Source organism: Spermophilus citellus (assembly GCF_964194105.1).
Source record: "Spermophilus citellus genome assembly, chromosome: X".
Taxonomy (NCBI): Eukaryota; Metazoa; Chordata; class Mammalia; order Rodentia; family Sciuridae; genus Spermophilus; species Spermophilus citellus.
The window spans coordinates 111,792,582-111,864,670 of record NC_138190.1 but is presented as its reverse complement, the minus strand read 5'-3'; the positions used below and the strand labels follow the sequence as shown (position 1 = coordinate 111,864,670).

At 36.1% G+C, this 72,089-nt stretch overlaps 1 pseudogene across 1 annotated transcript; it reads right to left on the bottom strand.

Moving 5' to 3' along the window:
* Positions 1-41,517: 41,517 nt before the first annotated feature.
* LOC308639517 (uracil-DNA glycosylase-like) lies at positions 41,518-58,253 on the bottom strand (annotated as a pseudogene). Its single transcript has 3 exons — positions 58,240-58,253; positions 57,830-57,979; positions 41,518-42,209 (listed from the first exon to the last, which is right to left on the bottom strand). The product of its transcript is annotated as a uracil-DNA glycosylase-like (transcript).
* Positions 58,254-72,089: the final 13,836 nt, after the last annotated feature.

The following is a 72,089-nucleotide window of genomic DNA, read 5'->3' as shown; positions in this document are numbered from 1 at the left end:
AGTTTTCTTTGGCTCACAAATAGAGAAAGTCAGATTTTTTTTTCTTTTCTTTTTTTTTTTTGGGGGGGGGCAGGTACTGGGGATTAAACTCAGGGGCACTCGGCCACTGAGCCACATCCCCAGCTCTATTTTGTATTTTATTTAGAGACAGGGTCTCACTGAGTTGCTTACTGTCTTGTTATTGCTGAGGCTGGCTTTGAACTCAGATCCTCTGTTTCAGTTTCCTGAGCCACTGGGATTACAGGCGGGCCACCATGCATGGCAAATTTAACTATTTAAACCATGATTCAGTAATTGTAAGTAACATTTGATTATGAAGAAATAACTCTTACTCAAAGATTGAACAGTAATTGTTTTATTGTGAAAGATATTTTTATAGCATAGATACCTAGAAAGGATGTCTTCTAATATATATTATAAATTACAGAAGAAAATATCAATATGAACTGTATTAGTCAGTTTTGTTACTAAAACGAATACCTGAGATAATCAACTTATAAAGAGAAAAGGGTTTTTTTGGCTCACAATTTTGGAGGTTTCAGTCCATGATTGATTGGCTCCATTGTTGTGGGGCCTGTGGTCAGGCAGCACATCATGGTGGAAACATGGTAGTGTTAATCCACTCACCTTGTAGCCCAAAAATAGGAAAAAAAGAAAGAAAGGGAGAAGAACTCACTATTCCCTTTAAGGGCACGCCCCCAACGACCAGAAGAGCTCCCATCTGGCCCCACTTCTTAAAGTTTTCACTGCCTTGCCAGAGTACAGAGTAGGGGCTTAAGCCTCTAACACTTTGGCTGACACTTAAGATCCAAAGTATACCCAGCAACTTAGGAGGCTAAAGGTAGGAAGATTGCAAGTTCAAGGCCAACTTCAGCAACTAGTGAGACCCTGTCTCAAAATAAAAAATAAAAAGGGCTTCAGATGGAGTTCAGTTGTAGAGCTGCTCTGTGTTCAATCCTCAGCACCAAAAAAAAAAAAAAAAAAAAAAAAAAGAATGAAAAGATCCAAACTTTAACATGGATATTAATCCCACTAGCATCTATATTGCCAGTTCCACTCTTTTTTTAAAAATATTTTAGTTGTAGATGGACACAATATCTTTATTTTGTTTATTTAGTTTTTTTTTATGTGGTGTGGGGGATCAAACCCAGTGCTCCACACATGTTAGACGAGTGCTCTACCACTGAGCCACAACCCCAGCCCACCAGTTCTATTCTTTGCCTAATGCATAGATTTTCACTTTACTAGGGTTTCACTGTGTCCTTCCTTTTTTACCTGAGGGAAAAACACTAGTATTTCTTTAGCTGTCTGACCAACCTCTTTATTATCACTTATCTGTGATTTTACTGCACTACCATGTATATAATGAATAGTGACATGCAAAATGGCAGGCCTCATCTGGTATCAATCATCATGGTAACAAAACTACATTAAAACATTTTTCAGGGCTGAGGCTTGTAAGGGTCCGGCGAAACGTCGGAGAAGGAAAGACCACACGAGACTAGCTTCATGCAATTGCAAGGGGGATTTTTTATTAGGGATCCGTTCCAACGCGTTGGGACTCTGTGCTCACTCAAGAAGGGAGAGTAGCCCAGAGCCCAGAGCAGAGGTCAAGCAGAGCTTAAGTACACTTTTTGGAGAGGGTGGGGGGGCTTTGCATACATCAGAACAAATCATCATGAGGCGCGGGGAAATTGAACAACAATTCTGATACATGATTAGTCCATTCATTGGCGGGAACAGTTTGGGTAGGGGTGATTGGTCACTTCCAAGTGGGGCACACATTCAAACTGATTGGTTCTGGGGCCTGGATGCCTACGTGCCATGCTACCTGGAGCCCTTAGCTATTAAACAACCAGGGAATCAATGGAGATATTTACTGAGCAGCTCCCGCATTGTCCTAACAACTTTACAGACATTACAGGTTCCGGGGATAGCAGGGGGATTGTTTACTTTTTAGCCCAGGCCTTGCAATCTAGAAGCTTTACAATGCCCTAGTCTTTTACACTTTAACTCAGACTTTTGCAGCTTAGAATCAGCTTAGAAATTTTACCCTTACAGGCTGAAGCTCAGTGGAAAGCATTCGCCTCACATGTGTGAGGCACTGGGTTTGATCCTCAGCACCACATAAAAATAAATAGATACTGTGTGTTCATCTACAACTAAGTAAATATTAAAAAAAACATAAAAACCAAAAAAACATTTTGCTATTATTAATTTGAAAATCTGATTTCAAAAACCAAAAATTTAAATTATACCATTTTTCCTTCCCTGAAATTACTGTCATATGTAAGCAAATAAATACATATGAGGATGCTATTTCTGTATTTTCTTAATTCTAGATAAATATTAGAAAGAAATTAAATGGCAGTTAATAAAAGACTGGCTAAATGAATTATGGAACATCCATGAAATAGAGTTTTTTTTGCAGCAATTCAAGACAAGAAACCTGCTCTTTATATATGTTTAGGAAAGGGTCTTTGAAATACATATGTGAGGAAAAGAGAAGCAAGATATTATGTGTGATGACTCTTTATATAATAAATTTTACACTGATTTAGTCATAACATTTCAGAGTATTTACAAGAGACTATTAATAGTAATTATTTGGGGGCATTAGACAAAAAGGCAGGGGTTGGGGATATAGCTCAGTGGGAAAGAGCTGCCTCACATTTGAGGTCCCAGTTCAATCCCTAATATGGCAAAATATGGAGTGGCAGAAGAAGGGGAATGTGGGGGAGTAGGGAGGAAGAAATAAGTATAGTTTCTTCCCTGCACTGTGGTGCACATCTGTAATCCCAGCAGTATGGAGGCTGAGGCAGGAGGATCATACCAGCCTCAACAATTTAGGGAGGCCCTTAGCAATTTAGCAAGACACTGCTGTCCCCTCCCCCTCAAGAAAAAGGCTGGGGATGTGTTCAATCCCCCGTACCATAAAAATAACAACAAAAAATCCCTTATAGTTCTTAAATCCCTAGCAAGATTCTGGTTAGACAATTTGTCTAAATTTTTATAAAAACTAGGCACATGCATATGCCTATGTACATAGGTAACTGCCATCTACCTCTCTCCCTGACAGTCAACTGGTACATCAGGGGCAATAACTGTCAGAAATCATATTAGCTGAGCTGTAAAGGACCAGCAGTTTAGGTGAGTACTGGCTGAACGTCGCAGCACTGTTCTCAATTGATTTTCAATGTCAGTCAGATTGGTAGTAAATGCAATTTTCAGACCACACTCAAAAACAATTCCTTAAAAAAAAAGTAAAAACTAAGCACTTTTGCTAAGAAAATTCCTGAAATACTGAGCTGATTAACAAAAGACCTCTCTACTGGAAGGCTTTTAAAATTTATTCTTGAATCTTCCCAATACCCCACAGCTCCCACCATTTCTTAACAAATTATAAAGTATAATATTCACAGAGTTCAATAGAGGAGACATCTACTAAGGGATTTCCATCATATAAGAAATCATGTTTGCCTTCCTTGTTTTGACAGCAAAAGAGAGAGAATACAATTCTGGAAGACTAGCAATTTGTTTGAAAGTCAAAGTAAAAAATATATTGCTTTGGCCACTAGATGGCCCCCATATATATTTTTCTACTATTATAATGAGAACATGGAAGAAAGAGAACAAGTGAAAAAATATTTAATACTTAATAAAATAATGTATGACTAGCTTTTCATGAATAATCATATATAAAATTTATGAATCTTCATTTATCACTTATGTAGCATATGTTCATATTGTGGAACTAGTTAAAAAAAACTCCTACATTGTGTCAATAACATTTCCAATGGTACCTGTGAAGATTTTAAAAATTAAAGTTCTGATTTTTAATTTCTTCTGGGACACACTGAAATTCTTCATCTAATTTTGCTCCAGTAGCTAGTAAAAGCAATTGTTTTCTTTCTTACTTAGAGATCTGCTTAGCTTTCTCTCAATATATAAATTCATTATTTATATACTATGTTAAATATTATAGTAAGTATTAATATTATAGTAAATATATCAAATATTATGTTATATTAAAATCCAACACACTATTTTGTGTGGAAATGACAGTTAAAATGTTAGGTGATTTGTATTTGATTTAGCTCATAACCCATTTAACAACCAGCTGCTTCTAAAGAGGTAATTTATTGTGCATTTATAATGGAAATATCTGAGATTCCTAAAAATAGTAAAGAATAAGTGATTGCCTTAATGATTAATCACCTGTAGTTGGGCTGGTTACAGAATACCAATGTGTATCACATTTCACTAATGATCATTACCTTGATTTTCTCATTTTCTGCTTTCCATAAAGAAAGGACTAATCAGTTTTAGGTCCTGTGAAATTTTAAATGGAAATAAATTTAACTTCCCCTTACAAATTATATTTTCCCATATGCCATCCAATTCAGGGACCAAGTCTGGTTCTACATAGCCTAAAAACATGCCAGAAAAATCACCTGTTTAGAAAATCTGCAATTCTGACTTCATGTTTTAATTGGCGATTTCCTGTTAGATTCTGTTTCCTAAGGGCATTGGGCACTATTGAAAAGACCTGAAATGCTGCAGGCTGCTATTACCATCTCTTTCCCCCTGGGTGGGCAGGCTTGCTTACTTTGTTCTACTCATTTTTGTTTCTCAGTCCTTGAAATCTGCTTAATTCTGAGGTTTTAGAGTTTGAGAATTAAAAACTATTGTATAACATAAACACAACATAAACATAGGCAGCCTTCCTACTCTAACATTTGGTCTTTGGAAGAGGAGAGGCTGAAAAAGTGATCAAAGCAATTATTTGAATCTATGAAAGATTTTTATTTTCTCTCCTCTACTGCTAAATTGGTCATGACATTTGGAAACTGCATTGCAGGACTGGAGATGTGATTCGGTGGTGGACTACTTACCTAGAATGTGCAAGGACCTGGGTTTCATCCTCAGCATTGCAGAAAAACATACAAATGAAAAGACAACCACAAAAAAAAAATCTGTATTGAAACAGAAAACCATCAAGTTTTAGATGCACTTAGATCTTCTTCTTTCCACAGGAAAGAAATATTACATGAGGAATAAAATAACCCCAATTTTGTTTCCTTGTTTTACAGTTAAAAAGTCATTACATGCAATAAAATCTGACTATGAAAAAGAGTGTCTATATATAGATAAGTGTTGCACTTTGTCATGGTCTGTCTAGTTATAAAAAAAAAGAAAGCTCCTAGATTATGGTGGGACATTGGGACACTTCAATCTCCTATTCCCTCCTAGAGTGATTTCCAGGCCCTCAAAATGTAATAGTCTTCTTTCTGTTGTTGTTAATTTTATTGTTTTGTATTTTTTATTAGTCTTCATTCCTAAATCCTGAATTGAAGGGTTAAGAATAATATCTGCAAATAGGTGTTTCATCAGGGGAAAACTTTGTAGAGAGAGTCATTTGAAGGACTCTTTCTCTTTTCTTTGAATGGCTTATCAAAAACCCTTTGGAAAACACATTCCCTCAGGCAATTTCAATCTATTCAAATTCCCAGAGACCTTTAAAGGTGTTAGTTCCTAAACTGTTTTGCTGTACAAGTTTTCTCAGGTGGCCTTGGAGGAAAGGGATATTGTAGAGGAGAAAGGAGAAGAGTTTATGACCCTGTCCCACCCCTCAATTTACAAAGACACTCTGAGAAATGACCTTTCATCTGCATGGGCTGTTTACCTGTGAATTTGAATTATCGAAGCAGAAACTCACAGGCTAAGGAAGTATTGTAAAAATCATTTAGTGTTGATTCCTCTCTGTAACATCCTCTCTGTAACATTCTCTGGCCTCTCCACAACCATGTTCAATAATAGGGAATTAACTACTTTAGAGGCAGAGCTTTCAAAAATTATCAGAGTCTCAAAGATAAGATTAATACACCTTAATCTATGCCTCACCCTCTATTGCATCTCAGTTCCCTTAACAGAGGTAATCTCCATTTCAATTTTCTATTGCTGTTCTTGGTCTTTTTCTATGCTTCTCAACATCTATTAAGTAGTTATAAAACACACATGATATTACCTTTTTTTGCTATTTTTTATTGAATAATATGGCTTGGGAAACTTTCCGTGTCATACAGACTTGCTTCATTCTTTTTAAAGTCTACATACTAATCTATAGTATGGACCACAGTTTATTTAGATATTTTCCTTTTGGATTTTTCCTTTTATTTCTCATGATTACAGAGAGTGCTACAAATGCTTTTCCCCACATCTCCTTCTATTGCATATTCAAATGTTTCTCTGGGGTAGATAAAGAGATTAGATTTTGGTCAAGGAATTGGGAAAGTAACTAGCATTTCCTGAAGTTCATTCATTCAACAAATCCTTTCAAGAACTGTTTGGTGCCTACTCAGTTCCATACATGATTCTAAATACTAGATATATAGCAAGGAATAAAGCAATGATTCATATTCATATTCTCTCTCTCTCTCTCTCTCTCTCTCTCTCTCTCTCTCTCTCTCTCCCCTCCCCCTCCCCTCCCTGTTGAGATGCAATTATAATTCCTTATAGATTTCCATTACTTATATAGAATCCTTTTGGGGTGGGTCAAATCTAATCCCACTTTCACATTACAGTTCTTTTTTAAAAAAAAAAACATAACAGCTATCATTATGTAAGTACCTACTTAGCACCCATCAACCCCTATCCTAAATACCTTAAATAATTTCAGTCTTAAAGAGAGGTGAAGTAATTTGCTTGAGATCACTGTCAGTCCTCAAACACCATATTCTAATGTATGGCACCACAGCATGCTAAGTATTTTTAGTGAAGGAAATTGGGAAGGAGGTCTTTCTGATCTTCTCCCACCTCCCCCCCCCCTTTTTTCCCCATGAAATGGCTCATACAGGCCAGAATTTTTCCCTCCTGAAGTAAGCCATACAATTCAGGATGTTTACTCTCAGACTTTCAGAGAGTATAAGATAGAATTCAGACATGCTTGGTTTTGCCTGGCCAGACTAGGTGGTGAGCTGGCAAACTTTCTGCATTGTGAATTAGACTGCATAGACTTTACAATCTCTACAATAAATCCATTTTATTTCCTTTTCCAGCTTCTACAGTCCACCCACATGATTTGGCTCATGAATGCTTCCTACCTCTTCAATGTCAGTAACAATAGTTCAAGGTCCTTTCATATCACAGTACTCTGGTCACTTCCATATCCTCACTCTCCATTAAGGACACTTGTGATTATGTTGAACCCACTAGGATCATTTTCCCATTTCACAATTCTTAAATTTGTCAGTTCTGCAGTTGTCAACTAACATGTTCATGTAGTTTCCAGGGATAAGGACATTAGCATTTTGAGGGGTCATTATTCTGCCTATCTTACCCTCCTTCTAGTCTGAGTTGTATTCCCCCCTCTCTCTGAGTTATTTAACATCTAAATAACATTGCTATTTATGTGATGAAAATAGTTGTTTGCCCTTCTTTGCTATCATTCCTGCTGTGTTGTGGGCTCAGCACTATTCACTGATGTCAGATCAGCTTCCTTTCTACTCTCCCAATATTTACCTTTAGGGCCTGCTCCTCTGGAGCTTTCCACATTTTTTCTTGAGTCAGAGGAACTGTATCACTAGTAAACAGGTAACAAACACTATGAGCAGCCTTACTTCACCTCTCTGATATTTTTGTTTCTGAAATTACCTGTCCCCGCCATCATCACTGTTGCCCTGCTTGGCAAGTATGAACATGAGTCATATGAGAATGCAGGTCACAGGATATCTGAGGGCTTCACAAGTGTGACAAGATGACTTGTCAGTATCCACAGTCCTCAGAAGGTATTCAGGATATTTTCAAAGGTGATTATGGTGATGTTGATTGTGGTAATATATGTGTGTGTGTGTGTGTGTGTGTGTGTGTGTGTGTGCGTGACTGTGTGTGTGTGTGTGTGTGTGTGTGTGTGTGTGTGTGTGTGTTTGTATGTGGGAGGGTAACAGAGGGAGAAATCCAGACTTGGCAAATTTGCTTCCCACTTTATTACTGTGGTATATCCAGTGTTTAACTGTGGGAACATGTTACTGGGCCATGGTCTGGGCTGCTTGCCTCTTGAACTGTCAGTGTCCACATTGAAAGCCAATATTCAATATTCAGGAGACAAAACTTGTTAAGAAGGAGTCACATTTGTTTAAAATCTGGCAGTTTGGAAGATACAGAGAGTTATCACCCTCAAAGACCCATCTTGAGGGGAATCAGTGCTTTCACAGGAGGGAAAAGAAAAGCTGGGCAGGAAGGCTACATGCATAATCTAGGGCATGGGTCTCCTTTTTCTTCTACTGAACACTGGTGAGTCTTCTGTTTAGAATTTAGGGAGAAGATATAATCCTTGCAAAAAGATTAGGGAGGGGGATGGACTTTGTGGAAGGACAAAGGGAAAAAAACCAAAAGTAACTCTGCCAAGGATAACTCCCAAAGGAGTCACCTTTACAATCATCTGTTTTCTTCCCCTTTCTGCACATCTTTGTTCTACCATTTTACTTGTTCCCTTCTCACAGGCATTCTGCAAGGTCCTGAATAGCCATGACTGCCCATTGACTACTAAACCTCACTGAGACCTATCCAGATATCATGATGGATTTTTTGGTGGAAATTTCTGCTTTATTTTCTTATAGGACATCTCAGTTAGCTGCATAGTGGCTCAAGGTGGCCATGCCATTTGAAATTTCATTCTATTTTGTTTCTTCCTTTTATTACTTTTATTGTATCTTGACCCAGCAAAACCTTATACTGAATGGCACTGGGGAAGGTAGCCACATTCTTTCCCTGTCCCTTGAGGATCCCATTGCCATGTTTCATTGCTGTTGTTATTTTTATTTGCAGTGCTGGGGATCAAACTGAGGGTCTCACTCCTGTGAGGAAGTTGCTCTACCACAGCTACATCCCCAGCCCTGTTGCCATGTTTTGTTAACATTGTGCTCAAAGCTGAATTTGTTTAGGCACCATATTCCTCTGGCACACATAAAAGCTTTTGAGAAACTGATCACTGCCAAATTTTGTGTGATTTCCAAAAGGAAAGAGAACCAAAACTCAACTTCCATTTTGAATAATACTAATAAGCTCTGTAAGTGGAGAGATTTCTTTGCATGAAAATTCTATGTACACATGAAGGGAGACTTATATTAACCATATGCTAGGCCTGAGATGGGAGATTTAAGCCTATCATTAGTAACTTTTTAATCTACTAGTTTTTCTAAGGTAAACTTGCATAGCTCTAGTGAGGGATAACTATGAGTTTTACAAAAGTATGAAGAATACTTTTCAAAAGTCTCAACACTGAAGAAGTCCTCTTCCAAAAATATGCTTTTATACATGGAAATAAGTCAACAATAACTTTTGGGTGTCTGACAGATAGTAAGAACTTTTTGAGTAAATGAATCTCATTTTTCTACACTTTTAACTCTAATATACAGAACCATTACATGTAAGGGGATTTACTCTCCATTAAACATTTTGAATTATCTAGTGGGTCTAGTTGTCCCAAGGGGAGAGAATAATGTTCAGAATCTGTCCTCCCATACGTTTTTATTTTTTGGCACCAGGAATTAAACCCAGGGATGCTTAACTCTTGAACTAAATCCCCAGCCCTTTTTTATTTTCCTTTTAGAGACAGGGTCTCATTAGGTTGTTTAGGGCTTTGCTAAGTTACTGATGCTGGCTTTGAATTTATAATCCTTCTACCTCAGCCTCCCCCCTGTACATTTTTTAATAAGTCTTGTTTAATCTTTATTTTATTTATTTATTTTTATGTGGTGCTGAAGATGGAAACCAGTGCCTCACATGTGGTAGGCAAGTGCTCTACCACTGAGCCACAACCCCAGCCCCCCTCAATACATTCTTAAATGGAAATAATATTTATTGAAAGCCTAATATATGTTCAGAATTTTGCTAGGCAATTAATATGTATATATGTATTGGTATGTGTGCCCAAATAAGACAAGATGGGATTGGGAAAGGAGTGTCATTGTAGGGAGAGCCAATGGCCAGTTCATAGAAAAAGCCTGAATGAGAATGAGTTTTCAAGTAAAGATGACTGATTCAGGGGAGTGCCGCAGTCTGGCTGGGCACAGAATCACAAGCCACTCAAGCAGGAACAAAACTTTATTTTTGAAAATGCCGCCAATACCCCGTACGCGTCCGGCAAGCAAACCGGTCCACCCACACGGTCACGTCTACTGGAACCGGGGCCCCGGACCTCCCCCGGAATTCCCTCCTACTATCCTTCCCCAACCAATGGGAACTCTCCAGGAGTCCCGTAACATGAGTCCCATAGCAGGCCAAGGTGAACAGCAGGAGTCCAATTTCCATATGAATGTAAATCTTAACATAATCATATCATCTCAATGGCTAGCTGGCTTTACCTTACAACCAAAAGTGCCATGCGTCATATTACTTGGCTGTGGCTCCTAGCATCTGCCCCCTTCTGTTTAATTAAGCAACAGGCAATGTGGCTAGGGACCGTGCCTGTTAGGTATGTCCAATTCAACATATGGTTCTTACCCGTCATCGGAAAACTGACCTCTAGGCGTCAGCTTCCTGTCTTAGGTTGATAGCACTGCAACTGAATCATACCCGTCACTGACTACCGGTCCAGTATATAGCCATACCTGTGGATAGGCCTATGCACCAGTCAGGGGGTGAGGTTCTTTGCCTCACCTCTGTAGGCCCCCAAATTTGGCCTTGGTGCCGGTGGGGGGGGTGAGGTTCTTTGCCTCACCTCAGTTGGCCCCCAAAATTAGACCATCGCTAGTAGAAGGGAGGAGGATACAGAAATGCCACGACATCAAGTCAATTGATGGCTCCTTAGGAAAAATTGTAATACTGGTGACACATCAGCTAAGACATGCCAGCACTACCATAATTCGCTGTATCAACAAATAGAGCACAATGCATACAAGTGATACATAGTCCAGGCAAGTTTTGTAAGCAGTTCAAAGCGGAGGAATCTATCAATATGTCCATTTTCTCCCAAAATAATTCGACTCAGTGATTGAGCATTACTTGTTGAGTTATTATTCATTGATGCATCAGTTTATGCAGTTTGTTGTGATAATTATTGAAGAAGTTGTAGTTTGGTTTCATCTTTGTCTTCACCGGCACTGGGATGAAAATAGGGATTGACAATGATGTTAAGAAAAGAAAAAAAAAATGTAACATTTCAACAGGTATTAAGAAAACAATTTTTAGAACAATTTACATTATCCTGAACAGAATTATTAAATATAATGAAAAGGAAAGGTGAAAGTAGACAAACAGATCTGTTAACCTGCTTATTTGTACACATATTAAAACAATCTTCAACAGCTGTTTACCCAAATTGAATTAAACCATTAAAATCACATGAATAATAAAAAAAAAATTTTTGGATCCATATATTTATGAGCGCTCCTCATATATGATATATGGACATACACACATACAGACATACAACACAAAACAGAAATGTGCACACGTAACATACAACACATAAGACAATAGTAAAGGCCTTGTAGATTTACCTAGGTGAAATCTCCATTGCAATGTTTAAAAACTCCATAGTCAAAAAATAAAACTGATCAGAAAAACATTAATTTATGTCTGTATGAGCTCAAAAATAAAATGGAACTTTATGATGTGGGAAAAAGCAATAATAAAATAGATATTGAAAAAAGCATCCTGGTTGATCACTGTCGCAGATGTAAGAATAGCCAAGCTGGAGTTCTGGATATCAGCTGTTATGGATTTGAGTCAAATAATCTTCCTTTTGGTCTGTAGAAATTGTTTTGGTTAACCTCTCTGGAATCCAAATCGGCTGCTGTTCTCCCTGTGGAAACACACAGACAGAGCCCCGACTCCAGACTATCACTGGAACAGGACCTTTCCATTGTCCTGTTAGAATATCTTTCCAAAGTATCTTAGGCTTATGTACATTTTTTGGATACAAATGTCTTTCCGTAGCACTAAGCCCTGATGAATCCAAATTTAAAAAGTTTAGAGTAAAAAGGGTTATTTTAAGTTTATCTTTGGGGGATATATACCCCTTTCCAATTCCCTCCTTTTGTTTTAATAAGTACATTTTAATAGTTTGATGAGCTCTTTCAACTATGCCTTGTCCTTGTGGATTGTATGGGATTCCTGTTATGTGAGTAATGCCAAATGATGAGCAAAAATGTTTAAAAGAGGTAGAAGTATAACCAGGACCATTATCCGTTTTTAACTGTTTTGGAACGCCCACAGTGGCAAAATTTTGTAAGCAATGAGGTATAACATCTTTAGTTTTTTCTCCGGCATGAAGGGAGCCCATCAAAAATCCAGAAGAAGTATCAACTGTAACATTAAAATATTTTAATTTTCCAAATTCTGGCAAGTGTGTGACGTCCATCTGCCAAATATGGTTAGGTATCAGTCCTCTAGGATTGACTCCAAGATTAACTTGTGGTAAAAAGGTCACACAATTTTGACATTGTTTTATTATATGTCTGGCTTGTTCTTTAGTTATTTTAAAACGCTTTTGTAAAGTATTAGCATTGACATGGAACCTTTTATGAAACTTTATAGCTTCTTCTATTGTGGAGAAAATATGTATGTCATGTGTAGATTTATCTGCTAGTTCGTTGCCCAAACTAAGGGCTCCAGGAAATCCTGTATGTGCCCTGATATGTCCTATAAAGAATGGATCTTTTTTGTCCCAGATTAGACTTTGTATAGCAGAAAACAAAGAGAAAACAGCAGAAGAAGGTGAAATCCTACCAGCATTTTCAAGGGATACTATAGCATTAACTACATACTGACTATCAGAAAATAAATTAAATACAGAATCTTTGAACATCATAAAAGCTTATAATACTGCATTAAGCTCTACCTTTTGAGCTGATTGTTTGGGTACTAAAAATGTTAAAGTTTGATCAGGAGTAACTACTGCTGCTGTACCATTGTTTGACCCATCAGTGAATATATTTGAAGCATTCATGATAGGGGTTTTTCTTGTCATTTTTGTAAAAACTACAGGATTCTTAGACCAAAAAGACAACAAAGGATTAGATGGAAAGTGATTATCAAATGAAGCACTAGATTTACATATGATTATTGCCCAAGTATTTAACTCATTAGCTAACTCATCAATTTGATCCATAGTATATGGAGTAATAATTTTATTGGGAGAAATCCCAAACACTCCCTTTGCTGCTTTTATTCCTTTGAGTATTAATTGTCCTACAGCCTCAGGATATCTAGTAAGAATAGTGTTAGGAGAATAAGATAAATGTATCCACAATAATGGACCTTCTTGCAAAAATACTCCTGTAGGAATATTTTTTGTTGGTAGTACAATAAATAATAAAGGCAAACTTATATCAATTCTATCCAAATGCATATTTTCCATATATGTCTCAATGATTTTTAATGCTTTTCTTGCTTCAGGTGTTAACATGCGGGGTGAATTTGGATCTGATGGACCTTTTAGAATATCAAATAAAGGTCCCAACTCTCCTGTTGGTATGCCTAGATAAGGCCTTATCCAATTTATGTCTCCCAATAACTTTTGAAAGTCATTAAGTGATTTGAGTTGATCTACTCGTATTTGAATTTTTGGTGGACAGACCATGGTTGAGGATAATAGAACTCCTAAATAATTAATTGGAAGATTTAATTGTACTTTATCTATTGTTATCTCTAGATTATAATTTTTAATAAGTTTGTAAGTGTGGCATAACATTCTAGCAATGTGTTTTTATCTTTATGTGCCAATAACACATCATCCATATAGTGAAATATTTGTAGTTCAGGATTTTGATTTCTAAGTGGCTGGATTGCTTTATTAACATAAATTTGACATATAGTTGGGCTGTTAGCCATCCCTTGAGGGAGTACTTTCCATTCATATCTCTGATTAGGACCTTCATGATTCAGTGCAGGGATAGTAAATGCAACATGTGGACTATCCTCGGGATGAATTGGAATTGAAAAGAAACAATCTTTAATATCTATAGCTAAAACATACCAGGTTTTTGGTAAAGCAGACAATTGGGGAATCCCTGATTGAGCAGGTCCCATAATAACCATCTCATTATTAATGGCTCTTAAATCTTGTAATAATCTCCATTTACCAGATTTCTTTTTAATGACAAAAATGGGAGTATTATGGGGGGGATATGGAAGGTTGTATATGTCCTTCCACTAATTGTTGTTTGACCAGGTCATGGGCTACTTGTATCTTTTCTTTAGTCAGGGGCCACTGAGGAACCCACACTGGTCTTTCTGATTTCCAAGTAATTTTGATTGTCTCAGTGGCCCTTTCTGAAAACCCAATCCATGTCTATTTATTTCTTGATCTATTTGAATTGGTGCTGTCATACCTTGTTCTTGTTCTCTTAATCTTTTTTCTTTCCTAAAGCCTTGTCTAGCCCTAGTAGTGGGCGTGTTAGGATTGATGTTATTTGTTAATGTCAATCCTAATTGATCTAGGACATTTCATCCCCATAAATTTATGGGAAGATGATCCAATACATAGGGCTGTATAGTTCCTTCACATCCTTCAGGATCCCTCCAATCTAATTCCATAGCACTTCTATGGGGATTTGTTGCCACTCCTAGGCCTCGAAGTGTTTGAGTGGCTTGTTGTAATGGCCAATGTTTTGGCCATTCTTGACGAGATATGATGCTGAGGTCAGCACCTGTGTCCAGCAGCCCATTAAAGTCATGTCCTTGAATATTTAGTTTTAGCATTAGATGAGAATCTAAATTTAAAGACAGCATAGCCCAATCTATACCTGTGGAGCCTAATCCCTTGGAACCTCTTTCTACTTTACAACTGGAAAATTTATCATGCAGGCTGGGTATTATTAATAACTGTGCTATTCTATCTCCTGATGAAATTACTGATATACCTCTTGGAGAACTAGCTATAATTTTTATTTCACCCTCATAATCAGGATCAATTACCCCAGGACTTATCAAAAGTCCTTTTAGAGTAGAAGAGCTGCGTCCCAATAATAAGCCTACTGTTCCTTTGGGAAGAGGTCCTTTTACCCCTGTGGGAATGATTTGAACTCCCATCTCTGGAGTTAGTACTGCTCTGGCAGAGGCGCAGATGTCCAACCCTGCGCTCCCTCTAGTTTGTCTGATGAGGGATTTAATGGATAATGCGTCCTGGGCACTACCTTGATGGTGCTGCTGGGTTCCTCCATTGCCCCGTATATTTGTGGTTTTGGGCCCCGGGGCATTGGGCCTTTTAGTCCGTTTTTTGGCAATGGAGCTTGATACCTTTCTCCATGATATCGTGGGTAAAAATTTCGTCCTTGTCCGTTTTTTGATAACGGAATACCCTCTATGGTGGTTTGAGAACGGCATTCATTAGCCCAATGTCTCCCTCTATGGCATCGTGGGCAAATACCCGGTATTCTATTCCTTTGATACCTAGCTTTGTTAAACCCTCCTCCTATGGGGCAACTCCTTTTAAAATGTCCTATTTGATTACATTATAGCATGGTTTTGGCCTGGCATCTAAAGCCTGTTGTACTGCTGCTAAGACTTGCCCTTGTTTATTAATGTCTCTACATAATTTAATATATGTGTTTAAGTTTTCATGTCTCCATGGTCTAATGACCTCTCTGCAGCAATGATTTGCTTGGTCATAAGCTAGTTGTTTTATAAAAGGCATTGCCTGTTCTGTATTTCCAAATATTCTAGAATCTGTCTGAATAAGCCTATCTACAAATTCAGCGTAAGGTTCATTAGTTCCTTGTATTACCTTAGATAATTGACCTTGTAAATCTCCATGCCCCTGTAAAGTTTTCCATGCCCTAACTGCATCTACAGCAATTTGTGCATATACGCCAGGGTCATATTCAATTTGCTGTCTCTGACCCTCATAAGGTCCCTTTCCTAATAACATCTCTATATTTCTTTGAGGGTAACCAGCTGCTGCATTTCGCCTAGCTGTCTCCATGCAAAATTCCTCATTGGCAACCTTCCATAACAAATATTGTCCTCCATTTAGCACAGATCGACACATGTTAGCCCAATCTGCTGGTGTCATGTCCAAGTTGGTAATAGATTCAACCATACTTATTGTAAAGGGTACTTGCGGACCATAGGTTGTTACAGCCTCCTTTAATTGCTTTACTGTTTTGAAATCTAAAGCACGGTGAATTCGTTGCCCTCCTGCCTGCTCAAGTACAGGGCATGCTAATCTTTGGGGTCCTGCCTCAGGATTGCGTCCATCAACTACGGGAGTTGAGGGCCGCTCAGCTGTAGATGGAGCTGTTGGTTGAATTATGCCCTCTGGTGATAGAATGCAGTTAGTAGCAGCCTCCCCACCTGATGGCTGTTTTTCTTCTAAGCTTGCTTTCTTCAAATCTTCCTCTGTCTGACTAGCTTGAGAGACCTTCTCTTTTGCTTGACCTAACATGTTTTCTACCATAGTCTGGACCTCTAACAATTTACTTAACAGTCTCTCGGTTTGTTTTTTACTAGATTCTAATCTACTATAAAGGTAATGCAACCCAATAAGATAGCATAAAACAAAGCCGAAACAGAATGAAACAAAAACGGAGCAGAGAATGGTTGTATCAATTTTCTCTTTCTCAGGGCCAAATAACTTCAAACCTTGAGCCAACCATTTTTCCCAGTTCGCCTGAGAAAATTCTAGGGCTAGGGGGCTTGAAATAAAAACAAAATAAATCAAAACAAGAACACATTGTTTTTTGAAATGGTCACCCATTGTGTCACCTTCCCTTAGGGGCGAGCAATTTTACTCACCTCTAAGCTTCAGGTGTTCCCCGTCCAGGCCACCAATTGCCGCAGTCTGGCTGGGCACAGAATCACGAGCCACTCAAGCAGGAACAAAACTTTATTTTTGAAAATGCCGCCAATAACCCGTACGCGTCTGGCAAGCAAACCGGTCCACCCACACGGTCGCGTCTACTGGAACCGGGGCCCCGGACCTCCCCCGGAATTCCCTCCTACTATCCTTCCCCAACCAATGGGAACTCTCCAGGAGTCCCGTAACATGAGTCCCGTAGCAGGCCAAGGTGAATAGCAGGAGTCCAATTTCCATATGAATGTAAATCTTAACATAATCATATCATCTCAATGGCTAGCTGGCGTCACCTTACAACCAAAAGTGCCATGCGTCATATTACTTGGCTGTGGCTCCTAGCAGGGGAGGGGTGATGAAGCTATTACTATTCTCTTTTCTTACCATTTCCCTAAGTTTTTCATTCCCTTACAGGAACATTAAGTACCACTCAGTTCTGTACTGTTTCCTTCCCTCTGGAATATATTTATAGCAATGTTATGGGCAAATGCCTTTATACCATGATAGAGAATATACTTTATAATCATCAACTGTAATCCCACTACTATTCTCATATCACATGAGATATTTCCTGGTCCCTGATTATCAAGATGTTTTCTAAATGTGTCCCAAATCTGCCTTTGTTTCCCCCTCAGAACTATTTTCTTCATAAAAAAAGGAAAATCTTATCTTGGTGGTTCCCTGGATCTAAGTATAAACACATAAACTTCCTATGAAATGTAAGCTTTCTGAGGGAAGAACTTTTAATTGTTCTATTCATAATGTCACTTTTAGATACATCAGGAGAGAAGAGGTATCTCCAGAGAAGGGTCAGAATGAAGTAAGATAGAAGGAATAAGAAAAGGTAGAAAGGAGATATAAAGGAAGGGGAGGCAATCAGACTTTAATTCAGAAGTTCTTTATAATGTTCCAGGCCTGTCACTCCCTAAGCCAGTCTCTCTCCCAGGCCAGTTACTTCCAGATTCCTAAGAAATCTGTAAATCGACCTATGTTCATTAACAATTCAATAAATAGATTAAGCAAACAGAGAAATGACATCTTGGTGAATCTATAATTTAGGGAACTTTTCAGTACTACTTACTGATCAGATAATGATGTCCTCATCAGCCTGAGGATCCTGAGACTGATGAGACCACCAAAAATCATCTTGAGATGACCAGTCTAATATCATTTCTACATACCTTTCCATACCCATCCCTCACCAAGTTTCATTTAAAAGAACCAAGAACTCCCAAAGCATGTTGCTCTTTTGAGACTGTCTGCATTCTCCCTTAAATGTCTATCCACTTTCCTGAATAAACCATCATCTATGCCTTTGAATGGTTCATGCTGAAATTATTTTCTATAATGTATGCCGAGTTGAGTTCCCTTTCTCTCCAGGAACTCCTTGTATCCTTTTTCAGGGATACCTCTTCTCCCCTGATGCAAGGAGTTCCTGGAAAGAAAAGGAAACTCTACTTAGGACCAGGGAGTTCTTGGCATATGTGACAGAAAAGAATTTCAGCACATACCAGGTAAAGGGAGAGAGAGATGTTTATTCAGGAAAATAGATGCAAATTCAAGGGACCATGGGGGCAATCTCTAGAGAGACATCTTTGGAGTAAAGCAAGGAATATATGCTAAAGGGAAAATTTGGACTACCTGAAGATGGAAAGATTATTTTGGGGTATGGGAGGGTCCTGGCTCTTTTAAAAGTAATTTGGTGAGGGGTGGGTATGGGAAATTATATAGAAATAATATAAATCCAGTAATGTAAGATGGTTTTCTGGTGGTCTGGTCAGTCTTGGGATGCTCAGGCTGATGAGGTCTTCATTATCTGATCAGTAGATAGTGCTGAAAAGCTCCCTAAATTACAGGTTCGCCAAGATGTCATATCTCTGTTTGCTTAATCTATTATTGGAGGATTAATTAACAGTGCACAGTTAGGTTTACTGATTTACTAAGAATTTGGGAGTGGCAGGCCTATGAAAGAGACTGTCTTGGGGAGTCATAGACCCACAAAATATGTGGAAACTCAGATTAAAATTATATTCTGTTGTCCTTCCTTTATGTCTCCTTTCTATCCATTTTTATATGTTCTACCTCAGACACACACACACACACACACACACACACACACACACACACACAATCCTTTACTTTTGTGCAGTCTAGTTCCTAAAATCAACTCTACCTTCTGTATTTGCTCCTGGCAATTGAACTCGGGTATACTTGACCATTGAGCTACATCTCCAGTCATTTATTTTTTAACTGAGACAGGGTATCACTAAATTGCTGAGGGCTTCACTGAGTTACTGAGGCTGGCCTTGAACTTGTGATCCTCCTGCCTTAGTTCCCAAATTGTTGGGATTACAGGTATGCACCACTGTGCCTGGCTGTATATATCCTTAAACATACCTTTTTCACTACTTTCTTCATATATTCTAAGGTAGCAAGTAAATAGAACATGAAAGACAACCAAGTAATTTTGCACTGCATAAGACTGAAAAAACATAGTCTTTAACATGTAACTTTCAGCTGATGTCTAATCAGCCTGTTTTGTACATTGTATTATGTAACAGACAATACTAGTGTTCACAAAGATTTTTGGTTCTTTGTTATTTTCAAAAATATTTCCCTTAAAATTTAGGTATACATGTGCAATTCCTTCTGGCCAATGAACTGTTACTGGAGGTGCTACTTCTCATAAAAGTCTTTACAAGCCTGGGCATTATCTTCTAGGTTGCTCCTTCCCAGATCCCAGAAACCATGGAAATATATGTTCATAAGATGTCACAGGATTAAAGCACTCTGGCATAACACATCACTATAGGGAATACAATTTCCCTACAGATTCACCTGGAACACATTAATGAGGAAGAATAGACTTTTCTTGTATTAAGCTATAGGAATTCTCAAATTTATTCTTTTCCTCTGAAGCACCTATAATTTTAGTCCATGAAATAAACTGACCATAGTCTGATAACAGGAAAATCATACAAAATGTATAGGAATATTTGACTTGGAGATCCACAAGGTTGCTGATCTTTATATACAGCTTAAAAGGAGTGGGGCTTGGGTTTCTGGGGTAAAGGGAGATGGTCCATTCTCTAGAGGGCTGTGGGAAGATGTGCACAGCAAGCAAAGGTTGTCTTGTTATGCAGATGAAGCCTCCAAGGAAATCCACCTGTGCTAATCTCTGTCTGAGCCAGGTGTCAGTCTCCAATCTCTTCTTCCTGTGGAAAGATCCTTCCTAAGCAGACAGAAGCGGATGGCAGATAGAAAAAGGCTCTGTGTTTATTTTACACGTAGATGTAGATTTTTTTTCAAAAGGACAGCTTTTCAAAGCCATTTCCTTGTCTGCAAAGGTCTGTAATTTCTATGGATAAACAACTTGAAATATGCCAAAGAAATATATTGGGGTGGATACTTTCCTCTCCCACAAAGCTGATAAAATGTTGGTGCTGTTACTTCATCATGACACAGCTTATCTTGACTGATAGAGAAATTGGAAAACAGAATTGGCATGTTGCAAAAAACATAATTCTATCTGCAGAAGCTGCTATCAGAAACTGCCAAGATTGTTATCTAGTACACTGTTGTTGGGAATGTAAATTAGTAAAACCATTATGGAAAACACTATGGAGGGGGCTCAAAAAATTAAAAATAGATCTATCATATGACCCAGAAATTCCACTGCTGTGTATATATTGAAATGAAATCAGTATGTCAAAGAGACATCTGCACTTATATTGTCATTGCATCATTATTTACAATAGCTAAGATATGGAAATGCACTGAATATCCACCAACAGATTAATGCATAAAGAAAATATGGTATATGCAAGCCTTAAAAAAAGAAGGAAATTCTGTCACGTGTAACAAGATGGATGAACCCAGAGGACATTTTGTTAAGTGAAATAAGCCAGGCACAGAAAGGTAAGTACTGCATGATCTCATGCAGATATAGAAACTAAAAACATTGATCTCATAGAAGAAGGGGGTGGAATACTGGTTACCAGAGACTGGAGGGAGAAGGTTGTTGGGGATACAAAACCATACAAAATTTCATTTAGAAAGGAGGAATATGTTCATAAGATTTATTGTACAGAATGATGACTATAGTTAATAACAATGTATGGTATACTTGAAAATTGCTAATAGGAGATTTTAAGTGTTCCGGTAAGGTAACACACACACACAAATATAAGTATTTGAACTAATAAAATGATAGTTTGATTTAGCCATTGCACAATATAAGCAGATTTCAAAACATCCTGTTGACCACCATAAATATATACAAGTTCCTTTGTCAATAAATTAATTAATAACATATACTAATAAACAGCTGATCCAATCATGCAGAAACCAGAAGTACCTCTTGTCCCCTCTCTAACCTTACCTTACATAGTCTATAACTAAGCCTCATCTATTGTGTACTCATAAATAATTATCAAATCCAGGCACTTTTCCCAACTACCAAGGACACTCCTAATTTGGGCAAATATTATCCTTCATGTGAGGATTTTTCATAGTTTTCATAAAATCCTATAGATGTTCATTCTTGTCCCCTCTTCCACTCTCCTTATTGAATGAAGAATGATCTTTTCAAAATATAAATCTGATTATGTCACCTTCCTTTATCTAATCAAAATCTATTCATCCTTCAGATTTCAATTTACATGTCACTTTTTTTTCTTTGAGTACTGGGGGTTGAACTCAGGGCCACTCAACCACGGAGTCACATCCCCAGTCCTATTTTTTTGTATTTTATTTAGAGACAGAGTCTCTCTGAGTTGTTTAGAGCCTTGCTTTTTGCTGAGGCTGGCTTTGAACTCACAATCTCCTGTCTCAGTCTCTCGAGCCCCTGGGATTATAGGCCTGCACCTCCACACCCAGCCACATGTCACTTTTTTAAGAGAAAAAAATTGTGATCTAGTTTAGAGAAAAAGAATTATTTACCCCCCTGCCCCATGTGTTGCTGGGTATTAAACCCAGGGCCTTGTGTCAGCTAGGCAAGTACTCTACCACTGAGCCACATCCCCAGCCTGGAAAATAATTCTTACTCTATGATAAATGGCAAGGCAGATTATGTACTAATTTACTTATACCCTCTAGGGAAGGATGCAGGAGGATTGAAGGTATTATAAGGAGGATTTGAGCACAGCAAAATCTGCCCAATTTATAAACAGATATGAAAATAAATAGAAGGTTCACAAATTCAGGTCTGGTGAATTAATAAAGAAAATGTGGTATATAGACACAGTGGAGGTTTTCCCTTTTTTATTCTTTTCTTTTTTGGTACAAGTGATTAAACCAAGTGGCACTTAACCACTGAACCTCATTCCCAGCCCATTTTTTTAATATTTTATTTAGAGACAAGGTCTTGCTGAGTTACTTAAGGCCTTGCTAAGTTGCTGAGGCTGGCTTTAAACTGGTGATCTTCCTGCCTCAGTCTCCTGAGCCGCTGGGATTATAGGCATGCACCACTGCACTTGGCCAAAATGGAGTTTTATTCAGCCATAAAGAACAAAATTTGGGCTGGGGTTGTGAATCAGTGTTAGAACACTTCCTTAGCACATTTGAGGCACTGTGTTCAATCCTGGCACCACATAGAAATGAACAAATAAATTAAAGGTATTATGTCCACCTACAACTTAAAAAAAAAAAAAGAACAAAATTATGTCATTTGCCAAAAAAGTGGGTGGAACTGGAGAGCATTATGTTAAGCAAAGTGAGCTAGATTCGGAAAGAGAAGTATGGTGTTTTTTTCTATGCTGAAGCTAGTGTGTGGGGGAAGGGCACCATGAATATAGAAGGCAGACAATGGGATAAAAGAAGACAAGCAGGGGGATGGAGAAGGGGAGCCATTGGGGAATGAAATTGATCAAATTGTTATACCAATATGTCACAATGAAATATAGCATTCTGTATAATTAAGATGCACCAATTAAAAAACAAAACAAAACCAAAATTCATATTTGGGACTGGGAGTATAGTTCAGTAGTAGATCAAATGACTAGCATGCACAAGGCCTTGGCTTCATTCCCCAGCACTGGGAAGGGAGGGAAAGGGAAAGGAAGGGACTTGAATTCAGATCCTTTGGCAATTAAAAACTAAAATGACTACTTCCAAACTTAAAATTCTTCAACTTCAAAAAAGATAATATTAAGAAATCTTTTTAAAAATAACCATTCCATAGAGATGCTTTCTTCCAATTAATGTCCTCAAGGCAAATGAATTATGGGTATGGGTACACAGCAACTCTCTTTGTATGAAATGACTCAGAGTAAAAACCTAAGGACATGCTTTAAAGCCTTAGGCTAAAATTTCCAAACTTTAGATCAAGACTGAGGATTAAGGTGAAAGAAAATGAAGAACTATCAGTTCTGTGAAGAACTTTTTGAAAAATCACTGTGACTTCTTGGAACACAGAGTTTAATACAGTCAAATGATTAAGAAACTATTATGCTTTTTACAGATTTGTGCTACCATGAAAACCATAGTTATGGATTAAAACTATAAACACTTAACACAAAGCAATCTTTGTACTTCTTTCTCTTTGAGTAAGAAAATTTTCTATAGGCTAAAAATTCTAGACCCTGAGTTAGGCATGTTTTTCCAATACCCATTTACTTAGAATCAAACCTGATGAGGGAAAAGAAACCCTGCTAGACAGCAGAGCCAACACAGTTGGCTCTGAGGAGACTTTTTCCAGCTTTAAATCATCACCTAAGTCAAAGATTATCCATCTCCAGGGAATGATAACTCATTAGGATTTCAGTGACTGTTTTTGTCTCCCCTTCTTCCCCCTTTGTAATGGAAATGTGAATTATGATTATCCTGCTCCTGTCCCTTCAGGGTATGTTGACTTTGTGAGGAGCAGAAAATTCATCTTTTTAATTTTGGGAAATATCCTGGGGTCTCATGTAGGCAATTGCTCAGAGATCCTAGGATTTCAGATCAATTCCCTGAAAGTATGCTCCTTTCTGTTTGTTTTCCTCAGGGAGAGAGGAAGTCTATTTGCTTGCAAGAAGGATAATGAGTCAAATCTTTGTGGAACCAGAAAGATGAATTGCTGCTTGACAAATACATAGGTTCTCTTTTTTCTGTGGGGCACATATGAACTTCAAATAAGATTGTTAGGTAGCAGGAGGACATGAGCAGTGGGAACATGGAATATAAAGGGTTAATTCTATAGACTGAGTCTACATGCTAAATGTGCTAACCTTCAGCATGTCTTTCTTTAAAGAAGCTCATACAGGGCCATTCTGACCTAGTTGTGCTTAAAAAGAACAGTATATTACAACTCTTGATTAACGAGCTTGTTATTTCTGGAGTTGTTCTTCCCTCTCAAGGTTGAGGGATGCATGTCCCAAAACTCCCCTACTGATTAAAAACAAATGAACAAAGGTTTTTTTGTTTAAAAAACCCCAAACCAAAACAAAACCGAAAAACAAACACACAAGAAAACATTACCTTGATTTGGGCTGGATCCTGATGAAAGAAGGTCTCTGTGACCTTTACACGAATCAAAATGACCAAGAGTTTCCTTTAGGTAGAAACATGTGGAGTAGGGATTTAAAATTTTGATACAGTCCTACTGTTAATCAAAAGTTGTGATGTAGCACTTGGGTGGAATTTTCTAGAAACCTCCCCTCCTACTCCAATAAAACTGAGCTCACAAAGTGACTTGTTGTTCTCCTCTTTGCAAGGACCCACTCTGTCCCTTGAGAGTGCTTCCACTCCTGCTTCTTCTCTTCTAATAAACTGTACTTTTACTAAGTCTTCTACCTTGCTTGAAATACTCTTTAAGAAGATACAAGAGCAGAGAACACAAGGCAATCTCCAGAAAGATCTTACCTCAGGTATCTTATCTCCATTATCCAGATGAATCCTTGCTTTGGATAATTCAGGCCTATTTTGACTAAAACATATCTCCAGTGCATAGTACTGTACTGTGCCCAATACATATATTTCATATATATGATATATGTGTGTATATAAACATATATACATATATTTGTATATGTGTGCGATATTTGCTGACTGAATGAGTAAAATAATGAATTTCATACTTTACCCTCATCAAACTATTCTGGCTTAGAACACACAAGATAACATTTACTCTGTGACTCAGTCTCACAGCAAAATCAGTGTCCCTTCTATCCCAGTCCATCTTTAGGTTATGATTTGATCCTTAGAAGTCTCCAGTCTAATTTTATTAGTTGCCAACTTTAGTGCTTTGAAATGGTTGTGGATTTTTTTTCCTATTTAAAAATTAATTCAATTTTGTGAATGAAAATTATTTGTGAAACTATCATTCATTCATTTATTTAAAAACACACACTTCTAAGGAGCCAATCATGTGCCAGATAGACATTCTTCAAAGAACTGGTGTGCATAGTAGTGAATAAGAGAAAAACCTGGGTTCAGCAAGTTCACATTCTAGAGGTAGGGGAAACAATAATAAAAGGTGGAAATATATACAATTATAAATTGTATTGATTCTTTTGAAGGAGAGGTACATGGTGCTATGAGAGAGACTAATAGAAAGGACCTAATTTAAATTGAATGTCAATAGGGTATATTAAGATAGGCCTCTTGGGGGAAATGACTCTTTGCCAAGATCTTAAGGATAACAAAACTGAGCAAGAATGTTGGGAAAAGTTGTTCAGTTATTCCAGGCAGAACAAAAAAGAAAAAATACCCCAAACCAGAAAATTTTTACAAGTAAAACTTAAAATGCCAAAGATTTGTTTATTTAGTTTTTGTTTCTAGGAAATCTCTAAGTTGCTTAGGGCCCAACTAATTTGCTGATGCTGGTTTTGAACTTGCAATCCTCTTGCCTCAGCCTCCTAAGTCACTAGTATTATAGGCATGAACCACCACACCTGGCAACACCAACATTTTTTTTGTCCATTTCTTATCCATTTTTTTTAGTTGGAGAGAATGTAGGTTATTTCTATAATACTGACCTTCATTCTGATAGATCTTGAACAAGAAAAAAAAAATAGATGGTATTATATTCTAGGAACTACAAAATGTACCTAAATAATTCTGGGTATTCTGCAGTGCTCTTAAGTGTAAATGTCATGATTAATAACCATTGGTATAGAGACGGATTTTTGAGCTTTACAATCTTGTCCATATGTATTTTGTTCTGTTGTAGTGCTACATTATGTTTTTCAAATAGTTATTGCATTATTTGTGTTGGGCTTCCAATTTTGCTCCCTTTTTCTTAGTATTTTAGATTTAATTTTGTTGTGATATTTTCATTTTTGTGTTTTGAAATTACCATGGTTTAAAAAGTGCTTGCAGTTGCTTTAAATTCTTCATGCTTTAGTACTTCACTATTATATGAGAGAAACAAAACAAAATGCTGTGCTTTCCTTGTAGTCTCAGTCACAATACTTCTGACACTAGGTGTGTGGGTTTTTCCTCACAGATCAGTTCTCTGGTGGACAGTAACTAGGAGCCCTATAATTTAATTCAATTCTGATACTATCTACCTGGACTTACAGTCAAATCTCATCAGTTAGGGGTTCAGTTCAACCAGATTGTCTCTTACTTCAATGCCAATCGCAAGTTGCTACTTCTGACTATCATTTGGGGTTTTCCATGATCTCCTTCTCAGGTTTCATCATCTGCTAGACTGGCCCACAGAATTCAAAAAAGCATTTTATTTACTATTGACTATTGTTATTATGGAATACAACTCAAGAATATCTATCCAGATGGATGTGATGCATAGTACAAAGTATGGGGCAAGGAACTCAAAGCTTTGATGCACTCTTCAGATTCATCAACCTCCTATTTCCTCCACATGTTCAGCAACATGGAATCCTGTACTTTTGAATTTTTATGTAAGCTTTGTTACAAAGTCATAACTGATAAATCATTGACCACTGGTGATTAATTCAACCTTTAGATATCTTCTCTAATCATAAAGTTGATTCTCCTGGCAATTAGTCCTCATTCTGAGGCGATTTAGGAGTTGCCAACCAATAATTATTTATTAGCATAAAAAAAGGATGCTTATCATTTTAGAGACTCCAATGGTTTCAGGAGCTGTGGGCCAGGAAATGAGAAGATTAAATTTCTTTTTACAAATCACAATATCACAAGAATTTTTAGAGTTTTTAATTAGTTTCCATGTTCTAGATCCTGGAATGTTTTTAAGTTGATTTTATTGTGTAAAGTGATGTTTTCTCCTGATTAAGCTTCTGATTTGTGTGTGTGCATGGGGGTGGTACTGGGAATCAAACCCAGGGCACTCTACCACCAAACTACAGCTCTGGCCCCCTCCTCCTTTTTTTTGGGTAGCAGGAATTGAATCTAGGGGTGCTTAACCACTGAGCCACATCCTCAGCCATTTTTATTATTTTTGTTTTGAAACAGGGGTTTTCTAAGTTTCTTAGGGCCCAAGTTTCTGTGCTGGTCTCAAACTTGAGATCTTCCTGCCTCAGCCTCTGGAGTTGCTTGGATTATAGGCATGCACCACCAAGCTCAGTTGATCATGTATTTTGAATCATTTAATAACAATTTAAAACTGTAGCCATTTTAAAACAACAGAATTAGAACTTTTTCAACTAAGTGTTACCATTGACTTCCATTGAGTATGGATACAATTGAATCTAGGAAAAAAATAAGCCAAATATGAATCAGAACAATCATTATCAACTAATCAAAAAATAAACCCAATTATAACAGATGTATTAGCTTTAACATTCTTGAAATTTATGGCATAGTTTTCGGGTATATTAATGTCTTAAATGTGTAAAATTTAATTCCCAGAACAAGGGGAAAAATACCCTGCAAAGACCCCATTTCAACTAGCAAGCCTTATTCAGCTTGCTTATGTATTTAGTTCTAATTATCAAGGGAGTTTTCACTAAATTCTTTTACTTGATCCCTAATAAGCTCCCAACAAAATGAAATGCTAAATTAAATTAACGATAGATTATTTCCTCTCAATTAACAGTGCAAATAGAATATGCTTTCTTCTGACTAAAATTGATAAAGACAAGATGACTCATATTAAAGGGAACAATGTTACTAAATGTTCAGACATTTATTTCTATTAACATTCAATCACAAGGCCACAGTAAAATATTCTAAGAGGATTTCTGTTGTTGTTTTTTAAATTTTTGGCACTAGGGATTAAACGCAGGGGGTGCTTTACCACAAAGCTACATCCCTAGTTCTTTTTATTTTTATTTTTTAAATTTTAAACAGGCTCTTGGTAAGTTTCTGAGGGTCTTACTAAGTTGCTGAGACTGCTCTCCAACTTGTGACTCTCCTGCTTCTGTCTCCCAAGTTGCTGGATTTATAGAGAGCCCAGCTCTCCAAGGGGTTTGCCTAAACCTGTTACTCCAGTTTATAAAGCAGTAGTTTGTCATAAGGTACTCCATTTTGAGTTTAAGTGCTGAGATGGAATGACTCCATACCTTGTTTGTGCAAGTAAACAAACACCATCTGCCTAGCACAACCATAAGGCATAAAAATGATAAATAAATTAATCATGCTAATAAAAATGACCACCTGTGAACTTATTGAATCAACCAGAAGCATATGGAAGCATAGGTGTATTGAACCCATATTGGAAAAACAAGGTCCTTGAGCTTATCAAACACACCAGACTGCTGAATAAAGCAAATCTTTCACTTAAGGTGCATAAAAGAAGGATCACTCTGAGACTGGACACCGTGGCACCCTGACCCTGTTATCTGGTCACTCATCATGAGCCTTGCCCAGAAAAATAACCACAATGACTAATCTCTGAATCCCTATCCTTGGGTTTCAGCAGAATGCATTTTCTCCTGTCTATGATGATCACACATGCCCCACTCCAAGCTGACATCTTTTGCTGACACTCTGAAACTGCTCCTTCTGGACTATGCCCTTCAATAGGTTTCTGTGCTTTGACAGCTCTGTATGCTGAACAGGTTCTTAGACTTACTCCCAATCTGGCTCTTATGAACCAGATTCCTGATTCACAATCTTATCTGACCACCTATAGTGACTCTTTGCATTCCTATCTGCTCTTTGTCTTTGCCCTTAGTTCAGCCTCCTGCAGTCCTGTGGCTGCCTTAATTCTATATGGTGTTTGTGATGTGTGATTTTAGTGTTATAGATATTAGATATTAAGATAGGAATAAAAGAATTTATTCAGTGAACTGCCACTCATGAACATGGTGTAGCCTGTGAATTTATTGTTATTTGATAAATCGTGACATTGTGGAAAGACACAAATTTTATTCAGTCTATGTTAATGGCATAACTCACTCACCACAGGTATAAAACTCCTTTTATCATAGTGGACAAATAAAATGCATTTAGTGTCTTAGGCATCAAATGTTATAGTGAAATCTTGTTATAGTAATACATCCAGGATAGAGTTGGAACTCAAGTAATAGGCTCAGAGGTTTAGAAATATCCCCAAGCAGCTGGGTATGATGGCATATACCTCTATTCCCAGCTATGTGGGAGGCTGAGACAGGAGGATTCCAAGTTTGAGGCCAGCCTGGGCAACTTAATGAGAATCTGTCTCAAAATAAAAAATAAAAAGTGTTTCAAAAATAAAATATCTATCTATCTACCTACCTACCTACCTACCTACCTACCTATCAAGGGCTAGAAGGGATATAATATAAAGGGCTAGAAGACAGCTCAGTGGTAGAGCACTTGCCTAGCATGTTTGAGGCCCTGGGTTCAATCCCCAGCATTGCAAAGAAAAAAAAAATCACAAGTAACTCTCACTCTTTACTGTGGGAATTTGAAAATAACTACCAAGTTGAGAGTAGAATACAGTAATGGGTACCACAGTGTCATTTGATAGGAAGAATAAGTTCTGTTGCTCTTTGACACAGCAGGATGACTATAATTAACAAGAATGCATCATATATCTCAAAATAGAAGAGAGGAATTTCAATGTATTCATCATAAAGAAATGATAAAGGTTTAAGGTGATGCCTATGCTAATTACCCTCTGGAGCACTACTCAATATATAGATGAATTAAAACATTGCACTGTACTTTATAAGTATATATAAATATTAGATGTGAATCAAAAAATAAAAATAGGGTAGGCATAAGGACATGTTCCTTACATTTTAGCTACATGAGAGGGGCAGGAACACTGGAATCCAAGAGTTTGAGACAGGCCAGGGCAACATAGCAAGATTTCCCCTGCCAGCTCCACTCCCCACCCCACCCCCCCAAAAGGAAAATGTTAAATTAGGAAAAATAAATAAATGCCAAGATTTTAACACATAATTAATTTTAACATATATTCATATAATAACCAATTTTCCCTCCCTTGAATAGTAAACTGGCTTAATGAATAGAATTTGGTAAATGTGAAATTTTAGGTTTTTCTTTCTTTTTTATTTTAGTTTTTGGGTACTGGGAATTGAACACAGGAGTGTTTTAACACTGAATCCCCCCCATGCAAGCCCTTTTATTTTACATTTTGAGACAGGATCTTGTTAAGTTGTCTAGGGCCTCTCTAAGTTGCTGAGGCAGACCTCAAACTTGTGATCCTCCTGGCTCAGCCTCCTGAGTCACTGGGATTACAGGCATGCACCATTGTGCCTGGCTTATCTTTAACTTTTTGAGGAAACTTTGTATCACTTACTATAGGGGCTGCACCATTTTTCATTTCCAGCAATAGTGTGCAGAATTTCAATTTCTCCACATCATTGCCAACAAGTTTTGTCCTTCCCCCCCCAATAATAACCATTCTTTTTTAAAAACAAATATATATATATATATATATATATATATATATATATATATATATATAGAGAGAGAGAGAGAGAGAGAGAGAGAGAGAGAGAGACAATGCCTTTATTTTATTTATTTATTTTTATGTGGTGCGGAGAATTGAACCCAGTGCCTCACACATGCTAGGCAAGTGCTCTACCACTGAGCCACAACCCCAGCCCAATAATGGCCATTCTAAATGGTGTGAGGTGATACTTCAGTATGATTTTGATTTTCATTTCCCTAATTACTAGTGATATTGATCACTCTTTCCAATAAATGTTGTCCATTTCTGTCATCTTTGGAGATGTGTAAGTCCAAAGCCCATTTTTTTCTTGTTCATTTGTTATTTTACAATTGAGTTGTAGGATTTCCTTACATCTTTGGAAATTAACTCCTTATTAAATGGTTTATAAATATTTTCCCCTAATTTATAGGTTACCTTTTTTTGTTTGATCATTTGCTTTACTATTCAGAAGACTTTTATTTTGATTCATTTATTTCTTTTCTAACCTTTCTTTCTTTTTTTTTTTTTTTTTTTTTTTTTTTTTGTGGGGCTGGGGATTGAATCCCTGGCCTTGTGCATGTGAGGCAAGCACTCTACCAGCTGAGCTATGTCCTCAGGCCTTTCTTTTCCAATCTTTTTTTCTTTCCTTCTGCCAATTTTAGGCTTAGTTTATTCTTCTTTTTCTAGTTCCTTAAAGTATAAAATTAGGTTATTTGAGTTTTTTTTTTCTTTTTTGTAGAGGTGCTTTTCACTATGCACTTCCATCTTAGTACTGCATTTGAAACATTCCACAAATTTCAGTAAGCTGTATTTTTCTTTTCATTATTCTCAAGATATTTTTTTTTAGCTGGGAATGGTGCTACATGCCTATAATCCCATATTTGGGAGGCTGAAACAAGAGGATCACAAGTTCAAGTCCAGCCTTAGCAATTTAGTGAAGCCCTAAGTAAGTAAGTGAGACCCTATTTCCAAATAACAAATAAAAAGGGCTGGAGATGTAGCTCAGTGGTTAAGTACCCCTGGGTTCCATCTCTGGTACCAAAATAAATAAATAAGTAGATAAATATATTTTATAATTATTTTTATTTTTTCTTTCAGGAGTGTTTTTAAATTTTTATCTACTTGTGAGTTTTCTTTCTGCTATTGATTTCTAGTGTCACTTATTGTGGTTAGAAAAGATAATTGATATGATTTCAATCTTAAATTTGTCAAGACTTGCTTTGTGAACTAACATGACGTTCTGGAAAATATCTTATATACACTTGAGAAGATACTTTTCAAGAACCCCCAGTGTTTGTTTTAAACTCTGAACATTTCCAAACCCTGTGAATACTATATTTTTACTATATTTTTCCATATATATATATATATATATATATATATATATATATGATAAAATTTAATTTATAAATTAGGCAAAGTGAGAGATTAACAATAGCTAAATAAGAGAGAACAATATAACAATGTACTACATTAAATTTACATGGATGTGGTCTCTTTCTTCCTTAAAATGTGGAATTTTCCATTTAATATATTTGGAACGTGATTGTGGGTAACTGAAACTACAGAAAGTGAGACTAGGGACAAAGGGATACCACTGTAGTTCTTTTGTCTGTCTTTCCATTTCTTGCTGTTTTCCTATGTGTTTTGCTGTTTTTTTTTCTTTTTCTGGATGAATATACTTAGATTTCTTCTTTTTCCTTTGGTGTAACTTGACTTCTATAGGTATTTTCATTGTGTTTTCAATGGGGCTTAAATAAAATATTTTTATTTATAAGCCCATTTTAAGTTAATAACAGCTTACCTTCAATTACATATAATAGCCCCACATTTTCCTTCTCTCACCCACTTACTTTATGTTATTGATGTCACAGTTTGCAACTGTTTGTATTATGTATACATTAACATGTTTTTAATTATAGTTATTTTTAATATTTTGTCCTTTATTTTATTTTTTGCTACCAGTGATTGAATCCAGAGAGTGAGACTAGGGACAAAGGGACACCACTGTAGTTCTTTTGTCTGTCTTTTGTCTCTTGCTGCATTCTAGGAAAGCCCTCTACCACTGACCTACATCCCCAGAACTTTTTATTTTGTTTTAATACAGGGTCTGGTGAAGTTGCTGAGGCTGCCTCAAATTTGGAATCCTCTTGCCTCAGCTTCCTAAGTCACTGGGATTATAGGCATGAACCACCACTCCTAGCTTTTAAACTTTTCTACTAGAATTAAAATGGATTTACCCAATGCTGTTAAAGCAATACAGTATTCTATTTTCACCTATATGGTTACTTTTACTAACTAGTTTTATATTTTCTCATAATATTGTGTTATTATTTAGCATTTTTCATTTCAAATTGAGGAACTTCTTTTAGAATGTCTTGTAAGGCAAGTCTGGTAAGAATAAAATTGTACAGAAAAATCTTTTTTTGTGCCTTCATTTCTGAAGGAAATGTTTGCCAGGTATAGTATTCTCTGGTAACTTTTTCTTTTTTTCCCTTTTTTTCCCCCAGTACTGTTCCAACCCTTCTGGTCTACAAGTTTTCTGGTGAAAAGTCTGTTTATAGTCTTTTGAAAGTTGTCTTGTATGAAATGAGTCATATTTCTTTTGCTGCTTTTAAAATTCTCTTTGCCTTCTACTTTTGGCAATTTAATTATCATACATCTTGGTGTAGGTTACTTTTCACTATCTGATCTGAGTTTCTTTTTTTAAAAATATTGTTTAGTTGTCAATGGACCTTTATTTTATTTATTTATATGTGGTGCTGAGAATCGAACACATGCTAGGCAAGTGCTATACCACTGAGCCCCAACCCTAGCCCCTGATCTGAGTTTCTTTGGGCTGCAAGTTTTGGAAGTTTTCAGCCATTATTTCTTTTTTTTTTAAATTGTATATGTTGATGTAATTTATTTATTTTTTTTAAAGAGAGAGTGAGAGAGGAGAAAGAGAGAGAGAATTTTTAATATTTATTTTTTAGTTCTCGGCAGACACAACATCTTTGTTTGTACGTGGTGCTGAGGATCGAACCCAGGCCGCACGCATGCCAGGCGAGCGCGCTACCACTTGAGCCACATCCCCAGCCCTCAGCCATTATTTCTTGTAATAAGCTTTCTGATTCTTTCTCTTCTCCTTCTAAGATTCCCATAATGAATATACTGCTCTGTTTAATAGTGTTCTATAATTCCCTTAAGCTTTCTTTACTATTTTTAACATTCTTTTTTTCTTTCTGATCCTTGTATTGCATAAATTCAGGTGGTCTGTTTCTGAGTTCATTTATTCTTTCTTGCATTAATTTACTATTGAACCACTCTAGTGAATTTTACATTTCAGTCATTGTATTTTTTCAGGTCCATGGTTTCTGTTCAACACTTATTTTCTCTCCATTGAAATTCTCACTTTGTCATACATTGGTCTCCTCAGCTTGTTGAGCATTTTTATGGTGGTTATTTAAGTTTTTTTTCAGGCAATTCATATACCTCCATTTCATTAATGTCAGTTTCTGGAGTTTTATCTTGTTCCTTTGTTGCAGTTGTGTTTCCAATTTCTTCATCTTAACACTGAGTTGGTACAAGTGCATTAGAGGGAAAAAGGTTACTTCTGCAAGTCTTTACAGAGTGGCTTCCTAAAGGAGAAGACGTCCACACTGCTATTACAGTTCTTAGTGTGTCCTAGGCATGTGCTGAGTGCTGTTAGCACTCTAAGACAAGTGAGACAGAAATCATTTCTTAGGACAGTACCAAAGAAGTTGGAGCATTAGAGACAAAAGACTCTTTTCTTCCAAGAAGGAAGTTGCAGTTTATTCATTTCACTTTTCATTGGACTAGGGTAGTGGGGCTGTGGTGAGTGCTTGTGTAATGATTCAAACTACCTTCTTTATTCTCAGTGGCCCCTGGGCATCTGGAATTTGCCAGTTTCCATAAGTACTCTTGACAGGTGAAGCAGAAGCCAATCCTAGGAAACTTTTAAGAGAAATTGAAATGTATGAAGTGCAACCTTGTCCTTATCCTCTCTAGGGAGAAACCTGAAGCTAGGTTTGTTTGTTTTGCCTACTCATTCTGTACTGGTTTTGGGGAAGGAGGTATGTTGGATGTCCACATGCTAGTTCAAATCTCAATCTCTGTTTCTTGTATCAAGAAACTGTTAGAACTCCCAGACAGATGAGATAAAAATCTGTTTTTCTTTTCTTTTTTCAGTTTTATTTCTTTTTTTATCAGTTGCACATGACAATACAATAATCTTGACATATCATACATTTGAATCAAATGGGGTATAATTTCTCATTTTTCTGAGTGTACAGGTTGCAGAATCACATTGGTTTTATATATATATATATATATATATATATATATATATATATATATGTATATATATATATATATGCATATATATATATATATATATATATATATATAGCAATACTAGTGTCTATTTTATTCTGCCACCCTGTTTTTCAAGCAGGGCTTGCAAAAGCTGGCATATTGAATGTGTGGTCCAGATCTTTTCTCCCCAGGAGAAAGCTGAGAGATGGGGCATTTCTCCTGATTATATTGTGCTGTGCCAAGGGTAGAAATTATGTCAAGAGGGTTGTTTTTTTCACTTCGATTTTTCTGTTGGTTTCAACATGGGTGGTTTTGCACTCATCTATGGTGAAGGAGCCTCTCAACTAGTTTCTAGATTTCCCACAAAAGGAATTAATCTGTGTACTGCTATTGAATTAGTGTGTCCATGAGGAAAACAAAATTCCAGGGCTTCCATTTTCACCGTAATGATGATGTCACTTCTGGGACCACTTACTTTTGAAGCCCTGAGCCAACATGTATCAAATATGCTTATATTTGAGTGCTCTGCTATAGAGATCATATGAAGAAACCCTGGGACTATAGCAGAGAAATCACTAACAGAGTGAAATCTTCTAGATGTCACCATTGAGATATCAGGCAAGTGAATGAAGCTGTCTTGGATCATCTAGACGTGTTGAGCTATATGTTACTGAATGGCCACAGCTGACATCACAGAGTAGATGAATCACCCAGTCAACCACTGCTATAACTCTTAACAAAAACAAAACAAAATCAAAAATGAACAAACAAAATCATAAGCTGTAACAAGGCTTTTTCCCATCAAGTTTGTGTCAAAAAGTGCAGAAACTTGGATACTACTTGCAAGCTAACAAGCTTATAGAAGATCTGAATCAGAGACAAAGGACTTTATTGTTCACAGCAAAAGGAAATCATGTTGGTTTGTGTATTATCCTCATGCCAACCGCGTCCCAGTGAGGGCAACATGAAGGGCCCATTCTGGAAGCCTATGCAGTCAGTGGATTGTAAAATAGGAGAGTAACCCAAAGCTAGGAGGAGTCTGTGTTTTATAAAAAGTGGAAGCCAACCTACTCTTGGGGAAGAGGTACTGTCTCATCCTTAAGGGCTTCTTCATGTAAATGAAACCCCAAGAAATGCATTAGGTAAAAGTGATTAAAGCCATGCATTTTTGGTATACCCAGTGCACATGTGTAGAGGTCAACATGCTGGATTGCTACTTGCAACAGATTGTTACACAACAGATTGCATGCTTCATTTTCAGTTGGACATTTTCACTATATAACAGGAGCATATCCTGGACCCTGGGTATTGAGAAATAAAACTTAACAGTTATTTTTGTTGAATCTCACAGGGAAAAGAAATATTGTATGATAGAGATCTGCTATCTCTTTGCAAAACTTCTGGTCTCAAGTCTAAATAAAACAAATGACTTTTTCCTTTCACGGTAGTTTTCACTTTTGGTCTCTCTTTCCTCCTGTTAACACTTACTTTAAAACAGTGCATTTTAATATGGTGTCTTAGTTTCATGATGGGTTTAATGGAGTATGTTAATGCCCCCAAACTGTGTACAAAATATTATGTATGTCAACTTATGCATTTCTTTCCCGAGGAGATAATAAATAGTTATTTTCAGACATTTTGAAAGTGTGATTTAAGAAAAGACCATAAAATAGCAAAGATGTAACGAAATTCACTATTTTAAATTAACCAACCTAAAATGCTATCTTTAAAGCCCTAAAAATGCCTCATTTGCCATCATTGGCAAGCTAAACTCTAACTATTGGCTACTCCTAAATAGTTTGGTACTGCACCATGTGAGGCCGCAATTTGAATGCCTCTGGAATATCTACTTCCAATGTGTGTGTTCAGTATGATTTTTTTGGCGGGGAGGGTACTGGGGATTGAACTCAGGGGCACTCAACAACTGAGCCACATCCCCAGCTCTTTTGTATTTTATTTAGAGACAGGGTCTCACTGAGTTGCTTAGTGTCTTGTGTTGCTGAGGCTGGCTGTGAACTTGCAATTCTCCTGCCTCAGCCTCCCAAGCCACAGGGATTACAGGCATGCACCACCGCACCTAGCCAATGTGGAATTTTTATTGGCATAATTAGAGAAGCCATGGATTAGAATGAGCACATGGATTATGTGGTATTAAATTTCTCAATTATTGGTCCTATATTAACTATGCAGTCTTCATAGAACTGGATAAAATATGCCTTTGGAATATAAACCCTATTTATTATAAGGAGTGAAGATCTCAGAGTACAACTGGTCCCTTTTGACCCTATGCTTGCATTAATAGCATCAAAGTTAGCAACATACCAAAAAGCAGGTGTCAGTATAAATCTCACTTTATATTTCTCACCAATGAAATGGTTCTATGTGCATAGTATATATGTTGTGTTAATATTTATAGGTCTCATTGCCTGCTTAATAAATGAAGGAGTATACTACATATTTTTAAAAATTATGTTTTTATCACTATGATTCCAGTCAGATTAAAACTACAAATAATTGGAAGACTCAGGGGCTCTTTATGGGATAGATTAATATCTGAATTGTCAAAGTCTTCTGTTAAGCTGAACATATTTTTTTGTTTGAATTATAAAGTAAGTCCTTTCCAGTCCAGCAAAAATTCAAAGCCGCTTAACTCATTAAACTAGAATATAGCACTAGTTAAATAATCCTACACATTTTCTGCAACAAAAGATATAATTACAATGAATCACAACACCCTCACCCTCCCTCAACCAAACTCCCACCCTCACTCCATCCTATATTCATCCACATAGACAAAACACCTGGATATTGAGAAAGTTGATTTTATAATAATGAAAACAAACTGAATGGTAAATCTTGAACCTTGCTAAAAGTAGTTATAGTATTTTTTTAGAGAATTCCACTGATGTATTTTCTCTAAAATATAGCAAACCATTCTAGTTCACATTTAGTAGATATCATTTTTTGTCTTTTCAAAATGATTTTTCATAGAGTTTTAATGTTTTCCAAATTATTTCTATTCTGCTATCCACCCGTCACTCAATTAGTGTTGTTTTTCTGAAAATGAACTATTGAATAGTTTCACTTTTAAATATTCAAATAAGTATATACACTGTATATACTTATTTAGATACCTAGCATTTATTTAACTAAGTCAAATAATTACAGTTTTATTCCAGTAATTAAATGCCACAAAGGTTAATATGCATAATTGCTTCAATCTTTGAACATTTTTTTTCTATTTTGGAATGTCTACAGAGTGGTAACACATTAAAACTTGTGACACTTTTTAAAAATTTACAACCAAAATGGAGATGAATCCTGGTATATAAAAAAGCTCCATCTCCTTTAACATTCTCAACTAAATCTGGTTCAATGTCTTTTATGTATTATATCTTAATGAAAAGAGATATTTTCTGTGATTCATGGAAAGTAACTTAATCTCTTTGACCCATTTATCAAATGGAGATAATAATATCCAACTTAATGTTGTTTTAAGACCTTAATGAGTTGCTGGTTAAAATAATTACCACTTCTTAATTATTCACTGTTATCCAAGAACATGTAAGATTTAATATTCAAAAGACTGGCTGACTTCAAGAGATCTTAGTCAGAGTTTAGAATACCAAGTGTATAGAATCTGTGTAGTAGATTGCTGGAGAAGAGAGAACTATGGAGAATGGGCTCTGAGAGTATGAACATCACCCGCATGAACTTGGCTGGAAGATGGTCTCCAAATACACAGGATTAGACTACCTAAGGCTTACATTGTGGTTACCATGGGGGCATGAACAGAGTATGATGCTGGAGGTCCTTCAGTGCTGGAGGATTCTAGAGTTCTTGTGTAACCCTGGAGGCAGGATATGCTTAAAATGGTGCTGATATCCTTAACATCCAGCTGAGACACCAAGAAAGTCTTAGGTCTTTAGGAATGAGCACACTCTCAAGAAGGGACTAGAAAAGATGTTCTGTAAATGGTCAAGTAATAAAGATTTTAGGCTTTGTGCACTATCTCTCTCTCTCTCTCTCACTCTTCTCATTATTTGATGGTACACGCCTAGAATCCCATTAAATTGAGAGACTAAGGCAGGAAGATCTCAAGTTGAAGGCCAGGTTTAGCAACTTAGTGATACTCTGTCCCAAAATAAAAAGGGCTGAGGATGTAGCTCAGTGTAGAGCACCCTTGGGTTCAAACCCTGATACCAAAATACAGAATAAAACGAAACAAAACAAAATAACAAAAATAGAGCTATCATAAGATCTAGCAATTCCACTTCTGGATATATATCCAAAGGAGCTCAAATGAATATGTTGAAGGGATATTTGTATTCTTGGGTTCATTAGAACATTATTCACAATGGCCAGGATTTGGAATCAACCAAAGTGTCTGTCAGTGGATGAATGATAAAGAAACTGTGGTGTATATATACAATGTGTGAGAGTCAGCTTTCCATTACTATATCTAATGCTGCAAAAAATTAACTTATATAAAGAAATATAGTTTGGGAATTAGCTCAGTGGTAGAGGGCTTGCCCAGCATGCACTAGGCCCTGGGTTCCATCCCCAGTACACCCCCCCCACCACACACACACACACACACACACACACACACACACACACACACAAAGGTATAATTTGGTTCACAGTTTTGGAAGTTTCAGGCCATGGTTAGTTAGTTGCATTACCTGTGGGGCTGTGGTAAGGCAGCACCTCATGGCAGGGAAAGTGTGGCAGCACAATGCTCCTCACCTTGTATCTTTTTTTTAATATATATATATTTTTGTAGATGGACATAATATATGTATTTATTTATCTTTATATGGTGCTGAGGATCGAACACAGTGCCTCACACATGGTGGGAAAGCCCTCACCTTATATCTTTAACATGAGAGAAAGAGGAAGAGGCTGGGGTTCCACTATCCACTTTGAGTGCATGGCTCCAGTGATTTGAAGACCTCTGATGGACCCCAACTCTTAAAGTTTCCACCACCTCCCAATAGTGCCAGCTGAGCAACAGACTTTTAACACATGAGCCTTTGGGAGGTATTTCAAAGTATAGCACAATGGAATACTATTCAGCTTTGGAAGGTGGATATCCTGTCACTTGCAATAACAGGTGTTACCTGGAAGACCTTGTGCTAAATGAAATAAGCCAGGTACAGAAGCATGAATACTTACATCTTACTTACATGTGGAATTTAAAAATTGAACTCATAGAAGCAATGAATAGAATGAAGTAGAAAAGTCTCTCCTTCACTGTTAATTGCTTCATAACAAAACTAGAAACAGCCCAAGTTTTTGTCTATAGGTGAACACATAAACAAACAAGCTGTAATAGAGTAATACCATGAGACACCATTCAGCAATCAAAAGAAATAAATTCTTGATATATACAAATACAGTGATTAAAATTGCAAACATATCCATCAAAGGAAAGAAGACACACAAGAATATATAGTATACTATAAGAGTCCATTTATGTAAAACACCAGAATAGTCTAATCTAATCAAAGGTGATAGAAATCAGAACAGTGGGTAATGCTGAGATAGGACTGGCTGGTTGGAGATGGTGGAACATTTTGAGATAAAAGAAATTTGTGATATCTTTATTGTGGCAGGAGTGGTTTCAAAGGTGTATGTATTTGAAAAAAACTTATCAGACTATAAAGTTCAATTATATAAATTCTTTTGTATATTAATTTTGCCTCAATAAATTTTATGAAAGAATTCTTTTTTTTTCCAACGGGTTAGATCTTTTATTACCAAACTTGTAAGGGTTAACTCTTTAACCCAGCTAACAGCAAAAACCACTGTCTTTTAAAAAAAATATGTATCTGCGTGTCTTACAAAAATCTCCAGTGTTGCAAAAAAAAAAAAAAATCCAAGTCCATAAAAATAGAATCTGGCAATCTGTCCCTCCTTAAAACACCTCAACTGATGACCCTAGGAGAAAATCCCCCACCCAGCATGAAAACAAAACAGAACCTTCTTCTCTGTTCAACTTCACCTTCATTCCAGACTGCTTCTTCATCCAGTCTGAGGCTCACACCAAGGGTGTGATCTTCAGGGATTCTTGCCTTTACTACAATCAGGAAACTCTGATCCTTAGCTTTTGGGACAGATTCCTAGAGGCTTGCAAAAGGTCCTCCAGATTCTTCTAGGAAGTGGCCTGAAGATTCTCCTAAAGATTTAAGGGGCTTTTCTAAGCCAAGCCACCAAATACCTTGTAACCTAAAGTCTAACCTATCAGCTAAAAATGCTAGCAGCAAGACCAAACACAGCCGTCCCAAAAAGGTGCATCTCTCCCATTTTGAACCAAAGAGGTAAGAGGCTGGACAGGACCCAGAACCTGACCTCACTGGTCTTGAGAGAAGTGTGCTTATTTCAGGCAGAGCCACCTTTGCCGTCCTTGGGCCTCATCTTACTGTGCCTGGAGGGTTCAAATACAGAAATGGTCACAGTGCTGTATCTCTGCTGTCCCTGGCTGGGCAGCCTGGCTCTCTGCTGTTGAATGGAAGCTCTCTCCTCTCAGGCAAGGCACTTAAGAATAAGGAAATTTTCAATGACTTCACAATTGACTTCAACAGCAGCTTCTCAAAAACCACCCCCAAAGAAGAGACCCCCTCTCAGTGCAAGGTCACAGCTCCTTCTAGTCGATGGGCTTCTTGCCAGATTTCTGAAGCAGCTCATTAGCTTTAGAAAAATGTCTACACCCAAAGAACCCTCTATATACGGACAGTGGGGAGGGATGAGCAGTCTGCAGTACATGGTGCCGCTTCTTGTTTGGCCCATCCTGATAAATCTCCATGGCCAGGATGAACAAAACCATCTATATCTGTAGGCAGCTCTTTATAAATGTTTTCCAAACTGGGCGGAGGTGGAACAGGTCTTTGGACGCTAAAGCAGAGCCCATGAGCTTGATTGGGTCCTTGGTAAGGATCTTGTCCCAGGATGACAACCTTCACATCTTTTATGTCACCTCTTTGGGTCCATGTGAAGACTTGGTGTGGAGGCAGGTAAACAGTGTAACGTTTTCTTTCTTCTGCAACGAATCCCATTAGCTTGATGAAATACGGCTTCCCATACTCGGTGCCCAGGGGCTTCCTCCAGCTCTCGCGGAAGCCCACGGGCACGTTGTGGGCCGCGAGTCTGAGCAGCGCCGTGGCCTTGTTTCTCTGGATGCGGACCAGCTGCTCCTGGCTCAGTGGCAAGGAGGGCGGCATGTCCGGGCCTTCTTGGTGGGATGGTCCTCTGAAAGAATTCTTTTTGAGATTGTATCTCTGGTCATGGGAACAGTTGCTTTGGTTTCTGACAGAATCTACAGTGGGGAAATTCTGGTATCTATTGCCACAACGAAGTGTGAGTTTTCAAAATTTACCAGTTCCCCAAATTCTCTAAATTTTTCTGCTTTTATGTTCAGTGTCATTATATTATATATAATATATAACATGTATTATGTAGTGTATATTGGGTAGCCTTGAACATCTATTTATGTGCTATCAGAATTCTTGTTATTAACTTTATTAGTTTATTTTTCATATCCATCTAAAAAGTGTTATTTAGATTTTATGATTTGATTTGAACTATCTAAATGTCCATTTCAACATGATACTTCTAGATAACAAAATGATGGCATAACTGACAATCTATATACAACATGTAGAAAAAAATCGAAGTAAATAAAAAATAACATAAGGATAGTAAAAATGTATTTGAAAATATACATAAAATGATAAAGGCTTAATGTTTAAAATATAAGAGGATCTACAATGAATCAATAGAAACAATGAATGATTTAAAAGCCACTAATATTTCCTAGACAAGGAAATACCAGACTCTCAATTATTTGATAAAATGCTCTGCTTCACTATTAATTGCTAAACTACAGGCTAAATTTAAAAAGATGGTATTTCATACCAATTAATAGGCAAATATTAAGGAGTTGGTAAAATCTAAGTGTTGCTAAGGAAATGAAGCAAATGAACTGCAATCCACTGCTAGTTAGAGTAAAATTAGTATAACCACTTTGAAAAATAATTTTATATTGCTTAGATAAACTTCAACATACTGATAGCCCATAGTATAGCAAATATGCTCCTAAGTATAGACCCTTAAGAAAGTCTTGACTTTGTGTGCCAGAAGACATGTCCAAGATTTTAATTTAATTTATTGTGGCTGGGGATTGAACCCAGGAACTCCTGCTTGGTAGACAAGTGTTCTACCGGTGAGCTACACCCAAGAAGTGCCTTAAAAGTACCATTTGTAGTATCAGAAAACTAGAAATATTGCAATTGTCCTCAACAGTAGACTGTAGAATTTTCATATAAAGAAAAACTGGTTAGCAAAGTGGTTACCACAGACTGTCTTGCCAGACTATGTGTATATTCCAGCTTCTCATTTAGCAATGCAAACTTGAAGCAAGTTTATTTCATTTTTCTTTGTCTTTTTTTAGGTGCTGGGGATGGAACGTAGCGTTTCATGAATGCTAGACACTCTACCACTGAGCTATATCTGTAGCCCCTTGAAACAAGTTTCTAACTCTGTTAGTGACCCAGTTTCCTCTTATGTAAAAATGAAGGAATAGCAGTACTTACAAAGTTCTTGTAAGGATTAAATTAATTTATGAATGTATTTTAATTCATACACATACATATGAAAACAGAATCACTGACAGGTTAATTTACTTGTCCAAGGTCCCACTGGTACCGATATATGTACATGTATATGTATGTATGTGTGTGTATGTTATAAAATCTTAGAAGAGTGCTAATAGGCATTAAATCCTATGTTGAATATAATTTTTCTCAAATTGTTGGACAACTAAAATTGTCTATATGTATAAAGCAGTTAAAATAGACCTTAAAACAGGGAAATTACTTTTTAAGCACAGAGCCATAATTCTTAGCTAGAATTTTTATAAAAACTCATCAACAGGCAAAACTAAACCACGGGTCACTTAAAGATCAGAGGTAGATGGCAACTCTTTAAAGAATGCAAATGAATGATTGTCACAAAAGCCACGATAGTTAAAAAATCCATGGGTTGGGTCAGGTGTGGTGGTACACGCCTATAATCCCAAAGGCTCAGGAGGCTGAGGCAGGAGGATCACCAGTTCAAAGTCACCCTCAGCAATTTATAGAGACCCTGTCTCAAAATAAAAATTAAAAGGGGCTGGGGATGTGGCTCAGCGGTTAATTAATGCACCTGGGTTCAAACCCTGGCACCAGAAAAAAAAAAAAAAAAGATTTATTGGTTGGGCTGGAAGGGATTTGGGTCTATAAACTCAGCAACTCTGGAGGCTGAAGCAAGAGGATTGAATGGGTTAAAGGTTAGGCAGCAGCACACAGGGAACTCTTAAACTGTGGAATGTTATCACTTTATCCTGGGTGATAGACATACAAGTATTCATTCTACTATTAGTCTTAAAATTCTGTGGATACATTTTATAAATATTTGTGTGTATGATATAATTCTAGTCTAGCTTAAAACTTGAGTCTCATATGTAATCACAAGCTCTTCTCTTGTAGTCATAGCTATACACACAGCTAGCTCTAAGGCTAGAAGCCAAGAATAAGCAAGCTCTGCTAACAGCCTCCATTCCCTTTATTCTCAGTTGTTTCTTCTCTGTTGTCAATTATAACAAGGGGTAGAATTAAAAAGAGTGTTTCTTTAACTCAGTGACAGCCTTTCACAGAGCTCTTGGTGTCTTAGTCATTTGGGCTGCTATAATTGAACACCAGAGACTGAGTAGTTCATAAACAGAAATTTATTTCCCATAGGTCTGGAGGCCTGAAATCTGAAGTCAGGGTGCCATCATGATCAGTTTTGGTGAGTGTCTTCTTTCTGGCTGTAGACTATCTTTTTTCTGTGTCCTAACATAGGGAAAGATGCAAGAAACTCTCAGGGGCCTCTTTTTAATTTTTAAAAAATATTTATTTATTTATTTATTTATTTTGGCAGACACAACATCTTTGTTTGTATGTGGTGCTGAGGATCGAACCTGGGCCACACACATGCCAGGCGAGCGCGCTACCTCTTGAGCCACATCTCCAGCCCCTCTTTTTAATTTTTTTTTAACTTTGATACTGGGTATTGAATCCAGGGTGCTTAACTACTAAGCCATATTCCAAGCACTTTGAATTTTTTTATTTTGAAACAAATTGCTTAGGGCCTCACTAAGTTGCTGAGGCTGGCCTTGAATTTGTGATCCTCCAGCCTCTGCCTCCTGATTTACTAGGATTACAGGTGTGCACCACCACACCACACCTTCTTTTATAAGGGTACTTATCCTATTCATGAAGGCTCCACCCTCACTTCTCAAAGGTCCCACCTGCATACCCCAGTGCCTATCCAGAAATGTTGTACACAAGGGAGGAAAATGGTTTGTGAGCCTAGAATCCTGGGGAATTTTTGACAGTCATCGTATCAATCTTTGTGCTTAAACTTGACTATGTTTTTTTTTCTTTGCTTTGAAAAGTATCCAATAATTGAAAGATATTTTATTACCACATTTTCTTTATGTGCAACTAACTTAGCAAGTTAAACTTTTAAAATTTGTCAACTTTATCATTATCATCATCACTATTGTGTGGCAGACAAAAGCTGTCATAACAATTTTGAGTTAATTAAAACTTTGAAAAATGTACTCTTATTTTTACTTTGATAGGCTTGAAGAACAAATCTTTGCATTACTATTTTAGTCAATTAGGGCTGATCTAACAGAGTGCCATAGACTGGGTAGTTTACAAACAACAGTAATTTATTTCTCTAGAGTGCTGGAGGCTGGAAGTATGAGATCAGGGGATCCAGGATGCTTGGTTTTGGTGAAGGCTCTCTTCCAGGTTGCAGACAACCAGCTTCTTGTATGCTCACATGGAAGAAAGAGAGCAAGAGAGTTCTTTGGGACTCCTTTCTAAAGGAACCCTACACTGTACGTCTCACGAGGAATCCACCCTTATCACCCATTTACCTCCCAAATGCCACACCTCCTAATATCATCAGCTTGGGGGTTAGGATTTCAACATGTGAATTCTGGGAGTAGATAAATATTTAGATCATAGCAGTTGCTGTTAATTTCTGACTATCAAACTCTGGCTCTCTATGTTCTCAATGATACATTCACCCAAATTCACCCTCTTTCATTATGAGCCCATGTGAATATTCTTAAGAATTTTTAGGACTTCACCACTGCACTCACCCCAGCCCCCTTTATTTATCCTCTATTAACTTCTACAACCAGCCGTCCACTGAGAACCCACACCAGAATTTCTCCTTGTTGGCCACTTAACTCTAGATACTCAAGTGTTATTCCTATGATGAACTATAGAAGTATATGTTGTGCCACTGTTATCTCTTTAACTCTTTCCTTCTTTTCCCAAGTCTCCTATTTTCCTGATCAGGTAGGTACAGAGGCATAGCAGCAAGCCTGTTGCCTAAACAAACATCTAGCCAGGGATCAAAATGCCTCTACTCTTTTTATATGGACCCCCAATTTCATGAATGTTTTTTCTTGGAACACCACACAATTTGATTTTGAGAAGAAAGCTTTTCCCCCACTTCCACAAAGAGGCAGAGGAATCACTTGGATGACTTCTCTACTACCCATGGTTCTCTCATACACTGTGGTGCAAGAGTAGTGCCCTGGTTGATTATGGTATGGGTTGAGCTGGGGCACCATTTAAGAAGCCTGCAGTGTGACATCCAAAGTTGAGTTTGGGTACCTTATTGGAGACTCCTTTTAGAATAAGGTACTTTGTGTCTTAGTAACATTCTTAATTTTTTTTCTTTATCAACTATGGGTTTTAGTAAACAACCTCAGAGCAACAAGAAACATACTATTAAATGTCTAGTAACACCAGATTCCCACATTTGTTAATTGTGTGCTCTCTTTCAAGTCTCCTAAATTCTCCCAACCTCAATTTTCTTATCATTATTTAGAAATAATACCATGTCTAACTTTTTAGTTGTTTTCTAATATTGAAGAAGTACAGGTGCACAGGGACTTGTACAGACTAAATATTTAAGAAACTTTGAGAGAGTACTCATAAATGTTCATTTGGAAGAAAGGCCTGAATTGGGCAGAAATTAACCTAATACAATAAATGGAATATTCCATAACTTTGAGAAATCAATCCCAGAATGTAGATTTTACTACATACCCTAAAGTAAAAATAAATTACATCTTTAGAAGGAATAACATAGTAATTAATGGATTGGTCACATAACTATAAATTATCCTTTGGTACAATATATTTTCTTAATTTTATCTTTGGCTTTACATTTGGTTATTCCATTAAAATGAAGAGGTTATTCTTTGGAAATTGTTTACTTTTTTGAACATAAAGGCTTTCATTACTTTGCATTATTTTTTTATCCATACAATAGGCTATTTATACTGGATTATTCCATCTGGAAATAAGTACTGAAAAGGATTCATTATGATATATGTTTGATACAAAAGTAGGCATGATAATCTGTTTAATGAGAGTATGTTTCATAGTTGAATGTTAGTTTGAGAATTGTGAAAATTAAAGGAGCTTATTCCTATAAAGTTCTCAGCAAGGTGTCTGATGTATAGTAAAGACTCAAAATGCTATTATGATTATTATAAAGCTTTCTACATAGGCTTTTTAATATTTTTATGATGCCACATTAAATAATGTACTAAAATTCCAGTAGGAGAAAAATTAAGTTGGATAATGACAACTGAAATCTATATTTATTCACATGATTTCTGCATTTTGAAAAGAACATAGTTCATGCTATTAAGATAGGTTAATGCCACACAGTGGTCTACACCTGTAATTCCAGTGATTCAGGAGGCTGAGGCAGGAGGATCACAAGTTCAAGGCCAGCCTTAGCAAGTTAGCGAGGCCCTAAGCAACTTAGCAAGACTCTGTTGCAAAATAAAAAAGAAAAAGGGCTGGGGATGTGGTTCAGTGGTAAAGTGTCCCTGGTTCAATTCACAGTATCAAAAATAAAAAGATAAAAAAATAAACAAATAGGATAGCTCTTCTCCAAAAGGCTGTCTATCTACAAATATTTTATGGGTAATTATATATCAAAGGGTATTAATAAACCTTTTCTTATTTCTATGGCATAGAAGTAGTTTCTTGTTTCTTTTCTTTTTTTAAATTGGCAAAATTAATAAAACAAAAATAATAGAACACACCATAAAAGCTTAAAGCATCAATCACATATTTGCGTGTTTTTACTTAGGGCTTTTCCTTTGAGTGTATAAAATCAATAATGTGAGTTCCACATTATTTTTCTTACACAAATTATATCAGATAACTTTTTTTACAGTTTGTTTGATTTTATTTAAAGCAGTTAGGGAACTTAAAATTGGCAAACAGTCTGAGTTCAGAAATCTTTTAAATGTTAACAAGATTTCCCCTATATTTACAGTTCTCATCCACACCAAATTTAAAAGGAATGTTTAAAGATGCAGCTTTAATAATATTTTACAAAACATTCAAGTTAGTTTTCCTAGAAAGAACAACTCTTTTGCATTCTTGTTATCATAATATTTCCTTAAATCAATTATCATATTAATATGTACAACTTGCATAAATATGTTTTAATATGAGCTCAACAGATTCTTTGTAAGCATCTAATTTGAATGGTAGGAAGAGAAACATGTAGTTAGTAAGAGTACCATCAACTAGCAGTGAGTACTTTAATGTTCCCTGGGTACCAGTCTGAATACTTTATAGAAGAAATAGAGAATATTTATTATTTTGGTAAATCAGTTAACTGGTAGTCTGGTAAAGGAATGTCTTGTATTATATTCTAATAAGATGACCCTTTAAGTGACAATAGCTGATAAAAATTAGTCACTATCTTTAGGTAGTACAGATCTATATCAGTGATTTCAGAATTTTAAAATTTCATTTTTATTGAAATGAAAAAAAAAAACTAACTAAATCATATTGAACTAAAAATAAGCTCCAAAGAACCACATATGCAGTATTTTCCTCAAGGTTTTCTCAAAGCTGCCCCCCACCCAAAGTAAGTAATTTTGCGGGGGGTGTAGTACTGGGGATTAAACTCAGAGGCATCGGCCATTGAGCCACATCCCCAGCCTTATTTTGTATTTTATTTAGAGACAGGGTCTCACTGAGTTGTTTAGCACCTCACTTTTGCTGAGGCTGACGTTGATCCTCCTGCCTCAGCCTCCCAAGCAGCTGGGATTACAGGCATGTAATTACTGAGCCCAGCTCAAAGGTAAATAATTTAAAATGTACCTAGAACATAATATCAAAATATTCAAATCATAAAATAGTTCTCTTACAACAAACAAGCAGTGGTTTTGTTCCTCAGAAAGTACTGTGTATTTGGGAGATCTCTATAATCTATGAACTTCCTCTGATCCCCATGCTTAAAAGTCTTTCTACAACCCTGTTGATCCTTAAATGTATGTAAAGCCCTTCCTCCTGAATTGATTCAGGATTCCAGGTGCCTTTTATTTCCTAAAAAAAAAAAACAAAAAAAAAAACAAAAAAAAAACTTCTCATTCTGCTTTTACTTTGGGATTTTCAGGAGATTTTAAAAAAATATATTTATTTTATTAGATGGACACAATATCTTTATTTATTTATTTTTATGTGGTGCTGAGGATTGAACCCAGGGCCTCGCATGTGCTAGTGAGCGCTCTACTGCTGAGCCACAACCCCAGCCCCTTCAGAAGGTTTTGAAAAGAACATATTTCATGCTATTAAGATAAGTTAATGACAGGTACAGTAGTCTACACCTGTAATTAAGATTAAAGTGGAAAAATCCATGTTTATGCCCCCATTTTAAAACCAAATTTTACTGTCAAATCTTTGCAAGACCAGTTAAATTTAAAGAGGTTTAAGTAAGCATCTTTAATATAAGTTATTCCTTTGCTCACACAAAGCTTTTATTAATGTCTTTGGAAACTAAATCTTCAAGTTTGATGTACATGATTTTGAAGGGCTCACATACAATGGTCTCTGAGTATCCCAAAACTCCAGTGAGCAGCAAGCAAGGTATGAGAATCACTTATTGGTTAAAATGATAGGGACTACCTTAATATTTTGTTTTAGAATAATTATGATTTACAACTTTGATTTAAAAATATTTTCCACACTTTCTTTTGGTTTTATTAAGTTTGAATAATTTCTTATTTCTTATCTTACAGTTCTGTTAAAGTTTTCTTTTATCTGGAAATGCCTTTGTTTCTTCCTTCATTAGTGAAAGGTGAATATTACAAGTTTCCCAACACTTTTCCACTGTGTGCTAATTTCCATTGTTTCTAATGAGAAATAACTCACTTAATGCATCATTTTCAAATTTTCTTTTTCTTTTGTTGGACCTGGGGATTGAACCCAGGGTCTTGTGCATGCAAGGCAAGAACTCTGCCAACTGAGCTAGATCCCTAGCCCTCAAATTTTCTCTTGATCTATTTTAAGCAGCTCATCTGTGACATCTCTAACTGTGGTTTTTGTTGTATTTATCCTATGTGCTTCATTGAGTTTCATGAATCTATAATTTTTTTAATATTTATTTTTTAGTAGTAGTTGGACACAATACATTTATTTATTTATTTATTTTTATGTGGTGCTGAGGATCAAACCCAGGGCCTCACATGTGCTAGGCAAAAAATGCTCTACCACCGAGCCACAACCCCAGGCCCACCCCTACCCCTCGAACCGCCGTATCTATAAATTTAAATGCACTACCAACTTTGTGATTTTGCTTGCCACCATTTTTAAAAATACGTTTCTCTCTCCATCTAAAATAGGGGTTCTTGACAGTCATGGTAGTGCTCACCTGTAATCCCAGCTGCTTGGAAGGCTGAGGCAGGAGGATCAAGAGTTCAAAGCCAGCCTCAGCAAGTTAGCGAGGTCCTAAGCAACTTAGAAGACTGGATCTCAAAATAAAATAAAAACGGCTGGGGATGTGGCTCAGTGGTTAAGCACCCCTGGATTCAATCTCTGGTGCCCCCTCAAATATATATGTATGTATGTATATGTGTATATATATGTATACATATATATGTACATAAATAGTTACAATGTATATACATCTGCACATATGTATAGGCATTCTTTCTTCTGGGACTCAGATTATATGTGTGCTAAAACTCTGCTTGTTCTTTTTAATTTTTTTCTGTTTTTCAGATAGTATAATTTCTATTGTTCTATCTGCAAATTTTCTTTTTTCCATTTGTATGCCTGTTCTGCTGTTAAGCTCATTAGAAGTGTATTTTTCTTTAACATGTTGTATTTTTTTAAATACTAGAAATTCCCCTTTGTTCATTTTATAGCTTCTTTGCTTCTGCTGAGATTTCTTTTTATTTATAAGAAGCATATTCCTGATGATAGTTATAAAAGCTGTGTTATAAAATCTTTTGGTTTTATAGTTATTACAAATTTTTAAAAATCTTGAGATTGGTCTTCATTGATTTTCTTTTCTCTTAGAATCACTAATTTTTTTTCTTGATTCTTCATATTCTGAACAGTTTGATTTGTACCCTGAAGTAAATTGTATGTTGTATTGATTCTGTTTTTTTAATGTTTTTCTAAAGAGTGTTCTTTTTTTTTTTTTTTTTTTTGTACCAGGTATTGAACCCAGGGATATTTAACCACTGAGCTACATCCCCAGCCTTTTATATATTTTTTTTTATTTTGAGATAGGGTTTCACTAAGTTTCTTAGAGCCTCACTAAGTTGTTCAGGGCCTTGTAAATTGCTAAGACTGGCTTCAAACTTGCAATTCTCCTGCCTATTGAGCCATTGGGATTATGGGCATGTGCCACCATGCCAGGCTCATTTTGTTTTTAAGCAGATATTTAACTTGGCTGAACTCCTAAAGTGAACAATGTCCCTCAGTGGTGGGTAGCAGCTGAAATGTCAATTTAGTGTTTGTACGTTAGCTTGGTTCCTTGCAGTCTGCTTTACCCATGTGCATTTCAGGGACTAATGGGCTATATGGGAAGTTTATTCATATAAACTGGTTCTCTCTTTTCTGTGATTTTCTCCTCACTCATCAGTAGCTATGGTTGCCTAGAACATCTTCCTCTGATTTTTTAAGCCAGTTAGACTAATTTTCTTATTTCTTATGATACAGTTCTAAGTTTTCTTTTATCTGGAAATGCCTTTGTTTCTTCCTTTATTAGCGAAAGGTGAATATTACAAGTTTCCCAGCACTTAAAGATACTTTTCCACTGTGTTCTAATTTCCATTGTTTCTAATGAGAAATCACTCACTTAATGCATCATTTCAAATTTTCCTTTTCTTTTGGTGGTGCTGGGGATTGAACCCCATGATATTATCCACAATGCTGACACAGACTGTGACCTGCTCTCAGGCTAAAATCTATTAAAAGAAAAAGGAATCTCATATTGTACCTTAACTTTCTTACAAGTGTCAAATAAACTTCAGTTCCTGCATACTTTTGGTCATAGTCTACTGCCTTAATTTTTTTGTGTGCATTTATGTGCTTGTTCTGCAGTTTATAGTGTTATATGTGCAAGGATTGTTCTGATAGGAGATACTTGGCCTTTACTAGAAACTGAACCCAAGAATACTAAATTCAGTTGTTCTGTGGGTTTTACTGGATAGATACTGGAAGAAATAGTGTCAATCTTCTAATTGCTACATATTTCTCTCCAAGATGAAAATTAAGGGAAGAGGGAGAATCATATGATTTGTCTTCAAAATAAAGCAAAGAAAGACTATATTTGAGGAAAAATAGATGTGAAAACAGATGGGATAGTTTTCTAGAGTAGTAACAACATGTTGCCAAATGCATTTTGATAGGCATAGAAATTGTGAAGGCATTAATAGAATGAGCAAGATTTTAAATTATACACGTATCTGTACATCTCTGTGTGTTTGGGGAAAGAGAGGGGAAGAAAATTAAGGTATATGCACTTCACATCCTATTTGGCTTAATTTAAAATGCAAGGAATTCTAAAATCACAAGTTATCTATTTCTTATCTTTGAGCATATTATATCTTGGTTAAGAAAAATGTATACTTCAGCCTTAAAAAGTAAGATTATTTAAAACAGGATTTGTTTATTTTCACTTCAATCTAATGTATGAAGTATGATATGTCAAGAGCTTTGTAAAGTTGTGAACAACCAATAAAAAAAAAGAAAAAAAAGAAATAGGCACAATATTTTTAAGTTAAAAAAATAAAACAGGATTTGTTCTATATAGATCATTAGGTAATTGAAAGAATTTTCTTTTGGTAAGAGGGATTGAACCCAGGGGTGCTTAATCACTGAGGCACACCCCCAGCCTTTTTAATATTTTATTTAGAGGCAGGGTCTCGCTGAGTTGTTAAGTGCCTTGCTAATCTGCTGAAGCTGGCTTTGAACTTTCAATCCTCCTGCCTCAGCCTCTCAAGTTGCTGGGATTACAGGCATGCACCACCATACCCAGCCATGCACCACCACACCTGACAAGACGTTTTAATTTGGTAAATAATCATAATTATTACTTACTGTTTGGTTATATTTAAATGTATCACAAATGAAGAACCATGCTTGTAGTATAGATTTTCTCCAAAATGTTAGTAATACTGACAACTAAAAAGGGATAATTAGATTCTAATGCCTCCTCAGCCAATCAATTACTAATAGTTGCTATAAAAGACTCGTTTCAGTTGTCCATAATGTTAAGTTATTTTCTTACACATTGACATTTAAATGCAGGGGATTGTTTCACATGATTGAATTGGGTAGAAATATAGAGAGGGTTATATTTGTATTTCTTGGGTTGCTGATCAATTTAGAAAAATTGCAAGAACAAGGTAATATTTTTTCTCCTATACCTTTATATAATCATTTATGAGCATTGTCCCATTAAGCTAATAATGGTGTCGATGATAATCAGTGAACTCATTTTTGCCAATTATTCAGGTTCAAAATCTGAGTTGGGGCTAGTGCTTGCCTAGTAAGTCCCTGGGTTCAATCCCCAGCAAAAAGTCTTAGTCATTTCTGCCTTTTCCCTCACTCTATTAAAGTAATCAGAGTTCCACTCTTACTTATCTCATAGTATCCTCCATATCTATTTTCCCTCTAATTATTATTGAAAGTGACCTAGCCCTGACGCTTAATTACTCATGTATTAGTACCACACTGTTCCTTGTTACTGATAAAACTCACTTCCAGTTCACCCCATTCACTGCTGCTACTAATGGTAGTTCTAGATGTTGGTAAAGTAAACATCACAATAATCCTAAAGTGTTGTTTTCTAAATGTAATTGCTTACTCATTAATACTTGGTGGTTCATAGTTTTATGAAGAGTTTAAACTCCTTAACCTGGTATGAAACATCCTTCCAGTTGTAACCATCTGCTTTACCACACCTTGGGCATGCTGGGCAAGTGATCTGTCACTGAACTCTATCCCTATCCCCATTCTGGTTCACCAGTTTAGTCTACTCATCACTCTCCCCAAGAATGACATGATCTACCTCTTGCTGCAAGGAAGGGACAGTGTTGTTCTGTTTTAAATTTTAAGACTCTATTTTAGTGTCTTTTCATAATTCAATTTAGGTAAGAATCACCTGGTACATTCCTAGGCTCCATCCACAGGTTCTGATTTCGTAGGTCTGTAGGTGAAACCTAAAACCTGCAGCTTTAGCAGTGATCTTATAGACTCTGATGAAGATGACCCATAGAATACAATGAGAAATATCACTCTGTTTACAAAAACTCTGCTCATTTTCCAGAAATATATGTGTCCCTCTGATGGATTGAAGGCTCTGAGCATGCAAGGCAAGCTCTACCACTGAACAGCATCCCCAGCCCCATTCTATTTTTAAATATGAAGGCTTCAGAATTATTCCAGTCAAGATAGATAACTCAAGACTGTGAACTCATAGGGTATCTCTCTGTAACATTCCCTTCATTCAATTCCAAGAGGACTGTCAACCTTTTTGGAATAGCCATTCCTCCCATTTCTATTTCCTTTCCTACTTAATTTTTTCTCTATAGCACTTAACATTGCTTGACATTACAGTTTCTTTTCTTATAAATGATTTTCCCATTTGAAAATAAGATTCATGAGTATAGAGACATAGTAATATTCACTTCTATACTATCATCTCATTACAGACTAGAACAGTATAGTAGATCCTTAAGAAATATTGTTGAACAAATGAATTAACACTTAGCATATAGAGTTTTATTGTTAGTCATCTTTTTATGAATGTTCTTGATGATCCAACAATGTAGTGTACTTCCCTTTATTGTACTTTATAGAATCCAATCCAGAGATTTGCCCAATAAGCACACAGTGCAGATTTGTTGATACAAATCTGAAAATGACATTAATTGATAACTGCTTTAAATTTCATCTTTTTTTGTGTACATGTGTAGTGCTAGGGCTCAAACCCAGGACTTTGCATGCTAAGTACTATACCCCCAGCCCTTATAAGTAAAAACATGGAAGACAGAATAATGGCCCCTGGAAGATGTCTGCATCCTAATTCCCATAACCTGTTAATATGTTGCTTTGTGTGTGAAAGGAACTTTGCACATGTGATTCAGGTCAAGGACCTTGAAATGAGGAGATCATTCTGGTTTATTGATATAAATCAGATCTGATCTCAGGAGTCCTTAAAAAAAAGCAGAGAACCTTTTCCAGTTTCAGAGAACCAGCAAGATGATTGCCCACGAAGGATCAAATTTGCTGTTGCTAGCTTTGAAGATGGGGGAGGAGGGCAAGAAGACAAAGATTGTGGGTGGCTTCTAGAATTGGAAAGGACAAGGAAATAGATTCTTCCCTAAAGCTTCAGAAAGGAAATGCAGCCCTGCTGATGTCTTGATTTTAGCCCAGTGAGATATAAGATAATACATTTATGTTGTTTTAAGCTGCTAACTTTGTGCTCATTTGTTATGGTCACAATAGATATAGATGGAAACAATTACAACAAAAAACAGCCCTTAACTTTGTTCTTCTCACCATATGAAAAATGAAACAGATTGCTGCAGGCATGGGCATTTTTCAATTTTATTCATCTATAATACACTTTTGAATGTAAGAAATTTTTCTATTTTCTGAAGGAGAAAAAAGTTTTAAATAGGTCTTATGGCTAAATTTGAATATAGAAAAATGTGTAAATAAAATATACACCTATACTACTGACTTTGCAAATATTTATTAATTATGCATATATATTCAAAATCACATAATTAGAAATGCCATGTTATCCCTCTCCCATGTTCCATGAAACAATTTTATTCAGACTCTGATAAATTTAATATCAATTATTTTAATCACTTAATTTTTTTGAGTGATCTGACAGTTTTCTAGAAAACAGCATCTTCACTTATTTTAATCTGTAAATGATGCTGTCACTAGAAATTTTATATCAAGCCACAAGTATGTATCTGTCATTCATCACTCTATGATAAAACCACTTATTATATATTTGCCTTGAAAGTAGTTCTTTTTTTGGGGGGTGGTACCTGGTATTGAACTCAGGGGCACTCAGCCACTGAGTCACATCCTCAGCCTCTTTTTGTATTTTATTTAGAGACAGGGTCTCACTGAGTTGCTTAGGGCCTTGCTAATCTGCTGAGGGTGGCTTTGAACTCTCAATCCTCATGCCTTAGCCTCCCAAGCACTGGAATTACAGTTATGTGCCACTGAGCCCAGCCTTTAAAGTAGTTCTTGCAGGGTTTGCTTACAATGCCAAATCTACAATCTGTAATTCTGAGGTAATCTTCCCTCTCATAAACAATTTAAAAATTATTGTTAATAATTTTGTTTCTTACCAATTACAGATGATAATTTATATTAACATTTAAAACTAGCATTGATTTAGACTAATGAATTTTCCCTAAGAAGAATAATTAAGAATGTGAGTGACTTTTATAAGGGTCTCTTCTATGAGAGAAAATTTTAGAGCTAAAAATTCAGCTTTTATTCAGAAAAATAAAATTTTTATTCCCCTCAGTTGATTTTTCCCCTTTTTATGGACATAAGGAATTGTAGGAGACATCCTTTTTTGGTTTATTGTTGTTCAGTACTACCTCAAGTACTCCTTTCTATGATAATACATGTATTTTAATAATATCCTATTTAATTGCCATATGCTATTGTTTCAGCTCCCTCTTTAAATTACTTTTAAAAATACCTTTTAAAAAATATTTTTGTGGCACTGGGCATGTGCCACCATGCCTAAATACCTTTATTATTTTTTATTAGCACAGACTATCTGTACTTTTTATGACATATGATGTGAGGTTTTGATTCACATATACATTGGTAATGATAAGGGTAATGAACATATTTATCACTTTAGACTTTCAGCATTTCTCAAACAAAAAGTACATTAAAAATCCTCTCTTCAACTGTTTTGAGATATATAATACATTATTGTTTACTATACTCACCCTACTTTGCCAGAGAACACCAGAACTTATTATTCCTGTCTAATTATAACCTTGCACCAATTGTGCTGTCCTTTATTGGTGAACCTTTCAATTGATTCTAATTTTTAACAATGACAAATGATGATATAAGAAACACTACTTTCCATATATCATTTCAGTTTTGTATTTCTAAAACATAAATTCCTAGAGGTAGATTTGCTATGTGAAATCACAAATTTGAAAACTATTGTCAAATTGACTTACAAATGTATAAATAAATTTATGTTGCCAGGCATAGTGGCATGAGGATATGCTTCCCATCACTCTGATGACAGAGAATATAATTGACCTGTGGCCCAGCAGCACCACTTTAAAATTCATCATTTTCCTTGTGCTATGCATAGACCACTCTGTGAAGGTCCCAAAGGCTGCTCCCAGCCAGTAAATAATTGAGCACAGTAGAGATTCTAAAGCAGGTCCACATGTGGGAATTCTCTCGCAGAAGATTTTGGCTCAAGGACACCCCAGTGACCCTGGAGAAGTCTCTTAAACCACAGTTCAGTCTGGAATGCTTTTGCCCAACCTTTAATTCTTCCATCTTTACCTTTCTTTTTCACTCAGAATCAATCCTTCATCGGAATCTGTCAGTTTACCCAGATTCCTCCAGCTGTCTTCCCAGTTACCTTCACGGGCATTTCTCCTAATAAATCCCCTGTGTGAATAATCATATCTTAGTCGTTGCTTCTTGAAGGAACTAGACCAACACAATATGTAGGAATATCTATGTATTTACAACATCCTCAAAGTTTATGATAGATATTTCATATTATTCTTTGCATGTTGTGTAGTTTAGCATCTCTTGTATGCTTATTACCTATATGATTTTATTTTCTCTGAATTTTATGTTCATGAAATCTACTGTTTTGTTTTTCTGTATGATCTGCTTTTTTAATATTAATATGTAGGATCACATCAACAACAATGAAAGCAATAGTCAGTTAATTATAGACTTACTATGGGCAAGGCATTGTAATAAGTCTTTAATATTAATTGTCAACAATAATCCTATAGGATAAATGATACTATTTGGCCAATTTTATAAATGGGTCAGCACAGGACAGAGAGAATGCCTAATTTCATGAAGTGTATCTATGGTTCATGTGGTAGAAGTGGGATACAGTCTGTTTTATTACACTATGATTCCGCCACATTATGTTGTTTTATTACACTATGATTCCACCACATTATGCTGCTCCTCCTAGAAGGAAATTGTTTGTGCTTCCTCTGCATCTTAGTCCCTGTGCAATAGTATAAATGAATATACAAGATTGAGTAATTTATAAAAAACATAAAGTCCAAGATCAAGGGGCCACATCTGGTGAGGGCCTTCTTGCTGCATTATAACATGGTGGAAGACATCACATGAACAAGAAGGCACATGTGAGAGTGAGCAAGAGGGGGATGGATTCACCTTTATAACACATTCACTCTCATGATAATGACATTCATGCATGCATAAAGGCAAAGTCCTTATTATCTAGTCACCTCTTAAAGGTCTCTCCTCAACACTATAGCATTACGTGTCCAACTTTGGAGGATATATTCAAGACATAGCACCTATATAGCAAAATGTTTCCTAACTTATTGTTTATTTCATTTTGTTTAAAATGTCTTTACTTTTGAAGAGCCATAAAATATGGCTAATACAGAAGACAGTAATGGTTTATATATTATCCCTATTGTTCATAATTTCAGGTATACTTACATTCATTCTGTTTTTCCCCTTCTTTCCCACCTTAAATTTATATACTCAAAGTTTAATGTAACTTGTGATTTTTGAAATGCTTGTTAAGATTTCTCTTTGCTATCTATGTGTAGCTATTCATATAAAGCTTGAGTAAATTTAAAAGTGCTTATGAGAGTTTCTAAACTTGAAATAAAAGAAGTAGCTTTGTTATTCAACAACTACAAACTTAAAATTCAGGGATTTTCTCTGGTGCTGAGATACTGGCAGTGTCTCTAGTCATTGATATCTTACTTTTGAATAACATATTAGAACTTAAGGTTTCTTTGATCGGAAGTTATCATGAGTTAGGAATCAGGAGTGTGATAAGAATTCAACAGTAGAGCAAGTAAGTTTTGTGCATGGCAGGAAAAGGCTGTTCTGGGAAGGGTAGGACACATTGGAAAATGTAGGGTAGGTTCAAGTTCAACAGAGTAAGGGTGGTTTGTGAAAAGCCAGGAGTTATTGAGCAGGACTTTTTGGTAAAAATAAAATTCATAAAAAGTCGGGTATGGTACAGCATGGTAGAGATTTCTGGAGCAAGGAAGAGCTGAACAAAATATGGTAGAAAAAACAGGACATGGTCTGACACAGTGTGTCAGGGAGTACTAGGAAAGGGAGGTGAGACATGGAAGGATAGTGTTGAAAAAGTACCATCTGAACAGTGCTGGGAAAGGTGGAGTAGAAATGAGCCCATTGTGAAAGTAAGTATAAAGTGGGTTAGGGGAGGGCAAACCATACCTGCCAAGGACTGGAGAGGCTAAATTAGAATGGGGCAGGACATGTTAATGAGAAGATGTGAGACAGGGAAGGACAATGAATATGTTAAGTTTGTAAAGAAACTTTGAGTCCTTGGAGATACTAAGAAAAAAAAAAAGCTTCCATTAATGTGATAATAAGAATCACATTGAATATAGTTGTGATTAGCATGAGATTTCAATATCCATTAAGCAGGTCTAAATATTGATTGTCTCCAATTCTAAGGGTCCTGCATCAATACCCACGTTACCAATCACAGAATTTTGTTCTTCCACAGGTCCTTAAACCTACAAAATTTGCCTAAGAGAATACTGTAAAATAACTCAATATTGATCATCATAACTAATTTCCATATGCTCATGATTTAAAAGTGTTTCCTATCTTGATTGTTCTTAAGAATTTCATGTGGAATTTGTGAAAACATATATTTTAAGGTTCCACTGGCAATACTGTGTCTGCTGAGGTAGGTTGGTGCTATATTATTCTTATAGATTTCTGCAATTAGGAAAAATGAAGACTCATATTGTGCAAAGTTTTATGAGGGGCCATCAATACCACATTTGTCATTAGCTATATCTGTACCAAAGAGAATGTTCACAGTGTTCTTCCCTGGTATAGAGGGTGGGAAAATAGGGATATATTTAGTGGGTGTGATTCTCTTCTTCCAATTACCAGACTTATTTTCCCCCTTTTCAATGTGCCAAGCATTTGAGTGTAAAACATACATAAAATATAAAAGTAGTCTATTACTTTGGTAATGATTTTACCATCTCTTTCTTGGAATAATTACAAAAGCATCATCAGTGACCTCAGCCTGTTAGAGTGGAACAGCATTCCATTCTAGTTATGCCTGAAAAATTCTACTCTTCCCTTTTTCTTTGTCAAATGGCCATACATGAAGTTAGAATCTATATTTCCCAGCCTGTCTTGCATGTAGTTATAATTATATGATTAACAGAACACAAGTATAATAATGTGTGTAAGAACTAGGCCCTTTCTTCCTGAAAGACAAATTGTTCTTTGGAGTTTCATTTTTTAAAATCCTTCTCAAAAGCTAGTTTGAATATTGTGAGCAAGATGATAGATACTCTATGAGATTATGGAGCAATGACATGGAAGGATTTTTTTTTTCTTTTATCTATTCACCCACTATGGACTTGAAAGAGAAATAAGTATATATCTGGTAGAATAGTTATCACTGTGAAATCTACCATAATTGTGGATGTTTTTTTTTTGAATTTTTTAATATTTATTTTTTAGTTTTCAGCGGACACAACATCTTTGTTTGTATGTGGTGCTGAGGATTGAACCCGGGCCACACGCATGCCAGGCAAGCGCGCTACCACTTGAGCCACATCCCCAGCCCAATTGTGGATGTTTTTGTCTGAGTACTATAACCTTTACTCGAACCAACAATCTGCCGCTGCTCTTCCTTATGAATCTGTGTATGGCTTACAATATGTCTCTTGAATGAACAAATGGTAATGCATTAATACTGATCTGTCAGGTGGGAGCAGACATGTGCTATTGAATATACAAAAATACATACCATCTGTTATGTCTTGCTACATTTCTCGCTTACTAGTTTATATTACAATTAATAAAGTTGTTTATGTGTGATTGTCATTTTTTCACAAGATTTTTAAAATTTGTTCTTTTTAGATATACATGACAATAGAGTGTAGTTTGACATATCATACATACATGGAGTATAACTTATTTTAATTAGGATCCCATTCTTGTGGTTGTATATGATATGGAGTTTCCCTGGTTGTGTATTCATATATGAACATAGGAAAGTTATGTCCAATTCATTCTACTGTCTTTCCCATTCCCATCCCCCCTTCATTGCCCCCATTACCCCTGTCCAATCCAGTGAACCTCCAACCCCCACCCTGCCTATTGTGAGTCAGCATCCACATATCAGAGAGAATATCTGGCCTTTGGTTTTTTGGTACTGGCTTATTTCACTTAGCATGATACTCTCCAGTTCCATCCATTTACTGGCAAAGGCCATAATTTTGTTCTCTATGGCTGAATAATATTCCATGTGTATGTATACTACATTTTCTTTATCTATTCATCTGTTGAAGAACATCCAGGTTGGTTGTATAGTTTAGCTATTGTTGAGTTGAGCTGTTATAAACATTGATGTGGCTTTGTCCCTGTAGTATCTGATTTTAAGACCTTTGGGTATATGCTGAGGAGTGGGATAACTGGGTCAAATGGTGGTTCATTCTAAGTTTTCTGAGGAATTTCCATACTGCTTTCCAGAGTGGTTGCCTGAATTTGCAGTTCCACTAGCAATGTGTGAGTGTACCTCTTCCCCCACATACTCACCAACATTTATTGTTACTTTCCACAAGATTTTTGTTGGGGTTGTAGCCTTCAATAAAAATAGATTCGATAGCTATTACTGAGGGGATTAATCTATCTTCTTTCTCTTGTCATAGGCTGTGTTTTGGTACCATTAGAATTAAATCCTCTATATCAGTTATAAGGGCTTTAGGAAGTCCTAGGTGGGAATTAACATATTAAGCCACACTCATCCATTTACACCTTGAAAAGAATTAGTCATATTACTTTCAGACAAAATAGGGTTTCTATGTCCCAAATAATAGGGAGATGACAGGATGATCTGATTGGATAGAAAGGCAAAAAAAGCAAACCAGGCTATGGAGTCTTTCTGGATAGCATATGTCTAACCAGGTCCCAACTCTGCCTTTGTCATCAAGTGCTGAAAGTCTAAAATTATAACTAAATAGTATTCAATGCCATTCATGTGCTCAGATTGAAAGTTATTTGTTATTGGCTGCTTGATATTTTTCTTTACTTAAGAACAATATTCATTGTGGTAAGTAACTAAAACAACCCTGTTCACACAGGCTTTATCCACATGTTAGCCAAGAGAGAGATTTAGAAAGTAAAAATATGATAGCAATTAAATATGGAAGAAAAAGATAAATGTATGCTAGACACTAACTGGCAATATCTAAAGTTAAAAAAGAAAGATTAATATTTTACTTAAATAAAAAATTGAAAAATAAAAGATAAACTGAAATAAATTACTTTCAGGAATATCACAAGCAATCTGCAGGGTTAATTCAGCAGCATTCCCCCAATTGATGGAAACATTTTTTTTTTTTTTTAGAAATGAATGTTTTCGATTTTCTTTCTGAAATTGAAGAGTTAAATGATCATATTTGTAATTTCAATAAAAATTGCTCTGACCTTGTCTATGAATCAGTGTATTAGAGAGTGAAGGGTTTGATCTCAAACCATTTTTCCCACTGGAAAGTAATTTAGTAAACTAAAATGATTGCTCATAATAAAATTATTATCTTTAAAGGATTTTGACCTTCCCATACAAGAAAGGGTAGTCCTGCTGTTGAATTTTCAAAATACATTATTGGTCATTGATTTCATTCATATAAAGTTAGAGTTTAAACCTGATTGAGGTGATAAATGACAGGCAGTTGGCAAGCTCACTGATAGCCAATCTTACTGACAATTTTAAGAGGAATAACAAGCTCCAAATATCTTCCTAGAGATTTCAGGGCCTAGTGGCCATTAACTTGATTATACAAATTCAGTCCTCTCCTTGGGGCTGTTCTTTATTCAAATCCCTCCTCTGATCTTTATGTTCTGCCACAAAGACTCTTGAGTGTTTTTACTATCTCTGACATTGATGTTACCCTTGAGATCTGAAGAGGATCAGTGAGTTTAATAAGAATTTCAATATCAATATAATGAGGGAAGAGACGTTTAAGGTTTCCTCTTTCTTTGGTATCCTCAACTCCACATAGTTTTCTAGTTGGAGACATACTCTATCACATAAACAAGATAAACTAAAGAGTGGTGACCCTTTTTTTCCACCCCATACCTCTACCTGGTTAACATCATTCCAGTGTGAGCTAGGTCTGGCCTAACCACCCAATAGCTTACCTCGTTAAAAAGCATCATCAACTTTAAACAGTCAATTTCATCCACTATGTCACAAACATTATTATTTCATGTGTTACTTTATTTTACATGACATTTTAAAAGTATGCCCATAGAGAGAAAACATGTAATAAGTATTGTTGAATCATTTGCCACACGCATTGCTGCACAACAAATCATTCCAAAATTTACTGGGTTAAAACAGCGATTTTTTTTCATGGTTTCTGAGCATCAGGAATCTAGGAATGGCTTAGTGGTCTGGTTTTGGTTCAGGGTGTCTCATGATGTTGTTGTATAGATAGCAACTAGGGATACAGTCATCAGAAGTCTCGACTGATGTTGAATGATGTTCTACTAAGCTCATTTGCTGACTCATGTGCTTATGAGCAGGCCTCAATTCTTCAAGGGTTGTTGGCTGTAAACCTTGGTTACCCACCATGTAGACCTCTTTTTTGGCTGCCTGAGTATCCTAAGATGACATCTTCCAGAGCCAGTGACCACAGAGAATCCCTAAAATCGAAGCCTACCCTTTGTATAACCTAATATGAGAAATGGTATACCATGTGCATCTCTTCTGTCAAATTTTATTGGTAACATAGACCAAATATGGTCACATCTGGAGCACAACTCTATGAAGGTATGTATCTTAGGGGATAGGGCTTATGGGGGGCCCATTTGGAGGCTGGTTCTACACCATACTTCTATCCCTGATTATCTTCACTTCTTAAAATAACAAACATTTAATGTGCTAAAAAGTCCTTGTTCTAAAATACAGAAATTCATGGTTCATCCCCAAAGATTTTAATGTGGTATGTCAGGACTGTAGCGTCTTCTGCCGGCTGTAGTGTCCTGGGGAGTGTCCCGGACTCAAACTGCTTCCGGGCCCAGGGAGCAAGAGCCTGTGAGACCGTGCCTCCAGGTCCTTGTTATAGAACAAGGACTATATCTGTTCTAAAATACAGAAATTCATGTACTTAAATATCATAATCCTTATCTGAAAAGAAAGGCTTTCATAGATCGCTAATGAATGTCAGGAACATGAGAACTTTGAAATCACAAGGAAACATGATCATTAATGACAATGAGTGTCAAAAGAAATTAGTCACATTTTTATCAGTTGTCAGGCCTGACTTCTTTCATTCAAATTTTGATATCATTTAATAATAACAACAATAATAATAGGGAAAATTTATGGAATGCTTTGTGGGTTGAGCATCCATAAGCCAAAAATTCAAATTCTGAAATGTTTCCAAACAGACATTTGGAAACAAATGCCACAAGCAGAAAATTCCACATCTGATCTTATGTCACAGGTCACAGATAAAACAGAGGTGCTAAAAATACTGTATAAAATGACTTTCAGGCTTATATATAAGATGTATATGGAACATAAATAAATTTAATGTTTTGACTAGAGTTCCATCATCAAGATATCTCATTAGGTGCATGCAAATATTCTGAAAAAAATTGATATTTGAAACAATTCTCTTGACAAATAATTCAGATAAGGGTTACTCAAACTTTTACTCATTGTTTTATGAATGTGGAGAATGGGAACTTAAAAGTGGCCTCAGACCAGTTATATAAGACCTAAAGTCACTTCAAGTAGCCAATGGAAGAACTGAAGGTTCCTGAGGTTTTCAACATCTGACATATCTAGTCCTTTGTAACTTAGTTTTTAGTAACTAGATTATAAAGCAAGTATTTATTTTAATAGAAAAATAAAATATGATAAAGTATCATAAGATTTTCTAGCTCTTGAAGTAAACAAATATAAGTATAGCATCAATTTATACACACACACACACACACATATTTTAGTGGAAATTTAACAAATGAGGTCATCATTCAATGTCAACTTTCTGAAAAGATCAGATATAACAAGATACATATTTTTAGTAATGAATATGATTGTTTTAGTTATTTTCATATCTCCAAATAAAATATAAGTATATAAATATATCTTTCAACTATAAATAAAATACCTAGGTTGATGATTTGGGTGCATAGACCAATGTTCTACTTCATTCTTAAGTTAAAAACTCTTTTGATATGGTACTAGTTTTGTGAATTTTTCATTTATAAATACACATGAATATTTATAACCTCTAGATGAATCAAGCATGTGCTAAGTTTTACAATGATATGATCAGACAATATGATGAAAAGTGGTGAAAGTTATTGACTGCAATGAACATTTCTTATTAGGAACATTCATCTTCCTCACATTTATAATTTATACCATTTAGCTGAACAAACAAGTCAAAACATCTTACAGCATTTTAAACATAAGGCATGTCATATATTATCCCAGTTTCTACTGGGAAAGAACATTACTAGGAACAGATGAAACATTTCAGAGTCCAAAGTAGTAGGAAAAATTGACTCATGATATGCAACTCCCAGTTACTTTATTAGTTAACTTTTAACTTTTTGTCACTATAAAGAAATAACTAAGACAATTAATTTGCAAAGACCAAAGACATTTTCACTCATGGTTCTGAGGTTCCAGTTCAAGCTTAAGTGGACCCATTTCTTTGGCCCTCTCATGAGGCAGAACATCATGTTGGGAGTGTTTGGCAAAGCAGAGTCCCTCGCCATATAAGCTAGGAAAAAAAGAGAGATGGGAACAGATCAGGGTCTCTCTAGGCCCTACTTGAGGGTTCTACTACCTCCCAATATTGCCACCTGGGGACCTAGTCTTTAACATATGGACTTCTGGGGGCCACTTAACATCCAAAGTGTAGCAGTTACTATATGCACTTGATAGACAAAACCTTCTGATTTCAGAAGCTGTGCCCAGAATTTCAAATAGTACAGGAGTCATAGGAATTGCTTCAGTAAAATAATAATAACAACAACAACAACAATAACAACAACCAGTAGAGGAAAAGGATATATAAGGTATAAATTTTGTAATTCCTATGAAGGTTGGCTTTTGACCATAACAGGCTTTGAAGGTAACATTAGGCATGGTACTATACTGAATTATTGAAACAGTCAAGTTATACTCCATGTATGTATAATATGTCAAAATGCACAATACTGTCATGTATATCTAAGAAGAACAAATAAAAAAAAAAAGAAAGATCATGAATCGGAAAAGAAAGAGGAATATCAACTGATAAACAGCATTTAAAAAATATTTATGATCCAATTTCAAAAGGCTTCATCTTAGAAATCTTGTCCAAAATCTTATACCCGAACATCTTAAAGAAATTTTAGGAAAAAATTTCATGAAAAATGATAATTAGATATCTTCCCTTCACAAAAACATAAACTGCTTTTCTAATGGCACTTTTGATAAGATGAGGTTAGCTATGTCTTCTTTAAAGTAGGGGTTCTTTTTTTTTATTGGTTGTTCACAACATTACAAAGCTCTTGACATATCATATTTCATACATTAGATTGAAGTGGGTTATGAACTCCCAATTTTACCCCAAATGCAGATTGGATTCTATCTCAAAACATGGGTTTATTATGAAAAATATATACATGTAAACTGGTATCCTTTTTTGGCAGGGTTGTATTACATTTAGATACATGACTGTCTGATGTGGAAGATTCCTATCACTTTGGATATTAATTCTACTGCTTATTCCTGTCAGATGCCTCAGATTCCTTTAATATTAGGAAAGGCTTAATCAGTTTTTATTTTCCAAATTTTTCTAATATTATTGCTGTCCATTGATCTGTGTTATTTGATTCTCATCTAAGAACTTATTAGAAAATAACATTCTGATGTTATTACAGCAAACTGAATTATACACACACACACACACACACACGCACAAAAGTAAAACTGTATAGCAATTAGTTCAATTTCCTTCAATGAATAAGTAAAGAAAACAAATATAACTATCAGTTATTTACTTTTCTTGTTTGATAGATAACTTTATTTTTATTCTTTTTCTGCTTTTCTCTCTGGGTTATTCGTGGTTTTATAGCAATAAAATTTAACTGGATATTTCTTTAATTATTTTTTGAAGACACACAATATAAGGGAAGCTGATTTCTTTTAACAATGACAGAACTTCCTATTTTCAGAAGGATCTGAAGCAAATTTTCTCTCTAAACAAAACCTCTTTTCTGTGTTTTATGTTCAGAATGGACTTCATTGAAACCTGCATCAGCTCTTCTGAGCTGCTAATGGAGGCATGTGGTAACATATCTACCTTGGCTAATTTTAAATAATCTCTCTTAAAATGAGGTTGCCTAAATGATTCAGCAAGTTGTCTCTTTATACAGACTTATTTTGAGACTTTGAGTGTGTGTGTGTGTATGCGTGTGTGTGTACCTTTCATATTTATAAAATATATATATATATATAATTGCATAAAAATAATTTTGAAATACTACTTTTCTCACATGCACATTGAATTGAATTCATTGTAAGATAAAATGATATGTAATTCTTTCCTTTTTTATTTTATTAACATAATAAGTCTACAAATTGTTGAGGTACAATATGGTGTTTCGATACATGTGTACATTGTGTACAATCCTGTCTTCAGTTCCATATTACTCTGTTTCTTATTTTCAGGTAAATTTTCTTACATCACTTAATTGTATTTTTGTCTTTTAATCTCCATATGATGATCTGAATAGCAACTTTCAGCTCTTTTTACTTTAAGATCATGTGGTGTTTAATTCAAATATGAATCAGCCATATGACTATTGCCTATAAAAATATTTTTGCCTGTATAAATATTGCCCCTACTTGTTCATGACTTCTCTTGTATATTTCTTTTTTTAATTTTTAATGTTTTCACTTTTTAAATTGACACATAAACATTGTACATATTTATGGGTGCCATCTGATATTTTGATATGTGTCTACATTGTGTAATATTCAAAGACTGATATATAATTCCTTTCTCAGAGCAACATTAGCCATAAAAGTGAAGACAGATAAAAAAAAAACTCCTGGGTATATATATATTAGGAAAAGAAAAGCCCCATGGGATAGAATTTATTTAAGTCATATTTTGAACATAGTTTTGCCTCAAAAGATGGAACTTAGAAGGCAAGCTTATATTCTGCTCTCCTTGTAGAATTTACATTTCTAAATCTATGAGTAGGGCAAGATATAGACAACATACTAGCAAAGAAGTCTGTGGCAACATTTTGAGTGTCAAAAAAAGCATGTCTATATCCAGTGTGATTTTTTAAAAGATTTAATCTATTCCTATTGCAATAAATTAGGCTATTCAAGCAATTCGGGGCCCAACCAGCTAGTCTCATGCTTTTGAAACGTAAGGCTTTCAGTTCTGTTGCTTCTAAAAGCATATAGTGCTTTCATTCCAATTTATGTTGATTCAGTTCAAATAATGGAAATTTTAAATCACATCATTGCTATATTGACAGGTACACAGACTACAGTGAAATGGTTTTGGGCATGTATTCAGAATTCTAAAAGCAGGGGAAAAATAAGAAACAGAATTCCTCATCTAAAGGGGTTGCTATTTGCAAGAAATTAATTTCTAAGCAGTTAATTTGTAAAATCTTTATATAATGACCATTAAAATAAGCCTAATATAAATATGTTGAGCCTCTTATCAAGCTCAGTTATCACATTAACATTCTCATAAAACAATGCTGTGTTTATACAGAAGGGACAATGACAGTTAAGACAGGAGATTGTGAATTCTGATTCCCAAAGATTCAGTGAATACCTAGAGCTGTGCATTCCATTAGATTATAGACATTTGGACTGAAAGTGAATAATTCTCTTGATTCCAACAAGCTTGGGGCATCTTGACCACATAGAGAGTTTTCTGCACAGAACTAAAATTGATTGACAGGTTTGTAGATCAAAGTTGTTTTTCTTTTAACCTTACATTATTTCTATTCCAGGGTTAGCTCAACCCCAGAGGCTTCCTGACACTTGGGGAATGGTAGTTGTAATTATTGAATTCTGAAAAATTGAAATTTCTGACCATTCCCAACTACTTGCTAAGAGATCAAGGAGGGATCACCCTACACTCCAGTAAAATAGGCAATTGGGATGTAAAGACTAGAATCTCTTACTCTCTATATGCACCCCTTCCTTGAGACTCATTACAGAAACTTCCCACCAGTGAGGATTTCTCCTTTATAGGCAGTCTCTTTTGAAGTTTCTCTTGAAGAGATAACAGATTAGGTTATCTATCATTTTATTGAGGAGTAATGCATCAGATCTCTTTCCTTCATGATTGGGAAGATTCAGACCACAGGGAAGACAGTGGACACCTGGGGCAGAGACATTTCATGGAGTCCAAAGACCACTCAAAAGGGGGGCAGAGGAACTCAAAGGATCTACATCACCTTCACAATTTGCCTAAGAGCTGACCTCTGAGCAAAAGTAACTTCCCTAATGAACAGCTACATTCATAGGGCACACCTCTTAAGGACAATTGTTTGGAGCTGAAATGTACAAAGCTAAATAGCTTATTTCCTCCCTTCTTGTTGCATTTAAATTATAAAATCTTAAATTGAAATTCCAAGACAAAGGTCCTTCATAAGAGGATATTCCTCTGGTATTGAGCAAAGAAGATTAGCAGTAACTATTATTCCTATTTTATAATCATGTGGCTACTTAAAGCAAAAGGAAAGAAGCCCCCTGCCTTGCTCACATTGTAAACACATGGAATCACATGCCCAGGCAGGTCTGTATGAACTTGAAGGGCTTTGTAAAGTCCTATACCCCACTACCCATCTGGCTTGACAATTACAAGTCCCTCTAGATCTGTTTTAATAATTGGAAGAAAAGACTTTGAGGGCCTAGGAACTCCAGTATCATCCATTCCCCATTTCCAAGGAAGCTCTGTGATATTACTAAATGCATGACTACAAGGAGTGATAAACATATAATATTTATTGGATGCTCAAGATATGCCTGATATTTCACATTTATCTGAGTTACCTTAATTGTGGCAACAATTCTGTTAGATATGTTTATCATCTTCCTTTTGGAGATGTAGAAATAGACACGAAAAGGTTATCTATTCCCTTAAGGTGATACAACTAGCAAACAGCTGAAAAGGGGCATGGATTCTAGCAGTGTACCTGTAATTGACTACACTTTTAAGGGATTATAGTAAGTTGTCTGTATGAAGACTGGACCCAAGGAAGTGAAGGTGACCAATGATATACCTGAATAGTTTACTGAGGAGTCAGACTTCTAACTGGACAAAACACTCGTATTACCAGTGCCAAACACTGGGAAGGGGAAATGAAAAATATCATCGATAGCTCAGCAGATAGAATAGTTAATATTGCATCTGGGTGTTCTGACATCATAGGAAGCAAGTAAAGTAGCTTCTACTCAGTTATTTATCATTTCTGGTGATGTTAGGACTCTATCGACTGGAGGAGAGAAAATAAATGCTAGTGATGATGCTATATCTATTTTGTACTGAAACATGCCTATGACTTCAGTTGCTAGCTTTAATGTATTTCAGTGAGGTATCACCAAGGGCAGCCTCAACAAAACTGTAAAAGTTAGATTTGTCTTCAGTGCCCTTTTGTATTTTCAGAGATGTGCTGTCCTTTTGTCTCCTCTAGGTGAAAGGTGATTTTATATTTTATATATCCCCCATTCTCTGCATCCTTTAAAAAATAAACCATTCATAAGAACATATTTAAAAAGGTCAAAATTTTAAGTAACTGGTATGGAACTGATGGTAGAATTTCAGGCACCTGTCCTAGGTAGGAAATCTGTGGAGAGTGACTTTCTAAGATCCATATAAGGACTCTGAAAAAGTCACTGAATTATATAATTCCTAGGCTTACAGGTCTTAACACTCCTGCACAAAAAAGTCAGTAATTACTAATTATGTAAGTTAAAAAGAAGGGGGACCCAAAAACTACTCATGATAATGATTTAGACTAGGGATACTATAATAGGAATTTAGAAGCTGCTTTTGCTAAAAGTACTGACTCTTCATTTGGGCCTGCAGATGTCTGATGGGCAACTGAAAGCACGATAAAAGCTTGGTATCTCAGCTTTCATTTTGCATCTGTCTCCTTTGTTACCCTAAATTTTGTGTAAGATTCCTACTCAACTGTGTACATGTTCACCATGTGGACATGTTAATCACTTGAGTATTTATGTAAGCTGGTAATCTTCCCCCTTTAAAGCAGAAGACACCATGAAAGAGTAAGATATTTTCAAGATTTGCAGGGACTTCATAATCAATAGATGGTCAATTGCCAGCTTATACAACATACTGTACCAAAACACCAGAGAGTTGCCTAGAAGTCTCCAGACATTTTAATTGTCTCTGATAATAATCAATCAGGCCACAGTTTGACCAAGCCTGCTTGACTATGCCTACTTCTTGCCACCTGCTTTTGTTCCTTCCCATGCTTAATCCCAAAGCTTGTCTTAGTTCCTTGA